We start from the raw sequence: 72,089 nt of genomic DNA, 5'->3' as shown, positions 1-72,089 counted from the left end.
TCGGACGAGGCAGACAGGAGGATTCCAGAGTTTGGACGAGGCAGACAGGAGGATCCCCGTGTTCGGACGAGGCAGACAGGAGGATTCCAGAGTTTGGACGAGGCAGACAGGAGGATCCCCGTGTTCGGACGAGGCAGACAGGAGGATCCCAGAGTTTGGATGAGGCAGACAGGAGGATCCCCATGTTCGGACGAGGCAGACAGGAGGATCCCCGTGTTCGGACGAGGCAGACAGGAGGATCCCAGAGTTTGGACAAGGCAGACAGGAGGATCCCAGAGTTCGGACCAGGCAGTCAGGAGGATCCCAGAGTTTGGACGAGGCAGACAGGAGGATCCCAGAGTTCAGACGAGGCAGACAGGAGGATTCCTCATGGCGGGCCACATGGATTCTGGGCAGGTGCGGGGCACAACCCATGGGAATCGAGGGGAGGAAAGGGTAGGAGTACCTAGGGCGGGCCGCATGGATCCCGAGCAGGGCCACCTCCCAGGCGGAAAACACGGAGACCTTGTCCAGTCGCAGACACCTGGTCGGGTGTAGGGCACAACCCTAAGGGAGCAATAGGTGGAAAGGGCAGAAACCCCCGCTGGCCAGCGGCAATCCGGCCGGAGCTGCCCGATGGAGGTAACGGATAGGAAGGGGCAGAACCCCCGCCGGGCAACGGCAATCCGGCAAGGGTAGATGGGGACATGCCAAGTGCCTTAAGCCTCCTAAGGAAGTAGAGGTATTGGTGAGCCTTCTTGGCATCAGTGTGGTTGGACCAAGGGAGGCTGTTGGTGATGTTTATGCCTAGAAACTTGAAGCTATTAATCCTTGCAAGCTCAACATCATTGATGTAAAGAGGGCTGCCCCCCCCTTACTGGTCAACAACCAACTCTTGTTTTGTTGACATTGAGGGAAAGGCTGTTGTCAAGCGACCATGCTAGTAAACTCACTATCTCCTCCTTGTACACTGACTCGTCGTTATTTGAAATACGACCCACCATGGTGGTATCATCAACAAACTTGCAGATGGATTTACAACAGAATCTGGTCATGTAGTTGTGTGTACAGGGAGTAGAGCAGGAGCTGAGGATTTGTGCAGCATCAGTGTTTAGAATAAAAGCAAGAGAAAATCTGCAGATGCTGGAAATCCAAGCAACACACAAAAAACGGTGGAAGAACTCAGCAGGGCAGGCAGCATCTATGGAAAAAAGTACATTTGACATTTTGGGCTGAGACACTTTCGCAGGACTGCTACCTAGCCTGCAGAGTTCCTCCAGCATTTCTGTGTCCAGTGTTTAGAATAATCTTGACAGAGGTATTGCAACCTGCTCAGACTGATTGTGGCCTTTTGTTCAGGAATTTAAAGATAAAGTTGCAGAGGGAAACATTGAATCTCGCACACACTGCTGAAGCGAGACTTATGCTGATCATTTGCTTGTGTGTTCACTGAGAACTTTAACCTCTAGCTTCAGCAGTGTGTGGTACCCAACTGCTTCAAGTAGGTGTTAATCATACCGGTGTCCAAGAAGAGCATGGTAAGCTGCCTAAACAACAATTACCTGGTTGCTCTTACATCCATAATGATGAAGTGTTTTGAAAGGTTGGTGATGAAACATATCAACTCTTGCCTGAGAAGTGACTTAGATCCTACCTGAGCAACAAATTTTCAGGTGATGGCATCTCATTGACACTTCACTCAACCCTGGAACATCTGGACAGCAAACATATCTACACCAGGATTCTCTTTATCAAATGCAGTTCTGCCTTCAATACCATCATTCCCTGAAAACCAATCAATAATCTCCAAGACCTTGGCCTCAATACCTCCGTGTGGAATTGGCTCCTAGATTTCCTCACTTGCAGAACCCAGTGAGTTCAGATTGGTATCATCTGCTCTGTGATCTCCATCAGCACAGGTGCACCACAAGGCTATGCACTTAGCCTCCCTGGTCGACTCGCTATACACATATGACTGTGAGGCTAAGCACAGCTCCAATGCCATCTTGAAATTTGCTGATGACACCATTGTCATACATTGAATCAATGATGGTGTTCAATCAGCATATAGGCGGGAGAATGAAAATCTGATTGAGTGGTGCCATAACAACCTCTTACTCAATGTCAGCAAGACCAAGCAGCCGATTATATTTCGGAAGAAGGAAACCAGATGCCCTTGAGCCAGTCTTCACCAGAGGTGGAAAGTATTAGCAAATCTAGATTCTTAGGTGTTATTACTTTGGAGGGGCCCTGCACCTTAGGAGAGTTTGCAGACATTTGGCATTTCATCTAAAATTTTGACAAATTTCTAAAGATGTGTAGAGGAGAGTATATTATCTGACTGCATCACAATCTGGCATGGAAATGCCAAGGCCCTTGAATAGAAAATCCTACAAAAAGTAGTGGTTACTGGACAGTCTTTCCAACCATTTTCAGCATGCATTTTCAGAGACTCCCACCACCCAGGACATGCGGTGATCTTACTTCTACCATCAGGAAGAAGGTACAAGAGCCTCAGGACTGGCACAACCTGGTTCAGAACAAATACTACCTCTCATCTGGCTCCTGAACCAAAGTGGATAACTTCATTCATCTTCACTGGCCCTATCATTGAATCTTCTTACAACTACTGGATTCAACTTTCAAGGATTCTTCATCTCATGTGCTCAGTATTTATTATTTATTTACCATAATTGTTTCGTCTTTTTGTATTTGCATAGATCTATGTTGGCAACAGGAACACTGCAGTGGGTGAAGGGTGTTTAGAAGGCTGATGTGCGCCATGACAAGACTTTCAAAGCACTTCTAGAAGGTGGATTCCAGAGACACCATGTGGTCATCATTGAGGTGCAGTTTTTCTTGGGCACTGGCATGATAGTCACCATCTTAAATTATGAGAACACTGCAGCTTGAAGTAGAGGAGATAGAAAAAACCCAGAAAATATCCCCGCCAGACACATGAACTCAGGACAAGGCCATGTACACCATACAGGCCTCATTGATTTCCATGGGTTCACTCTCCAGAGAACTGATCTTACGATGGTAGATTCAGATTCACTGGAGGCTGGCTGTTGCCGTATCTGTTCCCTTCTGTTGAAAATGTGTCTAGAATATGTTAAGCTCATTGGGAAGGGATGTGCTGATTTTGGTGATGCTGACTGACTTAGTTTGTTACCCATTATAGTATATAAACCATGACACAGTTGACCACTATACTTAGACTGTCTCTTACAATCACTGATAGCTTTACATAAGTTGTATCTTGATTTCCTGTAAAGGTCAAGGTCATCTGATTTGAATGTTTCATTCCTGAACTTCAGAAGAGAGTGGATCACGGTTGCCAGTTTGGAAACATCCAAATTGTCCTCTTTAGTACACAGTCCTCAACACAGTTGATGGTAAATTTTCTGATGCTAATGACAGGCCCATCTTGTCTGAGAACTGAATCTTTGACCATGGAGCATCCTATTGACTCAAAGCCATCGTGTAAAGGTTGTTTGTTTCTTCAGAGCAGCACTGTACGACTTTCCGTACTGATCAACCCACTTCAGTTGCTGTTTGTATACAGGGAGTAGAAGCACAAACTGGTGGTCTGATTTACCAAAGTGTGGCTGAGAGATGTCTTGCTAGGCATTCTTGATGGTTTTATAGGAATAGTTGAGGGTGTTTGGGTCCCTGGTGAGTTGCTGCTGGTATTGTAGTATCACACTCTCAAAGTTCCCTTGTTGAAATCAGCAGCAATGATGAAAAGGGCTTCTTGGTATCCCGTTTGAAAGCTGTTGCCTCAGAGTACAGATTGCTGATGACTGGCATCGTATCCATCTGAGGTGGGGTGTAAGCTACCGTCAGGATAACTGATGTACACTCCCATGGCAGGTAGTGTGGGCAACACTTCATCGCTAGATATTCCAAGAAGGGTGAGCAGGAGCTTGCCACAACCGCCATGTCTAAATACCACAAGGAATTCATTAGGAAACAGACCCTCTGCACATAACTACACCCAAGGATGCCGATGGTCCATCCAAAGAATTGAGAAGCCCTCAGGATGAATAGTGCAGTCAGGTTAAGATCTAAGCCAAGGTTCTGGAAGACAGAGCACACAACAGTACCTCAGTCTTGTACTGAGTTGATCAACTTTGTTCTCGGTTGCCCGGCCATTGGCAGAGTATGTTAGGAGGGGGGTCTTAGACCCACGATATTTCAGCCTCACCTGCAGCCCAACCCTCTTGCAACTGGGTGCAATGTTTCCAACAGTGGGATAGCTGGAACTAGGGACAGAACTACAGATTCTGGGCCAGTAGGTTAAGACTGATGTTGTGGAATTTCTTCTGACAGAGGTAATGAAAGTCTGGGTGTGCAGACCACATCACTGGAGGTGGGAGATTGGGGGGTGGTGCTACAGGGAAGGGGATGAGCATCCTGCTCCATCAGCACCAATCCAACAGGAGATGAGCCTAGAAAAGGGTTGAGGCCAGCACAGATCAACTCTGATCCCAATAACTGGCAGATTTGAATGCCAAGTCACATGCCTCTGACTGTCTTTTGTGTTTGGCCCAATATCAACTGCTGACAGCGGCAGTACACACAAGTGCTCGTGAAACTCAGCAGGCAAGGCAGCATCTATGGATAAGAGTAGACAATTGATATTTCCATTGATGCTGCATTGCCTGCACATTTTCAAACAAGGGAACCCACTTACTGAACCCCACTAAGGAACACCAGGCCATAGTCTCCCACACCATCACCAACCTTATGAATCTGGGTATCTCCCATCCACTGCAATTTTCTAGGTATCAGTGACTGTATAAAGAAAATCTCTTTCTTTGTTCCCTTTTAAACCCCCTTTGCCTTACACACCATTGTTGTTGCGATCCCTCATGGTAAACAGAAACAAAACTGAATTTTTATCTGACCTATCTCTCTTGTAATCTTGTACAAGACCATAAGACAAAGGAGCAGAATTAGGCCATTCAGCCCATCAAGTCACCCCTCAGACTCCTTCACCCCAGGGAAAACAAACCCAGTTATAAGCTCTGCCTTAACTGAAGTGCTCCACTGCGGGCAACGTCCTAATGAATCTCCTCTGCACTCTCTCCAGTGGAACTGGTCTTTGCTACAGGATGGAGACCAGAACTGCACAAAGCCCTCCAAGAGTAGCATAGCCAGGAGTTTATAATGTTACAACATAATGTCCCAATATTGCTCTTCTATATACAGACCAATTGCTCCCAAAGTGATGTCCCACTGATATTTCCACCAGCTGCCTAGTTTCACTCCCAAACATAAGGTTGAATGTCGTTCCATCTTAAATAGACAATCTGCACGTCATCTCAAAAATTCTCTTGGACACACTAATTCCATTCCACCCTGCCTGTGCCCTTTGCACTAAGGCAACCTCAGGAAATGGTGGGAGAGTTGAAACCTTATTCCCACTGCATCTCTGTTTGTTTGTTGACATATTGTATCTGTTACTCTACTATTTCAAGGCCTATTGTACAATGCCAACAAAGTGATATTCCATCTCATATTTCTAGTTTCCACATATTTGTTTCATTGGATGATCCCTCCATGGTATTCTAAGTATCTCTGTGATGCTCTCCCCCCCCCCCCCCATCGAATGCAAATCCCCTCTTACATTCCCTTCTGCCTTCGTCTTTGCTTATCCTCCGTATTTGGAACAAGAATGTCTTCTTTGCTGTTTTTTCAATCCTCATGTATCTTCCTGGAATATTGCCAGTTTAAAAAAAAGCAGAGTCCACTATCTCTGAAGTCTCTTCCTTAAAGCACTTGGCCCAAGGCATTGTGTCCTGACTACTTGTCTCCCATTAGCTCTGTGATTTTTACAGGTCCTTCCATGTTCTTTCAATTTAGTGTGTGTTTTCAGTGGGAAACTGTGTCCTACAGATTGAAGACTGATCAAAATTTTTCATTCAGTATAATACATACAAAATGCTTGAGGAACTCAGCAGGTCACAGTATCTATGGAAATAAATAAATAGCCGAGATTTTAGGCCAAGATCCTTCTTCAGGACTGAGAAGCAAAGGGGAAGTGCCAGAACAAAATGGTGTGGGGGTGGGGGAAGGAGCAAGAGGTTAGCTGGAAGGTGATTTGTGAAGCCAGGAGCATGGGAAAGTTCATGGGCTGCAGAAGAAGCAATCTGATGGAAGAGGAGAGTGGACCATAGGAGAAAGGGAAGGAGGAGGGAACTCAGTGAAATGAGAGGAGGTGAAAAAGAAATAAAATGTCAGAGTGGGAAATCAAGAAAGAGACCAGTCATAAATTGGGGGCCAATTTCATTGAGCACCTCTGCACCATCCACTACAAGTGGGACTTCCCAGTAGCTCAACATTTTAATTGCATTTCCCATTCCCCTTGCAACATGTCAGTGCATGGCGTCCCCTTGTGTCAACCTCAGGGTGGAGGAGCAACATCTCATATGCCATCTGGATGGCCTTCAATTTGATGGCATGAATATTGATTTCTCCTCTGGTAAACAAATTTATTTATCCTCCCCCACTTCCTCTTTTTCCCACTCTGGTCTTTTTCTTCTTCTTCTCCCTTGCCTTCTACTTTCCTCCTACTTCCCATTTCATTTAACGTGGGATAGGGTTCGGGTTATTGGGGTGGGATACATAATGTCCTACAAGACATCTTTAAATGTGAAATACCTTTAGAGAGTAACACCATATATTTTGGGTATATACATCAAGAATGGTTGAAACAAGATAAATATTTAATAAAGATACTGCTGGTAGCTGGTAAAAAGACCCCTACCAGGAAATGGTTATCACAGGAGAGCCCAACTTTAAAAGTATGGATGGAAATTACAATGGGCATTTCCAAAATGGAGAAGATAAAAGCATCTGTTAATCATAAGTTGGAACAATTTGATTCATTCTGGAAAAAAATAGTTTAACTACATAATGCCTCATAGGCCTTATTTTATTCTCACAAGTCAATGAATATGTTGTTAAAAAAAATCACTCCCTACTTTGTGCATAGTTTTCTTCTTTTGATTGTTCTTTCTTTCCGCTCTTTTGTATAAGTGTATAACTCAGATAAATATTATGGGGTGATTTATGACAATTATATGATATATATGTGCAGTATCTGAAATACATTTTATGGAAATGTTTGTTTGATGATAAACTCCAATAAAAATAAATTACAAAAAAAATGTCTGTAAGGCAGACAACGATAGTAGAAGGAGCATGTTCTGGTTTGAGGTCAGTGACAAGTGGTATTTCACAAGGATTTATTCAGAGACGACTTTTTTTTGTGATTCTTATTAAATTACTGGGATGAGGAATTAGAGAATGGGTTAGTAAGTTTTCAGGTATCACCAAGGTAGGTGGTGCTGTGGATAGAGTTAAAGGTTACACAGTGGGCGATGCAAAGGACATTCATCAATCTAATTGCTAGAAGCGAGGAAATAAAACTATTTAGTTTATTATTGTCACATATACTAAGATACAGTAAGCAGCTTGTATTGAAAAAGGATCTAGAGCTTTCCTGGTATCTATGACAAATAAACTCTTCTCGGGCTTCCAGCCGGGTATAGGCATCAATTTTAACCAATATTTTGAAGACAAGCGCTGACATCTTCATCAGAGATGATGCCTGGGCATGAGTAGTCTGTTGGTATTAATAACCCTATCATCCATCCCTCCTGATAGCTTAATCCTCATCCAATCATGTTTCCACTATTGCACCTTGTTTACAATCAAATTCCAGTTCTTACTTTGAGTAAGACCTTTGTCTTTCTTAAAATTCTTTCTCTCTTGTTTTATTGCAAAGGCTTCCTTCATCAAGAGGCCCCAAAAGCCATTAACACAGCACAGTAGTTTTGTATTGATTACTGTTCATACTAATCCATTTCACAGTGCAAAGTAAAACAATAATAGAATGCAGAATAAAGTTTTACAATTACAGAGAAAGTGCAGTTCAGGGAGGCAACGAGGTAGAAGTTAGAACGAGGGAGACAACAAGGTTAAGAGTCCAATTTATTTCGCCAGGGAATCATTCAATAGTGTTAAAACAGCAGCACAGAAGCTGTCGTTGTAGCTTCTTTGAAACTTTTGAATCATCTGTCTGATGGCAGGAGGGAGAAGAGAGAATATCCGGGGTGGGTGGAGTCTTTGATTCTACTGGATATTTTACCGAGGCAGCAAGAAGCATTGACTAAGTTCATGGAGAGGAGTTTGTTTTCCATGATGTGCTGAGCTGTGGCAACAACTCTCTGCAGTTTTGTGTGTCTTAGGCAGAGCAGTTGCCGTACCAAGCCATGGTGAATCTAGATAGGATACCTTCTATGGTGTATCGATAAAAATTCATGAGGATCGAGTTGATACCGTGAGCTACTTCAACCTCCTGAGGAATTAGAGGCATTTGAGAGTTTTCTGATGTAGGTGGATGACGACAGGGTATTGGTGATGTTCAATCCTGGTAACCCAGATTAGTTCACAGAACATCAGCATCTTTAATGTAGACAGGAAGACGTACCCTGCTCCTCTTTCTCGAGTCAGTCACCGGCTCTTTCATTCTGTTGGCATTGAGGGAAAAGACTGTTATCATGACACCATGTCACTGGCTCCTCTATCTCCTTCCTGTACTCCAACTCGTTATTATTTGAGATACAATTCACTATGCAGGTATCATCTACAAACTTGTAGATGACCACACAGTCATGAATGTACATGGAGTGGAGTGTGGGGCTGTGGACACAGTCTTGTGGACCACCAAACCAGAAACCATTGGATGAACCTTGAGATCCATTACACACTAAAGCAGGTGACCCTGACTTTGAAAAGAAACCGAGATACAAGCTCAGTTCTGGTTTTGAGAATAATGTGACAGAGGTGTCCCTACAGATTGTGATCTGTTGGTCAAGAAGTCACTTATCTAACAGAGGTGTTGATAACCAGCTCTGTTTGGAGATACATTTGCCTGGAATTATAGTATTGAAAAAAGAGCTGTAACGACAACCAGTCTCTACAGTTGGTGTTTTTACTGTCCCGATGCTCCAGGGATGAGTACAGGACCAGGGAGATGGTGGTTACCAGAGAACATTGACGCTGATAGGTGAATTGCAGGGCATTGAGGTTGTCTGGGAGGCTGGAGTTAATGTGCATCATTACAAACCTCTTTAATCACCTCATAACGGTGGATGTCAGAGGCATGGGAAGACAGTCCCAAATGTGTACAGAGGGTAGAGTAGGGGGCTGAGCACGCAGCCCTGTGAAGAATCAATTTTCTGAATAATCGTGGTGTCCGTGTTGCTGCCTGTCCTTCCTAAGTGTGGTCTGTTGGTCAGGAAGTCGAAGACCCAGTTGCCATTGACTCTCAGATCTCTGAGTTCGGTGATGAATTTGTTTGGAATTCTGGTACTGAAGACAGAATGGTAGACAACAAACAACAGTCTGGCATGGGTGTCTGTACTGTTAAAATGCCCTGGAATTGAGCGTAGAATGGGGGTAGGAGGGTGGAGGGGGTGGTGGCATACACCATGGACATATGGATATTTTGCAGTTGTAGGCAAATTACAATGGGTTGAGATTGTCTGTAAAACTAGATTAGATGGAACCATGACCAACACCTCAAAGCTCTGACATTACCATCATGAAGTGCTATCAGGCAGTAATCGATAAAGGGCAGATTACCTTCCTTTTTTTCCTTCTGTACCAGTGGTCTTCCTAAAATGGATGAAAACATCAAATTGGAGCAGGAAGTGGTTAAAAATATCTCCAAACAACCCCGCTAGCTGATCGGCGCAGGATCTTGGGATATGGGCAGGAACACCATCCGAGTTCACGAGTTCACCCTCCAGAATACTGATCTTACGTTTACAATGGTGACTGTAGATTCAGGTACTCTGGAGTCTGTTGGTTGGGTGGTGATTTCTGTTTAAAGTGTGTATGGAACACGTAAAACTCATCTGGAATGGATGTGTTCTTCACACGATGCTCCCAGATTCATTTTGAAGTCTGTTCTAACATGTAAGCCCTGACATAACAGCCATCACGTCTGGAACTTGATTTTACACTGGTGTTGTCTCTTTGCATCGCTGATTACTTTCCTGAGGTTGTATCTCAGTTTCTTGTCAATGTCAGGTTCACCCGCTTTGTAGTGTGTAATGGATCTCGAGGTTTATCCAATGGTTTCTGGTTTGGGAACACCAGATTGGCAAAAGGCTGTCCTAGCAAGAAAGACTAAAGAGATTGTGTCTGCATTGCTTAGACTTTAGAAGAATGAGGGGTGACCTTATTCAAAGGTCTAAGACTCTGTTTTGACAGGGGAGATGTTGGATAATTTCATCAGGGTCTGGAACAAGGGACATAACTATAGATAATGGGCTGGTGGATTCAAACTGATGTGTCAGAATTTCTTTAGGCAGAGGGGAGTGAAGGTCTGGGTTAGGAGACTGGATCGTGAGGTGGGGGGAAGAATAAAGTGGAGGAAGGAGTGGACACTTGATGCTGGAGAAATAGAGAAGATGGAGAAAGGTGACAGAAGAGGAATGAAGACCAGCAGAGATCAGTCCTGACCCAGATCTGATGATATAACGGTGGTGGGGCTCATCACCAACAACAATGAGATGGCCTACAGAGAGGAAGTGGAAGAGCTCGAGGCCTGGTGCCAGGCAAATATCCTCTTCATCAATGTCAAAAAGACAAAAGAGATGGTTATTGAGGAGACCTCACAGCCTCTTTATATTGGTTACACTCTGGCAGAAACTTGAGCAGTTTCAGAATCCTGGGAATGCACATCTCACCTGGTCCCAGAACACATCCTCCACAGGAAAGCTCACCAATGCCTCCACTTTCTGAGAGGCTGAAGAGAGCTGGTCTGTGCTCATCTATACCCACATCCGTCTGCAGATGCACAGTAGAGATACACCAATTCTTCAATAGGTTTGTAGGTTTGACATCTGCCCTCCTGTCACACCCCCTCTGCACACCAGCCCAGGTACCAAGGTACTCAATGCTCCCTCAGTGCCTACAACTCCCCTCTGCCCTTCTACCCCCTCCAGATCAACACATGGATGAACAACACAGGTTACCGCTGTCTACACCCCTCCTTCCCCTACACCTCCCACCCACACCTCCACATACCACATGCCTTGTTCATTCGTCCATCCCCACTCATCTCCCCTCCTGTCACTTACCCTTGCAAGCAGAACAACTGCTACAGCTGCCCCGACACCTCACCCCTCACTACCATTCAGGACCCCAAACAGACCTTCCAGGTGAGACTACACTTCACCTATAAGTCTGTTGGGGTCATATACTGTGTCTGGTGCTCCTGGTGTGGCCTCCTGTTTATCGGTGAGACCCGACGTAGATTGGGCGACTGCTTCACTGATCATCTGTGCTCTGTTCACTGCAGGAACACCCATTTTAAATCCACTTCCCATTCCCATTCCGACACGTCCATCCACACCTTACACTCCGCTTGGGTAGCCTCCAAACTGATGGCATGAACATCAATTTCTCAAAATTATGGTGAGGTCCCCTCTCACCATTTTCTCTCTCTCAACTTATCTCCTTGCCCACCCATTGGCTCCCTCTGATACTCCTCCCCCCTTTTTCTTTCTACCCTGGCCTCTGTCTCTCCCACCAATCAACTTTCTAGTTCTTTATTCATCCTCCCCTCTCCAAGTTTCAGTATTATTGACAGTATTCTCGCAGACCGCCCGACCTGAAGGGGGTGGGTGGGTGTGTTAATTATGACTGGACTATTGATGATAAGTCAACTCGAAGTCACTTATAACTGGCTAATACACTCAATTTAATTTCTAAAAGGGATATCGAACAAATTTAATACAGTACATATTTTCCACATATGAACATATAAAATCATTGCAACACACCAATATCACTGAATCAATGGGAGCCCTGGGCTTGTTTCCCTGCAACAAGATGGTCCCATCGAGGGGTGATGGGAGTCAGCGATACTTGAAGGGGGTTCTTATGTCCAGTCTATTCTGCAATTTAGTTTTCGTGGTTCCCAACAGTTGCTTCTGTCCCGCTTGCTCATGTATTTTTTTGCTTAAAAACATTCAACGGGTTTGTATTTAAGTGCAGGGTGCTTGGATTCAAGGTGTCGAAACACTTTTGAGGGTTTAATTTCATCATTAGACCGCCTCTGGGCCCGAACTCCAGCCTCTTGCCCACCTGCCACCAGACGCCTTGGTCAGATGCGTGGGGTAAGAGGTAAGAGGACAATGTCAAGGCCAGAGGTCCCCATGCCGGGGCCACGGCGTTCGCAGTCCGGAGAGAGCGACCGACAGAGCAAGGAGTTTGGCTTGAGAGATGATTTTAAGTAGATCACAGCAAGGTAGCTGCTCTGCTATTTACAAAACCCTGAACCCAAATTAGGTAGTCTGCGAATATTTTAGCACCGGGTTCCCCACGAACATTCGGTGTGTTAAACAGGTTTAGAGGCGGGCCCTGCTGTCCGTGCTCCAGGCCCGTAGCAACAGCACTTCCCGCCGGCCGGTTACCCGAGACCAACCAGTGATCCCTGGCGAGAGGTTATTGCTGCATTTAGGTGACTGATGACCGCACGTGCGTTCAAGTTTTACAGTGGGCATGACAGGGAATGAGGAAAGGTGCAGCAGACTCATATCATTTCATATCGACAAATTATACCGTTTCTTCGCGGCCCGGTAGTTGGGGACCACTGGCCTGGTGTTTTTCTCTCTCCTCTCATGCCACATTTTCAATCTACTCCTCATCATTTTTCTCCAGTCCTGCTGAAGGGTCTCGGCCTGAAACGTCGATTGTACTTTTTCACATCGATGCTGCCTGACCTGCTGAGTTCCTCCAGCATTTTATGTGTGTTCCTCGGGTTTCCAGCGTATGCAGATTTTCTTTTATTTGTGCTGAAACAACTCTCGTCCTGGAGTCAATCACGCGCCCTACAATCGAACGCCACGGGGCGGGGCTGTAGCCCAGATCCGCCCCCTACGCATGACAGGCGGTCAGCTCGACCAATGACAGCCGGTGGAAGTTGAAACTGTCGCTGTCCATTCCAGAGAGCTCATGCGCTGATTGGCAGCTCTTCAGGCGAATAGAATTAGAGTATAGTGCAAGGCCTCGCCCTCGGGCCCAAGCGCGTAAACGCAGGAATAACTGAGCAGAAAGTGGAAGAAATACGTGCAGGATGGAGAATCGGTGCAATGGTGGGTTGAAGGTGATTTGTGGGGGTGAAAGGGCGGGATACAATATAATAATAAATGATGTAGAAGGTGAAGAAGGAGTCGGTGAATGTGGGAGAACAAGGCGGAGGGACAGGAAGAGGGGTCGGATGGGGTGAGGGAGAGGCCTTCGGGGAAGGAGAGGGAGGGCGGTGTGATGGAAGTGGGATGGGGCGAGATAAGGATATTTAAAAGAGGGGGAGGATTGAGACTGAGTACGGACAGAGTTTGTGGAGAGAGCGTTTGGTGAATGACAGCTGGGAGGGGGATGGGGGAGACTTGCCCTCACCACCCACATACCTCCTTTCCCACGCTCCTCACCTCTCCATCCCAATCTCTACCATTCCCTCCTGCCTCCACACTTTCCACTCTTTTAACCCTACTATCCTCCATCTACCCCCACGACACTCTCATCTACCCTTCTGTAAAGTCCTACCCTACATGTGGGAGACTGTGCAAAAGTTTCTTCCCCCAAGCCATCAGACTCCTTAATGCCCAGAGTCTAGACTGACACCTACATAATTTATTATAACCATATAACAATTACAGCAGGGAAAAAGGCCAGCTCGGCCCTTCTAGTCCGTGGTGAACGCTTACTCTCCCCTAGTCCCACCAACCTGTACTCAGCCCATAACCCTCCATTCCTTTCCTGTCCATATACCTATCCAATTTTACTTTAAGTGACAATATCGAACATGCCTCTACCACTTCTACTAGAAGTTCGTTCCACACAGCTACCACTCTCTGAGTAAAGAAATTCCCCCTTGTGTTACCCCTAAACTTTTGCCCCCTAACACTCAACTCATGTCCTCTTGTGTGAATATCCCCTACTCTCAATGGAAAAAGCCTACCCACGTCAACTCTATCTATCCCTCTCATAATTTTAAATACCTCTATCGTCCCCCCTCAACCTTCTACACTCCAAAGAATAAAGACCTAACTTGTTCAACCTTTCTCTGTAACTTAGGCGCTGAAACCCAGGTAACATTCTAGTAAATCTTCTTTGTACTCTCTCTAATTTGTTAACATTTTTCCTATAATTTAGTGAACAGAACTGTCCACAATACTCCAAATTTGGCCTTAGAAATGCCTTATACAATTTTAACATTGCATCCCAACTCCTATACTCAATGCTCTGATTTATAAAGGCCAACATACCAAAAGCTTTCTTTACCACCTTATCCACATGAGATTCCACCTTCAGGGAACTATGCACCATTATTCCTAGATCACTCTGTTCTACTGCATTCTTCAATGCCCTACCATTTACCATGTATGCCCTATTTTGATTATTCCTACCAAAATGTAGCACCTCACACCTATCAGCATTAAACTCCATCTGCCATCTTTCAGCCCACTCTTCTAACTGGCCTTAATCTCTCTGCAAGCTTGGAAAACCTACTTCATGATCCACAATGCCACCTACCTTAGTACCATCTACATACTTACTAATCCAATTTACCACCCCATCATCCAGATCATTAATGTATGTGACAAACAACATTGGACTCAGTACAGATCCCTGAGGCATGCCACTAGTCACTGGCCTCCAACCTGACAAATCGTTATCCACCAATACTCTCTAACATCTCCCATCCAGCCACTGTTGAATCCATTTTACTACTTCAATAGTAATACCTAATGATTGAACCTTCCTAACTAACCTTCTGTGTGGGAACTTGTCAAAGGCCTTACTGAAGTCCATATAGACAACATCCACTGCTTTGCCTTCATCAACTTTCCTTGTAACCTCTTCAAAGAATTCAATAAGATTTGTCAAGCATGACCTTCCACGCACAAATCCATGTTGACTGTTCCTAATCAGACCCTGTCTATCCAGGTAACTATATATACTATTAATTTACCACTGACATCAAACTTACAGGCCTATAATTAAAAGGTTTACTCTTAGAACCCTTTTTAAACAATGGAACAACATGAGCAATATGCCAATCCTCCGGCACCATCCCCGTTTCTAATGACATTTGAAATATTTCTGTCCGAGCCCCTGCTATTTCTACACTGATCTCCCTCTTGGTCCTAAGGTAAATCTTGTCAGGACCTGGAGACTTACCCACTTCTACATTCCCTAAATGCGCCATTACTTCCTCTTCTTTAATCGTCATAGTTTCCATAACTTCCCTACTTCTTTCCCTTACACAATTCAATATCCTTCTCCTTATCTATAAATCTGAAGCCTTCCCTCCTGCACCATCTCTTCAGCCACCTGTTGATTTGCACTATCTTACTGTTTCTAAACCCGCCTGCATGTGGCACTGTTAGCAATCGTGAGATTGCTATCCTGGAGGTCCTGTCCTTTAAATTGGTGCCTAACTCCCTAAGCTCACTTTTCATGACCTCCTCACTCTTCCTACCCACGTGATTGGTCCCTACATGGACAACGACATCTGGCTGCTCACCCTCCCGCTTGAGAATACTGAGAACTCGATCCGAGATATTGTGGACCCTGGCACCAGGGAGGCAACAGACCATCCGGGATTCAATCTCTTCCACAGAACCTCCTATCTGTACCCCTAACTATCGAATCCCCTATCACTACTGCTCTCCTCTTTTCCCTCCTTCCCTTCTAAGCTGAGGGTCCAGTCTCGGTGCCAGAGATGCAACCACTGCAGCTTGTCCCTGGTAGGTCGTCCCCACCAACAGTATCCAAAATTATATACTTATTATTGGTGGGAACGGCCACAGGGGTGCTCTGCTCATTCTGTCTACTTCCCTCCCTCTCCTGACAGTCACCCAGCTACCAGTCTCCTGACTCTTAGGGGTGACTATCTCCCGGTAACTCCTGTTTATTTCTTCCTCTGCCTCACGAATGATCCAAAGTTCATCCAGCTCCAGTCCCCTAACTCGGTTTGTCAGGAGCTGCAGCTGGATGCACCTTTTGCAGGTGTAGTCATCAGGGACAGCTGTGCTCGCCTTGACTTCCCACAAACGGCAAACGGAGCAATCAACTGCCCTAACTGCTGCCTCCATTACCTACTCCAAAGCGAATTAGATCAATTAAAGGAGCTTACCCAGCCTAACCTGAATGGGAGCAAGCTTGTCCTCAGCCTCTGCTCGCCGAAGCCTCTCGAGCCAAAGCGTTCCTACTCTGTCTCCTACGACACCCGCTCTATTAATCTGTTCACTTTTTAACTCTCCCACTGCCTCATGGACAGACTTTCACGTGCTTGTGCAGTCATGCCCTGTTAGACTGCCGAAGAAATGACCAACTCTTCTCAATCTGCTTGCTTTTTAACTCCCCCGCTGCCTCACGGGCCGACTTCCACGCACTTGCTATTATTATATTGTACTTGTCCTCCACTGTGCCTATTGTCTTGTTTGTTATTTATTGTACTGCCCTGCACTGTTTTGTGTGCTTCATGTAGTCCTCTGTAGGTCTGCAGTCTAGTGTAGCCTTGTGTTGTCTCACTTAGTCTAGTGTCGTTTTGTGTTGTTTCATATAGCACCGTGGTCCTGGAGGAATGTTGATTTGTTTTCACCGTGTACTGTATGGTTGAAATGACAATAAAACACGACTTGACTTTACTTGAGACTGGGGGCATCTGTGGGTGACACTCTGAGACTGGGAGATGAACTTGCACTCTGTGTTTCACAGTGCAGTGTTACGGTCGGGGAGAGATCCATGAGAAAATTGTGAAGGAGCTGGACATCTCCTGTTGTGAAGAGCCAGGGGTTCCCTGTGTTCTCTTTGTTTACAGAGTGTCTCATGGAATTCAGGATATTCAAAATGCCCTTCAATGGGTCACAGGTAATTAGGCCATTTGGCCCATCAAGTCTGCTCCATCTTTTCACCATGCTGATGCATTCTTTCTCTCAGCCCCAATCTCCTGCCATCTCCCTGTATCTCCTCATGCTCTGACTAATCAAGAACCTTAAATATACCCGATGACTTGGCCTCCACAACCACCAGTGACAATGAATTCCACAGATTCACCACTCTCTGGCTAAAGAAATTTCTCCACATCTCCATTCCACAAGGACACATCTCAATTTTGAGGCTGTGTCCTCTGGTCTTAGACTCCCTCACCATTGGACACATACTCTCCAAATCGACTCAATCATGGCCTTTCTGTAGGTTTCAATGAGGTCACCTCTCATTCTTTTGAATTCCAATAAGTTCAGGCCCAGAGCCATCTACGCTCTTCATATGAGAAGCCTCAATCCTGGAATTGTTTCCATGAACGTCCTCTGCAATGTCAGCACATCCCTTCTGATAAAAGGGGCCCAAACCCACTCACAATTTTTCAAGTCTGGCCTCATGAGTGCTCTATAAAGCCTCAACATTACATCCATGTTTTTATATTCTAGTCCTCTTGTAATGAATGCTAATATTGCACCTGCCTTCCTCACCAATGACTCAACCTGCAAATTATCTTGCACAAGGACTACCAAGTCCTCAGAGTTTTGAATTTTCTCACTATTTAGAAAATAATCTACCTGTTTATTTCTTCCAGCACAGGAGAAGTCATTGAGTGATAGCATTTTCCTGAAAACCCTTCCCTTTGGGGGCTTCTGATCTCTGCTGGCCCTTCCCTACCTGAGGAGCACACTGACAATGTGTGTGTTCCTCAGGATTGATTCCTTTATGAATCAGGGACCAGCACTGATGCAATGACTTTCTGAAGATGTTAATGTTCCACCCAGCTGTATCTGTCAAGGGACAGAGGTTATTATTGTGATAGGGGATGTGTATTGGTGCACAACAAGCTCCCACAAACAGCAGTGGGGCAATCTACCAGGTATTCTGATACAACATTGTCCGGGACACACTTGGGCTCTCTCACTCTGTGTGAAATGGTGTATGTGGATCTTTCTGTACACCTGACTGGGGTCTGTTCTTTTCTTTCTTTTTCAATCTTTTTATTAATTTTTATAAAAAAACATAACAATATTATATTAAATAGGTTATGAATACATTAGATTTAGAATTAAATTAGTAAGAAGATAACAATATCTTATTAAGCTATCAGCAAAAAAAAGATCGTACAATAATCAATCTAATCTATATTGATTATACATGAAAAAGATTAAAAATAATCATCAAAAGAAAAAAAATATATAAAATACAAGAAAAAATGTATATTTAAAGAAATAAAAAAAAACCTAAACTAACATGGGCAGTAATAATAGTTTATATGTATATGATAGTGTCAAAAACTCCGGAACTCCATACCAGAACAAGAATAGAAAGAGTAAAGGTCTGGAAGAAGCCAAATTAATTCATATGAAATGGGGTCTGTTGTTTGGGCTGAAAATCCCTGTGCTGTACCTCCTGTGCAACATGAGAGCCTGTAGTGGGGGTGGGAGGACTGCTTTGTGTACAGACAGCTTCACCACAACACCACCCGGGCACACGGGGGGGGGGGGGCACGAGGGTGGGCACAGCCCCAGGTGGAAAGTGCTGATGTAATCGGAGGGCTCCAGTAGTGGGTGGGACACACAGCCCTCCCACAGTGTCACCCAGATCACTCTGTCACTCTATGTTTCAGGAGAAAGGAGAGTGCGGAAGGAAGACATTTGTGCAGTGATTCTATTGCAGAAATCTCGAGCTGTCGGAGAGGAGAAGATAACAACAGATCCAGGGTTATTCCATAAGGGAACTAAAGTTTTTTGCGTATCCTGGATGGATTCCAGTAGTTGGTGGAATAGATCGAAGACGTACCAGTGCCCCACAGTGATTCAGACTGTCAAACAGAGTCTTATCGACAGGACCCGATCCAGGGGAGGTATCTGCTCCGGTGGGTAGAACCTGCTTCTTTATTGTCACACCTCATTTTGCACTGTAAACTTCACATTAGGAACATAAGGGATGTGTCGGATGTGTGTCTGGGGTGGTGGGGGGAGAGTCAGTCAGAAGACTCTGCTGGAGGGAGGGTGGGTGGGTCAGAGAGGGAATCCCCCATGGGTCCTGAGGTCAATTCAGTACCAATCTCCAGGTAACAATATACTGTTTGTGTTGTGCAATAGGGTGGAGCGAGGATCCACAGGACAGTGAGACCCTATCAGTGCCAAATGGACAGTCGGATTCTCGGATTTCTTCAAGTTGGAGCCCAGAGACGAAAGACAGTAGCTTGGAAAAGCTTATCTGTAACGGTGAGAGGGCAGGCTTGGGGCAGGACTGGGAGATATTGAGAGTTAAGGGGCAATACGTTCCTATGAGGTGAACGGTAAACCTGGCAATTGTGGGGAATTCTGGGTGACGAGAGATAGTCAAGTTCTGATCAGGAAAAAGAATAAAACACACAGTGTTTTGGTCTGGGACTTGTGAATCCCTTGGATTAGAACGGCTCAGAATACTCTCAAGAGGAAGATCAGCAGAGAAAAGAGAGAGTAAAAGATGAATCTGGCGGGTGAGGTTAAGAAAATCCCAAGATGTTGAATCAAGAGTAAACGAGAGGCTGGTGAGAGAGTAGGTCCCCTTAGATATCAGCAAGGCTGCCTCTGTCTTCTGCAGCTGGAGACGGGTGTGGTTTTAAAATGTTTACTGAGCATGCTCAAGAAATAAGGGAAACGTGGAAATGTTTTGGTGGACAGTCTTGTGACCAGGGTGGTGGTATTGGCAGCCTTTACAGTGCTATAAGATAGATAAATCCCCAGGGCCTGTCCGACTGTCTCCTGGGACTTTATGGAAGGCCAGAGGAATATTAGTGGAGATTTTGCCAGAGGTTGCAATGTCCTTCACATTGGTGAAGTTGTGTAAGACTTGAGTGGGCTGAACTTGTTTGGTTGTTTAAGGTGAACAACAAGGACGAGCCAGGAGCTACAGACCCGTCAGGCTGATATCCTCAGTAGAGAAGTGACTGGGGGGAATTCTGAGGAACTGGATCTACTAGGAATTGGAATTGTGTACACAGAGTCTGATCACGATCAGTCAGCATGGATTTGTGCGTAGAAAGTGGTGCTTGAATATTTCTAGCAGTTTCTTGAATGTGTGAGCTAAAAGGACGATGTGCGTAGGGCAAACACGAAGCATAGGTGTGATCTTTGGCCTGACCTCATAATTCCTCAGCATCTCTCTCCTTAAACCTGACTCTGACCCCTAACTCCCCAAAGCCATCCCTACGAACTTAAAAACCATCTGTGTCTGAGCACAGCATGGACAGAGACAACAGTTCAGAGACAACTTGACATAGGGACAAAGATGCATAGTTTATCGAAAGAGCAATCATGGATGTTAACAAAGGTGTTGAACACACTGGCCTTGATCGGTGAAGGGACTGAGTAGAGGAATTGGGACGTTACGATACAGTTGTATAAATCATTGGTGAGTTCACACTTGGAGTACTGAGCACAGTTTGGGAAAACCCGTTTCAGGAAAGAACAGAGAAAATTTACCAGGATGTTGGATATCTCGAAGTCCTGAGGAATAGGAATTGGCTCAGTAGTCTAGGTTTTTATTCTGTGGAACATGGGAGAATAAGGGGTGACCAAATCAAAGTATATAAACTCATGAGGGGGCAACTCTCCCGGAGTAGGGGGAGGCAATACTAGAGGTCATAGTAAACACAAAGTACAGTACAGATGCTGTGGTCAAATCAACATGTACAAACAAGCTGGAAGAATTCAGCAGGTCAGGCAGCATCCATTGAAACGTTGACTGCTCGTTTCAATGAATGCTGCCCGACCTGCTGAGTACTTCCAGCTTGTTTTTACTAGAGGTCATAGGTTCAGGGTGAGGGGTGAATCTATACGGGGCTTGAGGGGCAACTATTATACCCAGAGGGTAGTGAGTCCATGCAACCAGCTGTCATGGGAAGTGGTTGAGACAGCTACAATTATATCATTGAGGAAACCTTGAGCAGGTACATAGCTGGTTTGAGGCTTGGAGAGGTGCAGACTGAATACAGGAAATTTAGAATGCCTGGGTGGGGGCTGTGGTCAGCATGGGCACATTGTGATAAAGAGTTTGGACTGTGCTGTACTGTTCTGTGTTCTGTTGTGCTGTACTGCTCTGTGATTACACATTAATGAAGGTAGAGCCATAGATGTAGTGTAAATGGATTTTAGCAAGGCATTTGATAAGATATCCCATGCAAGGCTTATTGAGAAGGTAAGGAGGCATGGGATCCAAGGGGACATTGCTTTGTGAATCCAGAACTGGCTTGCCCACAGAAGGCAAAGAGTGGTTGAAGATGGGTCATATTCTGCATGGAGGTCAGTGACCAGGGGAGTACCTCAGGGATCTGTTCTGGGACTCCTACTCTTTGTGATTTTTGCAAATGACATGGATGAGGAAATGGAGGAATGGGTTAGTAAATTTTCCGATGACACAAAGGTTGGGGTGTTGTGGATAATGTGGAGGGCAGTCAGATGTTACAGCGGGACATTGATAAGATGCAAAACTGTACTGAGAAATGGCAGATGGAGTTCAACCCAGATAAGTGTGAGGTGGTTCATTTTGGTAGGTCGAATATGATGGCAGAATATAGTATTAATGATGAGACTCTTGGCAGTGTGGAGGATCAGAGGGATCTTGGGGTCCTAGTTCATAGGACACTCAAAGCTGCTGCACAGGTTGACGCTGTTGTTAAGGTGCAATTCTGTGCATTGGCCTTCATCAGTCGTAGGATTCAGTTTAAGAGCCGAGACTCAAATGTCGCAGCTATATAGGACCCTGGTCAGACCCCACTTGGAGTACTGTACTCAGTCTGGTCTTCTCATTACAGGAAGGATGTGGAGATGTGCAGAGGAGATTTATAAGGATGTTGCCTGGATTGGGGAACACGCCTTATGTGAATAGGTTGAGTGAACTCGGCCTTTTCTCCTCAGAGAGAAGGAGGATGAGAGGTGTCTTGATAGAGGTGTGCAAGACAATGAGAGGCATTGATCGTGTGGATAGTCAGAGGCTTTTTCCCAGAGCTGAAATGGCTAGTATGAGAGGGCATAGTTTTAAGATGCTTGGAAGGAGATGTCAAGGGTAATATTTTTATGCAGAGAGCGGAGACTGCATGGAATGGGCTGCTGGTGGCGGCGGTGGAGGCAGCAGCGATAGGATCTTTTTAATAGTCTCCTGGATAGGTACATTTTTTTATACTTAGGCATCCGTTAGTCTCATGAGACCATGAATTTGCACCTTGGAAGATTTTTCCAGCGCGCAGGCCTGGGCAGGGTTTTATGGGAGACTGGCAGTTGCCCAAGCTGCAAGCCTTCCCCTCTCCACGCCACCAATGCTGTCCAAGGGAAGAGCACTAGGACCTATGCAGCTTGGCACAGGTGTCATCACAGAGTGATCTGTTGTTAAGTGCCGTGCTCAAGGACACAAACACACTGCCTCAGCTGAGGCTTGAACCAGTGACCTTCAGGTTGCTAGTCCGATGCCTTGTCCACTAGTCCAAGCGCCAACACTGGATAGGTACAAAGAGCTTAGAAAAACAGAGGGCTATGGGTAAGCCTAGGTAGTTCTAAAGTAAGGACATGTTTGGCACAGCTTTGAAGGGGCCTGTATTGTGCTGTAGGTTTTCTGTTTCTATGTTAAAGCCCCTCCTCAGTGTACATCTCACAGTCACCTGGTGACTGGCACCCGACTCACAGCAGAGACCCCTCTGTTTCGAGTGAGGGGATTCTGGGGCATGTGAGAATCGTGGGACTCACTGTCTCCCCCAGATCCATACCTCCCCCTCTAGGTACAGTATGTCTGTGTTACCCTCCAGCCCCTACACCTTTTCCACTCACTGTAACCACCCTTAGTCCATGCACACCTCCCATACTCTGTGACCCTCTGGTGTCCACACCCCTGCTCATCCTTGTGCCCATCTCTGGCACCGACATCCCTTCCCTTCTCTGTAACCTCCTCCACCTGTTGTCCCCTCGCCGTGTCTCTGTCCCTTCACGATTTTACACACTTCCTTGTCTCTGAGACCCACTCTGGCACCTACTCTCCTCTCCGTCTCTGTAAACCACCAGCAATTGTCCGTTACTTGCACGTTACCGTTGCCCTGACTGATCCGAATTGTACAAACACGGTGGGTGTCCATCTCTGAGATCAGAGAAACATTAAATTACCCTTTCCTTTCCATTACTGAGAATCACCCCGAGTGAAATGTGCTGGTGTGAGGCAGGATGAGTGAGCACAGGTTTTGTGTTTTACAGTGCAGTGTTACGGTCGAGGAGAGGTCCATGAGAAGATTGTGGAGGAGCTGGACATCGCCCGACATGAAGGGCCAGGAGTTCCCTGTGTTCTGTTTGTCTACAGAGTGTCTAATGAAATTCAGGATCTTCAGAACGCTCTTCACTGGGTCACAGGTAGATACTCTCATCATTTTTCACAGGGGAAATGATCCAGTGGCATTTTCTCCCAAAAGTTCCCTTCCCTTGTGGGGACTTCTGCTGACTGTTGACTGTTCACTCTCTCAGGGAGGAGGCAGGAGAGTGGGGTTGAGAGGGATAGTAAATCAGCCAAGGTGGAATGGGAGAGCAGACTCGATGGTCAAATCACCTAATCCTATGTCTTATGGTCAGTGTGATACAGGTGATTAGTTAATTGTAGGAGAAGGGGACAAGCTTTCCTGTAATGCCTTCCTGGTCCATAACATGTTCTGCCATTAAGCACACAGTTGTTATTATGATGGGAGATGTGTATTGCTGCATAGCAAGCTCCCACAGACAGCAGGGAGGAGATGGATTGGAGATCCCGTTGTCTGGGGCACGGGGCTTCCCTTGCTCTGTCTCAAATGGTGTGTGTGGACTTTTCTGTGCTGCTGAGTGAGGGAGGGGTTTGAGGCTTAGCTGAAAATCCCAGTGCCTCTGGCAGTCATGTCCTATGGGGTTGTGAGAGCCAGTAGTGGGATGGGAAGGCTACCTTGTACATAGTCAGCATCAGTTGGACACAGATGGGGGCAGGAAGGTGGGACAACCCCAGGTGGAAGGTGCTGAGCTCAAAACTGATGTACCCAGTGGGTGGGACGCACACCTATCCCACAGCAGCACCCAGACACCCTGTTACTCTGTGTTGCAGGAGACGGAAGAGTGTGGAAGGAAGACATTTGTGCCGTGATTCTGTTGCAGAATTCCCGAGATGTGGGAGAGGGGCAGATAAGGACCTCTCCAGGGTTATTCCACGAAGGGACAGCAGTTCATCGAGTACTTTGGAGAGAATCCAGCAATATTCTCAAAAGGAGATCAGCTGACTGCCAGTGTCCAAATACAATTCAGGCCATCAGACGGATTCTCAGTGACAGAACCAGATCCAGAGAACATCCCTCCCCCGGTGGGTAAAACCTGTCTCTCCCTGTCACGCCTCACGCTTCACTGTAACCTTCCCACATGGAATGTGAGGGATGTGCCTGATGTGTGTCTCAGGTGGGAAAATGATGGAACAATAGCCAGTCAGTCAGCGACTGCTGCGGGAGGGAGGTTCGGAGCACAAACGTCCTTTGGTACTGAGGTCAGTTTAACACCAACTCCCCGTGTACACGTTTCTGACTGATGTGTGTGCTTTCCAGTAGGGCAGAGCAAGGATCCACCGGGCAATGAGACTCTGGTGCTGAGTGAACAATCGGCTTCCTTGATTTCTTCAGGATGCAGCCAAAGGAAGAGCAGCTGGAACTCGGAGAGACTTCAGTGTAACGGTGAGAATGCAGGATTAGGGTTTGACCCGAGAGACTGGGGCAGGAGCTGAGAAATATCAAGTCTGCAGAGGCAGTATTGAAGTGGAGGATAAACCTGGCAAGATGAGAGATATTCAAACTTTGGTCAAGAAACATATGGAAGGACAAGGTGAAATTAGGTCATTTGCCAGTGAGTCCCTTAACGTCACATGACTAAGAATACTACCACGAGGGAAAGCAGGAGGGAAAAGTGAGAGGGTGTGATTGGGATCTGGAGGACAAAGATAAGGAAAACAGCAAGAAGTTCTGTAGAGTTTAGCTTAAAATTTACCGTGCCAGCCATGTGTGTTCAATTCCCACTGCTGTCTTTAAGGAGTTTGTACTTTCTCCCTGTAACTGCAGTGAGTTTCCACTGGGTATTCCAGTTCCCTGCCACAACCTTAGTGCTAGTAAGTTGTGGCCATGTTATGTTGGCACTGGTAGCAGATATAAATGATTTAAATAGGACTTGAGGGACAATTCTTTCACCCATATGGTGGTGAGTATAGAGACAGGGCTGCCAGAGAAAGTGACAGCAGCAGTGGGTCCAACAACGGTATCAGTGAAGGGGCACCTGGATGGGTGCATGGAAAGGCAAGGGTAGAATGGATAAAGTTGACTGCAGGAAATTGGGATTTTCCAGCTGGGCATGGTGGTCATCACAGGCTCATTGGGCAAATAGTCTCTGTAAACTACCCCTCTTAACCTGGTGTTCTGGAACCTACAGTCCTTATCATCTCTGCGGTCTCCACAGTCTCCAACACTCCTCCCCCCCCCCTCTGTAAACCTGCCCACTTCACCTGCTGCTTTCACATCCCTTGAGAACTCACATTTGCTGACAGATTTACAGTGAAACGGAGCCAGTTCCCATGCTGGTGGGTGTCTGTCTCTGAGCTCGGAGGAACATTAAATCAACCCCCTTCCCTTCTGTTATGAAGAATCACCCTGAGTGAAATGTGCCGGTGTGAGGCAGACTGAGTGAGCACAGGTTCTGTGTTTTACAGTGCAGTGTTACGGTCGAGGAGACGTCCATGCGGAGATTGTGAAGGAGCTGAATATCAACCAGTGTGAAGAGCCAAGGATTCCCTGTGTCCTGTTTGTCTACAATGTGTCTCGTGAAATTGAGGATTTTCGAAATGCCCTGCAGTGGGTCACAGGTAGATACTCTCGTCCCCTCCACAGGTGAAGTCATGAAGTTGATTTGCTTCCCTGGTATCCCCTTCCCTTCGGAGACTTCTACTAACTACTGGCTCTTCCCATCCTCTGAGGTACAGTAATTATGACTGTGTGTCATCCTGGATGTGGTTCACAGTAGGAGAGTGGCACTGCATTGACGTGGCACCTTCCTTATCCTTGTCATGTCCTGTGCTGCCCTGTCACCAAAGCTCACTGTAGTTATCATTGTGATGGGATGTGTAACGGTGCACAGCAAGCTCCCACAAACAGCTGTGAGGTAATGGACTGTGGATCCCGATGTAACATTGTCCAGGACATGGGTCAGTTCCCGTCCTCTGTGTGTAATGGTGTGTGGAACTTTCTGTGCCCCTGAGTGGGGAGAGCATTCCTGGGATGAAAGTCCCAGTGGGACAATGATGCTACTGTCAGTGCTGTACCTCCTGTGGGGAGGGGAGTGCTAGTAGTGGGATGGGAGGCTGTCTTGTACATAGTGTCAACTGGACACCGACGGGGGCAGGAAGGTTGGACAGCCCTAGGTGGAAGGTGCTGAGCTCAAAACTGATGTACCCAGTGGTTGGGACGCACACCCATCCCACAGCAGCACCCAGACACTCTGTTACTCTGTGTTACAGGAGACGGAAGAGTGTGGAAGGAAGACATTTGTGCCGTGATTCTGTTGCAGAATTCCCGAGATGTGGGAGAGGAGCAGATAAGCACCTATCCCGGGTTATTCCATGGGGAAACAGCAGTTCATCGAGTACTTTGGAGTGAAACCAGCAATTTTCACAAAAGGAGGAAAGCTGACTGCCAGTGTCCAAATACGATTCGGGCCATCAGACGGAGTCTCAGATCCAGAGAACATCGCTCCCCCGGTGGGTAAAACCTGTCTCTCCCTGTCATGCCTCACACTTCACTGTAAACTTCCCACATGGAATGCCAGGGATGTGATCGATGTGTGTCCTGGGTGGGAAAATGATTAAATGAACTATAGACGGTCAGGCAGAGGGAGGGAGGTTTGCAGTCCAAAACGTCTTTGGTTCCGGAGGTCAATTCAGCAACAGTTCCGAGCTTACAGGCTTCAGACTGACATGTAGGCTTTTCAGTAGAGTGAGGCAACAATTCGCCGGGCAATGAGACTCTGGTGCTGAGTGAAAAACTGGCTTCCTCGATTTCTTCAGGATGCAGCCAAAGGAAGAGCAGCTGGAACTCGGAGAGGCTTCAGTGTAACGGTGAAAATGCAGGCTTGGGGCTCGACCCGAGAGACTGGGGCATGAGCTGAGAAATATCAAGTCTGGAGAGGCAGTATGTTCCTGTCGGAAGTGGAGGGTAAAACTGGCAAGACGAGATATTCAGGCTTTGGTCAAGAAAAATGTGGGAGGACAAGGTGCAATTAGGTCATTTCCCAGTGAATCCTTTAACATCAAATGACTAGGAATACTATCAAGAGGGAAATCAGGAGGGCAAAGAGAGAGGGTGTGAGATGGGTCTAGAATCAGGGGTCAGCAACCTTTACCACTGAAAGAGCCACTTGGACCCGTTTCCCACAGAAAAGAAAACACTGGGAGCCGCAAAACCCGCTTGACATTTAAAATGAAATAACACTGCATACAACGTTTTTTTTGCCTTTATGCTATGTATAAACAAACTATAATGTGTTGCATTTATGAAATTGATGAACACCTGCAGAGAAAACGAAATTACATTTCTGCATGCAACAAAAACATTTTGAACTCCAAAAAAAAGACGTTGGGTTGAAGGTTACTTTTAAGTAAAATACTCAATGTCTATTTGAGTCCTTCTTGTATTTATGAAAAACGCTGAACTTAAATTTTCCGCCAGCAGCAAACCAAAAATAACGTCAGCCAGCTGTCAACCTGAAAAATAAAAGGACTATTTCAATGAACAATGAAAAAATATGAATATACGTAAAACAATAGGCAATTAAAATATTTATCATACTTGGTTAATGGGATTTCTGCTCCTGGACCTCAGCGCACAGCGTCTGCACATCAGGGCTGTATGACGTCACCTTCATCTTTACACAGGATCGCAGGCTGTCATCTGTGAGGCGTGCGCGATGTTTGTTTTTAATAAAGTTCATGTTGGAGAACACCTGCTCACATACATATGTGGATCCAAAGATCGACAGGACTCCAAGCGCATACGTTTTAATGTTTACATAAATGTCGGGGATAGCATTCTATGTTTCGAACAGAAGTTTGTCCGGTTTTGGAAGGTTTTCAATATCACTCCATTTGTGATTCTGAGCAAGAACGGCCTTCTGACGGGCAACATCTTCAAGGTCTGCTGTCAAGCGTCTAAACTTGGACACCCATATGTCTTCGTCGGCTATGTCAGCCAGTTCCATCTCAAGATCAGGTTTACTCACACCTGCCAATGCAGTCGTATTCAGTAGAGATGAATCGATGCTTAGGGGAGTGACCGGGAAGGATAATGTGTTTTTTTTTTCCCTCTCTGAACTCACAGAAGCGTTTCCCAAACGATGTTTGCATTGCGATGATTGCAGAATGTAAATACTCCGAATTTATCATGTCGTGACCTTGTTTGAACTCTCTCAAATTGGGGAAGTGAGACAAAGTGCCTTTCTGTCCATCTCTGGAAAGCACTGTCAACTTGCGCTCAAATGCCAAAACATCCTCCATCATGTGTAGGGCTGTATGTCCTTTCCCCTGAAGAGCTGTGTTCAGCGTGTTCAGGTGCGCTGTCATGTCTACCATGAAGTGTAGCTTTTCCAGCCCTTTGCTGCCCAGGAAAGTTTTCACTTCTTCCAGACACGCGACAAAGCGTTTCAGCACCTCCCCTCTGGACAGCCACCGGACTTTGTTGTGCAGCAGGAGATCAGAATATGCGCTTTCCAGCTCGTCCAGTAACTAACGGAATTGACGGTGATTTAAACTTTTTGCCATTATTTTATTGACAATCTGAATGACAACATCCATTACTTCTGTGCATTCCGGAGGAAATGTTTGAGCGCACAGTGCCTCTTGGTGCAAGATGCAGTGAAAAATCAGCAGCTTTCTGTCCAGCGACTTCTGCAGTAAAGCCACAATTCCCTTGTGCGTTCCCGTCATATTCGGTGCCCCATCAGTAGCTACTGACACCAGGTGGGTAGTCTTTATTCCTTTGGCTCTTAAACAATTCAAGACAGCCTCACAGATGTCCTCCCCCCGTGTTTGGTCTTTTAGAGGTATCAACTCAATCAGTTCTTCCTGTGGCCCAGCAGAGTTTACATACCGGCAGAACAGCGCTATTTGTTCAATATCACCTTTGTCTTTAGACTCGTCACAGGCAATCGAGTAGGCCACAGCTGAATTGATGTCTTTAATTTGCTGTCGTGATGTCTTCAGCCATTTTTATGGTTCTGTCTTTGACAGTCTTTGCAGAGAGGGGCATATCCCTGATTTTCTGCACAATTTCACTCTTGTTTTTAAAGTCCGTGAATAGATGTTCTGAAATCTGAATGAAAGATTCTTTTATATATTTACCATCTGTAAACTGCTTCCCGTGCCTGACTATTTCCTGAGCGGTAATATAACTAGCATATGTCGTTGGTTTTCCGGACTTCATCCATTGCTTGAAATGATTTTTGCTCAGATCAACCTTCCGCATCAGTTCCGAAACGGCTTTTTTTCTCTCATCTCCATCCGGATATTTTTGAGCAAAGGCTGCGTGTTTATTCTGGAAATGTCTTGCAACATTTGACTTTTTGTTGTTTGCTAGTTTCTCATTGCATATTAAGCATACCGGTAAACCAGTCTCGTCAACAGTGAAAGCAAATGAATCCGTCCACGTATCATTAAACGTTCTGTTTTCTTCAGTCACTTTTCTTTTTTTAGAATTCTCCATAGTTGGCTTACCTTGGATCGAAAAATTAAAGAAATCGCGCACTGACGGGTGTCAGGTATTGGCAGTGGTGACGTATATTAATAGCGATAAAAACACGTTGTAGCGGTGTGCTCACGCAGTCAGTAAACTGCAGTCGAATAACATTATTCGAACTAAACAGCCTTGCTTTTAAGCCTCCCTCAACCTGGCCCCCATGGGCGCGGATGCTGCAAAAGACAGGTACTCACAAACCCCCATAGGCTATATGGTTAGAATGGATAATCGGTTTTTCATTTGGAGAAGGAAGGAGGAGAATCAAAAAGGGAGAGCAGCGGGAGCCATTTTTGAATTTTTCGTATTCTCATCAGAGTTAAGAGAGGTGGGACTGCGCAGGCATATGAATTTGGGCAGTGAAGCAGGGGAGATTTAAAAAGGACACAGACTTATACAACATGCAGCGTCGTTTGTGGGCAGTGGAGTGAGCCAGGAACAGAGTGAAGGCTTAAGGGCTTGGGCTCAATGGGCTTAGGCAGAAACGGGTGAGGTAAGGTAGGTTCAGGTTTCAGTTTTTCCTGTCATTTGAGGAAAGAGGGATGTATGAGCGTGAGGGCAGCTTGTTGTTCTCGGTGTTGGATGTGGGAGGTCCTGGAGTCTCCTAGCCTCCGGAAGTCCACATCTCCGCCAGGTGCGCTGAGCTGCAGCTCCTAAGGGACCATGTTAGGGAACTGGAGCTGCAGCTCAATGACCATTGTCTGGTCAGGAAGAGTGAGGAGGTGATAGAGAGGAGTTACAGGCAGGTGATCACACCAAGACCACAGGAGGCATACAGGTGAGTCATGGTTAGGAGGAGGAAGGGGAAGAGTCAGGCACTAGAGAGTACCCCAGTGGCTGTACCCCTTGACAATAAGTACTCCTGTTTGAGTACTGCTGGGGGGGACAGCCTACCTGGGGGAAGCGACAGTGGCCGTGCCTCCAGCACAGAGTCTGGCCCTGTAGCTCAGAAGGGTAGGGAAAGGAAGAGGAAGGCAGTAGTAATAGGGGACTTGATAATTAAGGGGTCAGATAGGCGATTCTGTGGATGCGATCAGGAGACCCAGATGGTAGTTTGCCTCCCTGGTGCCAGGGTTTGGGATGTTACTGTTCGTGTCCAAGATATCCTGAAGTGGGAGGGTGAGGAGCCAGGGGTCGTAGTACATATTGGTACCAATGACATGGGTAGGAAAAGGGAAGAGGTCCTGAAAGAAGAATACAGGGAGTTAGGAAGGCAGTTGAGAAGAAGGACCGCAAAGGTAATAATCTCAGGATTACTGCCTGTGCCTCGTGACAGTGAGAGTAGGAATGGAATGAGGTGGAGGATAAATGCGTGGCTGAGAGATTGGAGCAGGGGCCAGGGATTCAAGTTTCTGGATCAATGGGACCTCTTTTGGGGCAGGTGTGACCTGAACAAAAAGGACAGGTTACACTTGAATCCTAGGGGTCCAATATCCTGGCGGGAAGATTTGCTAAGGCTACTGGGGAGACTTTAAACTAGAATGGTTGCGGGATGGGAATCAAATTGAAGAGACAAGAGGAGAGGAGGTTAGTTCACAAATAGAGAAAGCTAGTAGACAGTGTGTGAGGGGGGATAGGCAGGTGATAGAGAAGGGAAGTGCTCAGACCGAAGATGTAAGGGAGAAGGAAAAAAAAGATAATAAAGTTGTTTGCACCATTAGGGATAAACAGAGAGTAAGAGGTGGAGAATTTCTTAAGTGCATCTATTTTAAAGCTCGGAGCATTGTAAGAAAGGTGGATAAGCTTAGAGCATGGATTGATATTTGGAAATATGATGTTGTAGCTATAAGTGAAACATGGTAGCAGAAGGGGTGTGATTGGCAACTAAATATTACTGGATTTCGTTGCTTCAGGCAAAGGGAGGAGGTGTTGCATTGCTTGTCCTAGAAAATATTACAGTGGTGCTTTGGCAGGATAGATTCAAGGGCTCATTTAGGAAAGCTATTTGGGTGTAATTGAGGAATGGGAAAGGTGTAGTAACAGTTATAGGAGTGTATTATAGACCACCTAATGGGGAGCGAGAATTGGAGGAGCAAATTTGTAAGGAGATAGCAGATATTTGTAGTAAGCACAAGGTTGTGATTGTGGGAGATTTTAATTTTCCACACATAGACTGGGAAGACCATTCTGTAAAAGGGCTGGATGGTTTGGAGTTTGTAAAATGTGTGCAGGATAGTTTTTTGCAGCAATACATAGAGGTACTGACTAGAGAAGGGGCAGTGTTGGATCTCCTGTTAGGGAATGAGGTAGGTCAGGTGACGGACATATGTGTTGGGGAGCACTTCGGGTCCAGTGATCAGAATAACATTAGTTTCATTATAATTATGGAGAAGGATAGGACTGAACCCAGGTTTGAGATTTTTGTTTGGAGAAAGGCTAACTTTGAGGAGATGTGAAAGGACTTAGAAGGAGTGGATTGGGACAATTTGTTTTATGGGTAGGATGTAATAGAGAAATGGACGTCATTTAAAGGTGAAATTTTGAGGGTACAGAATCTTTATGTTCCTGTTAGGTTGAAAGGAAAAATTAAAAGTTTGAGAGCGCCATGGTTTTCAAGGGTTATTGGAAACTTGGTTCACAAAAAGAGGGAGATCTACAATAAATATAGGCAGCATGGAGTAAATGAGGTGCTCAAGGAATATAAAGAATGTACAAAGAATCTTAAGAAAGAAATTAGAAAAGCTAAAAGAAGATACGAAGTTGCTTTGGCAAGTAAGGTGAAAATAAATCGGAAGGGTTTCTACAGTTATATTAATAGGAAAAGGATAGTGAGGGATAAAATTGGTCCCTTAGAGAATCAGAGTGGAGAGCTATGTGTGGAGCCGAAAGAGATGGGGGAGATTTTGAACAATTTCTTTTCTTTGGTATTCACTAAAGGGAAGGATATTGAATTGTGTAAGGTAAGAGAAACAAGTAGGAAAGTTATGGAATCTATGTCAATTGCAGAGGAGGAAGTACTGGCTCTTTTAAGGAAAATAAAAGTGGATAAATTTCCAGGTCCTGACAGGATATTCCCTAGGACCTTGAGGGAGGTTGGTGTAGAAATAGCAGGGGCTTTGACAGAAATATTTCAAATGTCATTAGAAACGGGGATGGTGCCGGAGGATTGGTGTATTGCTCATGTGGTTCCATTGTTTAAAAGGGTTTCTAAGAGTAAACCTAGCAATTATAGGCCTGTCAGTTTGACATCAGTGGTGGGTAAATTAATGGAAAGTATTCTTAGAGATGGTATATATAATTATCTGGATAGACAGGGTCTGATTAGGAATAGCTAACATGGATTCGTGCATGGAAGGTCATGTTTGACAAAACTTATTGAATTTTTTGAGGAGGTTACGAGGAAAGTTGACGAGGGCAAAGCAGTGGATGTTGACTATATGGACTTCAGTAAGGCCTTTGACAAGGTTCCGCACGGAAGGTTAGTTAGGAAGGTTCAGTCGTTAGGTATTAATATTGAAGTAGCAAAATGGATTCAACAGTGGCTAGATGGGAGATGCCAGAGAGTAGTGGTGGATAACTGTTAGGTTGGAGGTCGGTGACTAGTGGTGTGCCTCAGGGATCTGTACTGGGTCCAATGTTGTTTGTCATATACTTTAATGATCTGGATGATGGGGTCGTAAATTGGATTAGTAAGTATGCAGATAATATTAAGGTAGGTGGCCTTATAGATAATGAAGTAGGTTTTCAAAGCTTGCAGAGAGATTTAGGCCAGTTAGAAGAGTGGGCTGAATGATGGCAGATGGAGTTTAATGCTGATAAATTTGAGGTGCTACATTTTGGAAGGAATAATCCAAAAAGGACATACATCGTAAATGGTAGGGTATTGAAGAAAGCAGAAGAACAGAGAGATCTAGGAATAATGGTACATAGTTCCCTAAAGGTGGAACCTCATGTGGATAGGGTGGTGAAGAAATCTTTTGGTATGTTGGCCTTTATAAATCAGAGCATTGTGTACAGGAGTTGAGATGTAATGTTAAATTTGTACAAGGCATTGGTAAGACCGAATTGGTGTATTGTGTACAGTTCTGGTCACCGAATTATAGGAAAGTTGTCAGCAAAGTAGAGAGAGTACAGAGAAGATTTACTAGAATGTTACCTGGGTTTCAGCACCTAAGTTAGAGAGAAAGGTTGAACAAGTTAGGTCTTTATTGTTTGGAGCGCAGAAGGTTGAGGGGGGACTTGATATAGGTATTTAAAATAATGAGGGGGATAGATGAAGTTGATGTGGATAGGCTTTTTCCATAGAAAGCAGGGGAGATTCAAACAAGAGGACATAATTTGAGAGTTAAGGGGCAAAAGTTTAAGGGTAGCACGAGGGAGAATTTCTTTACTCAGTGAGCGATAGCTGTGTGGAATGAGCTTCCAGTAGAAGTGTCAAAGGCAGGTTCGGTATTGTCACTTAAAGTAAAATTGCATAGGTATTTGGACAGGAAAGGAATGGACGGTTATGGGCTGAGTGCGGGCCACTGGGACTAGGTGAGTGTAAGCATCGGCATGGACTAGAAGGTCCGAGATGGGCTGTCTCCGTGCTGTAATTGTTATCTGGTTATATGGTTGTAAAGTTGACAGGGGGAAATTTTGATTATCCAGCTGGGATATTGATCATATCAGACTCATAGGGCAAATAACCTCGTTCCTGTTGTATTAAATGATTAGCTAAATAGCCTCATTCTGTACATTCCTCGGTCTCCAATTGCATGCCCTAGGGCAGGTGTGTCGGGTGGGCGTGATGGGAAACTGTCAGAGCTGTATCTCTGTACTTCTGGGTTGAGCATGGAGTGAGTATGAGTGTGGCTCTCGAGTTTTATTGAAAATCTTCCTGTTTATCTTTGTTGCATGCTGGAGATAACTGAATATTTAACATTGTGAACAACTCGGGATGTTGCTGGACACTAAAATGGCAAATAAAATGTACCTCTGAAGTAAAACTGGGGAAAAAGACAGCAAAGTCTCGAGCAAGAAAGCTGATGTTACAGTAATGGCGCCATTGCACGGTGCTAGACCTGGTCCTGCGTTACTCAATGACCTAGAGAAGCTTCATTTAGTACTTCTTACTGACATGACGCAAGTGGTGCATTCTGTCCTAAAAAGAGAACTTGAAGATGCTTTGTCACCAGTGAATGCTGCCATGGAACAAATTATGTCTTGTTACGAGTCGCATGACGAACGCATTCGTGAGGTTGAAGATGGCCTGAATGATTATAGTGACTGACTGGCGAGTGCTGAAGCTTGCAGAATGAAAACACATTTCTGAAGGGAAAGCTAAATGACCTCAAAAATTGGTCCAGGAGATCTAATTTGAGAGTGGTCAGCATTCCTGAAAATTTGGAAGGTTTGAACACTGTTAAGTTTATGATTGAGTTTTTTGACAAAGTGCTGGGGAGAAATTTCTTCCCAAAGCCTCTCGTGCTTTCGTGTGCTCACAAAGTCAGGCCTAAACTCTCCGGCATCTCTGAGGCGAGCAAACGAGACCAAGAATGTTCCTGGTTCTCTTTCACTACTTTCAAGATAACCAATGCATCATCAGTAGACAGAAGCAGCGTTAAAGGAGGTGAAATCCCTGCTCTACAGGAAAGGGGTCAGGTTCGGCCTCTTGTATCCTGCCCTGCTCCAGCTCATCTATGAAGGCAAAAAGCATTACTTCGATATACCAGAGGCGGTCAGAGAGTTTTACCATTCGCACAGGGGAGAAGAAGAATGAAAAGAGCAATGACTTTTTTTTAGGTTATTCATGCAGCATTGAAGGGGCCTCCTGCCGATTAATTTTCGCGATTCACTTCCTTGTTCATTTTTTCAAGTTTAATTTATGGAATGCGATCAGGTCAAAATGCTATGCTGCGGAATCTGATTAACAAAAACTTTCAACTAGTAAAATGTAAATATTTGGGATTTGTATCTCTGGCATTCAGTTTCCTAGTTTTTTTAATGTTAAATGTTTAATGTTCTTTAGCCTATGTATATTACAGGTAGAATAAGTGATGGTATAAATTATAAGGAGGGAAGCCACCATGGATTAGATTGAAGGTTTGGTTGTATGGGGAACACTTTGGAAGTTTTTTGTTTGGTAATGCCTGCAATCATCCTCAGTTGGGGAGGTAGATCTAGGTTCAGGGGGTTAATTGAGTTTTTTTTATGTTTGTGTCAAGGGGTGGGGGGAGTGTTTTGGGGATTCCCATGGCAGCTTATTCTTTTGTGTGTTATGGATTGGCCAGACTTTCTTTTCATTGTGCGTTATTGTGTGCAGCTTGTGCCCTCGCACTGATTTGGATTGTGGGCCCTGTCTGTCTTTTGATATGGTTAACATGGATGCTGCTGATGGAGGCCACCCTGTGGGATTTATTTCTTGGAATGTAAAGGGGCTCAGTGGTCCTGTTAAAAGAGCTAAAGTTTCCTCTCATCTGAAACAATTAAAAGCAGATATCCTATTACTACAAGAGACACATTTAAGAGTGGAAGACCATGATAGACTTCGCAGAGCATGGATTAGTCAGGTTTTTCATTCCAGATTTAATAGTAGGTCCAGGGGGGATGGCAATATTAATCACCAAAAGAATGCAGTTCACACCATCTGATGTAATCAGTAACCCTAATGGTCGCTTTATTATAATTTCTGGATCTCTCTTTCAGATACCTGTCATTTTGGTAAATGTTTATGCACCTAATTGGGATGACGTCCACTTTGCAAATAAGGTTTTCTCATTAGTACCTCACCTGAATACACACCAGCCAATCTTTTCAGGAGATCTGAACTGTGCTATTGACCCACTGCTTGATAGGTCTAGCTCTAGGGGAACTTCTTCTAGTATGGCAAAAGTATGTTTATGCAACAAAATGGTTATATCAATCCTTGAAGATTTTTGAATCCATCGCTTAGGCAAGTCTCTTTCTTTTCTCATGTTCACCACTCCTATTCTAGGCTAGACTACTTCTTTATAGGTAGCTCCTTGATCCCAATGAATAGATAAATTGAGTACACCGCTATAGTTATATCTGATCACTCACCCGTGAAACTGGACCTACGTTTACCTTTAAACATTAGAGAACAGCCTCTGTGGAGACTTAACCCCCTTTTGCTTTCCAATGAGAAATTTTGTACTTGTATATCGTCTAATATTGACACATTCTTCAAGACTAACAAAACCGAGTCGGTATCGTACTTTTTACTTTGGGAAATTTTAAAAGGTAACTTGAGGGGGTCAAATAATATCTTATACTTTACATGCCAATAAAGAGCGTAGGAAGGAAATGCAAGCATTACTGCAAACTACTTTGGACCTGGATAGGAAATATTCTGAGGCATCCCCTGCGGAATTATAAGAAAGCCGGACTGATTTACAAGTGAAGTTTAATCTTCTATCCACAAACCTATCTGAACAATTAATTCTTAAGACACGTGGCCTCTATTACGAATATAGTGAGAAGGCGAGCTGCCTTATGGCTCATCAGTTGTAGCGTCAAGCTGCATCACGACTTATTCCCCAGATAAGAGACACGCACCAAAACTTAACCAGCAATCCAAAAGAAATTAATAACATTTTTGCAACTTTTTATTCCTCTCTGTGTACCTCAGAGTTTCCCTCAGATATAACAAATACGGAGCGTTTTTTAGATAATTTGGAATTACCAATCCTTGAACCAGAGGAGGTGGAGAATTTAGATTGGGCTCTTGGGCAGGAAGAGATTAATAATGCCATTATGGCTATGCAGAGTGGTAAGTCTCCAGGTCCTGATGACTCTCCGATAGAATTTTATAAGAAATTTAAGGATAAGCTCAAACTAGTCTTCTAGAATCTTTGGAGAACATTTCCTTACCCCCTACTCTTTCACGGGCATCTATTTCACTTCTTAAAAAAGACAAGGACCCGACTCAATGTGGATCATATCACCATATCTCACTTCTGGATGTGGATGTGAAAATTTTGGCTAAAGTGCTTGAGTGCAGTTTAGAATGCCCCCTTCCCAAGATAATCTCAGATGATCAACTAGCTTTTATTAAAAATCACCATTCTTTTTTTAATATTCGTCGACTGGCTGACATGGTTTATTCACCCAGTGATTCTCCAAGTCCGGAGGTTGTTATCTCCTTGGACGTGGAGAAGGCTTGATAGAGTGGAGTGGGTATACTTGTTTAGAGTTTTGGAGAAATTTGGATTTGGCAGAATATTTGTAGCCTGGGTTAAGCTATTATATCACTCGCCTTTAGCGTGTATACAGACAAATTATTTTCGATCTATTTCCCATTAACACGTGGCACTCGCCAAGGCTGCCCATTGTCCCCTCTAGTTTTTGCAATTGCAATTGAGCCTCTTTCTATTGCACTTAAGTCAACAACATTATTTTAAGGCGTTAGGAGAGGGGACATGGAACACAGTGTTTCTCTATATGCTGATGACCTCTTACTTTATGTTAGCGACCCAGTAGGTAGCAGTCCTGCTATTGTGTCATTATTAGGTCAATTTGGAGCCTTCTCTGTCTATAAACTGAAACTTCAAAAAAGCAAATGCTTTCCCATGAATAACTTGGCCCTACAGATCTGACAGGAATCCTTGCCTTTTCCTTTAACTCAAGATGGTTTTGTATACCTAGGACTACACATTACTTGCTCTTTTACATCTCTGTTTGAAGCTAACTACAGGTGTCAGGTTAGTCAAATGAAGACTGATTTTGAGCGATGGCACAGTTTACCTCTTACAATAGCTGGGAGAATTCAATCAGTGAAAATGACTATACTTCCCAGATTTCTTTATTTGTTCCAGTGCTTGCCAGTTTTCTTATCTAAGTTATTTTTTCAAATCAGTCAACTAAGCTATAATCTCCTTTATTTGGGAAAATAAGGTCCCAAGGGTTAATAAGCGCATTCTCCAAGGAAGTTGTGACGTAGGTGGAATCGGCCTTCCTAGCTTTATTCTTTATTAGTGAGCATCGAACATTCAAAAGGTATTACTTTGGCTTCACCAGCCAGATATAAACTCGTGTCTGCTTGAGATATGGTCTTGCCACTCCTTGTCTCTCCCAGAATCGTGCTGGTCTGGACATCTGCCACTGCCCTATCTGCTGCTGCTTGGTTAGAGGACGTAATACTTTTTCTGAAATTAGAAAAGATTAAATTCACTTTGAGGGGGTCTGTGAAAAGTTTCTATTCGAAATGGGGACCTTTCTGGTCATATTTTGGGAGTCTTAAGGAATTACCTACTAGTTCAGGGCATTTGGGAAGTTGCCTCTTTTTTAACACGCATATGGTTTACCTCACAGGGTGGCTGATGAATTGTAATATGAGTATATTTTGGATCATCTGACGTGTTGTAGATGTATGTGGGCCTTCGTCTTGAAGGAGTGTGGGGGTATGGCTGTGAACTGTCTGTTCTTGTATTTGTGAAGTGTTGTATTGTAAATACATTAGCTGCCATGGTACGTTCAGGGAGGGTGGGTGAGGGGAGGTTTGTTTAGGGGTAAGATATAAAAGTAAAGTGGAGGAAAATGTAATACATTAAATATTCTGTATTGTGTCATTCCTTCAATAAAAATATATTTAAAAAAAAACCGAACTGTATCCTAGTCAGTCAGTGACACACTGGGATGGAGGGTGTGGCAGGGAGGGAGGGTCAGTATAGAAAATCCCCATCAGTTCTAAGGTAACCTTAACACTAACTCCCAGGTTACAGGTTTCTGACTGGTGTGTGTTGTGCCCTAGGGTCAAGCGAGGATCCACAGGGCAGTGAGACTCCCTCATTGTGCAGTGCGCCCACCTCGATTCTCAGTGAGCAACCAGATCATTTGACATCTTCAATCTGCACACAAGAGAAGAATGAAAATTGCTCAGAGAAGCTTCAGTGTAACGGTGAGAAGCAAGGATTGGGGCACGAGTCATGGCACATCAAGGGTGTAGATGCATTCTGTTCCTCTTGTGTACAGAGCCTGGAGGGTTTTGGAAACCTGGCTGATGAGAGAAATTGAAGTCCTGGTCAAGAGGAGAGGCAAGCAGACATTGTGTTCACAAACAAGAGTCTTCAAGAAGGGTTTCAGTGCAAAGCATCGGCTCTCCTCTTTTCCATTGATGCTGTCCGGCTTGCTGAGTTCCTTCATCATTTTGTACATCATTGTGTTTAAGTTGGGAACAAGTTAACCTCATGATGACTATAAATTTATCAAGAATGCACTTGAGGTAAATCTGGAGGGCGAAGCGAGGGTATGAGATGGATCTGACAGATAAGTTTGAGAAAAATTCTAGGAGCCTCTATAGCTCAGTAAAGATTAAAAGGAATCAGAGAGTCAGAGAAGAGTTCCTGTTTGAGATCAGCATGCTGTCTATTACTTGAGGGCGCAGATAGGTTGAAATTATAACAAATGATTGCTGAACCGATTTACTTGTTACATTTTGTAACGTACCTGCAGCAATAGATATGAAATTGAGTCAGGTTTTTATAAATAAACAATGTAATTTATTAACCACTACTCAAAAACATAGAAAATAAACAAACGACTAACTTAAACAGAAGTTAGCAGTGTTATACGTCTATAGCGATCAAACAGTCGAACTTCGAAACAATTCTTAACAGATCATACTCAAACACAGTCTTAAGGTTTAAGAAGTCCAAGTGGTACATGAAATATTTCATAGGAGACTTCCCGAACCAACGATGACAAAAGGATAAAACTGCTGACGCAGATCCTAGCTGAGAAATGCTTCGTCTGATTAGATCACGAAGAATGAGATTTCTCACAGTGACTGACCTTTTGCCAGAGGCGGTCACACAGAACACCCGACCATGTAAGGTTCAATCAAAAATGTATGCCCGTATGGACCATACCAAGTGTCAATCACAGAATGCCGATGATTTCTTGGGTTTGCATAAAGCTGGCAATTCTTCACTCTCTCCTTCCTTCCATGAACCCCGTAACCACTGACTGTGTCTCTCCAAAAAAACAACTATGCAACAAACTGCGGCCTCCCCTTGTATACCAGTTGGAACATGCCATCACGTGACATCACGTCACCCCACTATCACGACCATTACATCATGCTCATGAGATACTCAATTACATCATGATCACTGGACAGGTAACATACTGAATATCACAGTTGTTCAAGAGATGAGGGAAACAGGTGGAGACGGATTGGGGGACATTCATATTCCCAGGGAGAAGGTATTTGCAGCCTTACAGTGATTTCTAATGGATAAATCCCCAGGGCCTTACTAAGTGTTTCTTGGGACTCCGTGGGAGGCTAGAGAGGAGGCTGTTATGGAGATATTTGCTTCATCGTTTGTCACTGGGAAATGATGCCACTGAAGAATGGAGATGAGGATAATGTTGTTCCGTAGTTTAAGAACGATAGAAGGGATAAGCCAAGGAATGACTGACCAGTGAATCTGACGTCAATTGTAGGGAAGTTAGTGGTGGGCAATCGGAGGGATAGGATGTCCCAGTATTTTGGTGGACCGAAACGTACTAGGAGGAATTTGCATGGTGCTGTGAGTGTAAAGTTGTGCAGTTGAACCTCTTTAGAGCTGTTTGTAGAATGACCAAAACTGTAGATGAGGTTCAGGCTGAGAATGTTGTCCATTTAGCAGAACCTATGATAAGACCTCGCATGGTCGGCTGGTCCAGTAGGAAACGTTGCATGAAATCCTGGAGAGACAGTTCGGTGGATGCAAAAATATGAGAGATATATAAGCTGTGGTCAAGAAAAATATGGAAGGACATAGTTCAGTTAGGTCATTGGCCAGTGAAACCTTTAATGCCAAATTACTGAGAAAACAATCAAGGTTGAAATCATGAGGGCAAAGAGAGAGGATGTGAGATGGATCTGGCAGAGAAGGTAAAGGGAAATCCCAAGGGATTTTTCAGCCATATCATGAGTAAAGGGTGGTTATTAAGTGAGTAGATCCCTTTAGACATTAGCAGGGCTACCTATGTCTTGACCTGCAGGACATGGGTGAGGTTCTGAACAATTATTTCCCCTTTTTCTCTGAAGACATAATCATGATTACTCAAGGGAATTAAGTAGAGATGTTTTGGAGACTGGTCATATTTCCAGAAAGGATGATATTTTCAACCTTCCAGTGTATTGGTGGATAAATCCCCAGGGCCAGAGCGAGTGCTTCCTTGAAATTTGTTGGTGATGAGAGGAGAAATTGTGGAGTCTCTTGCTGAGATTATTGTTTCATCGTAGGCCACCAGAGAAGTTGCAGAAGACTGTAAGGAAGCTCATGTTTGGTTGTCAGAGAAAAGCAGGAAGGTCATGCCAGGGAACTACACACCAGTCAGTGTGAAATCAGTAATGGGGAGGTTACCTACGGGAGTTCTGAGGGACAGGGTGTACAGTATTTGAGTGGGTGGAGTCAGATTAAATAGAGTCAGCAAGGCTTTGTGCATGAAAAGCTCTGCTTACTGAACAGTATTCAAGCTATTTGAAGAGATAACTGAAGAGGCAGATGAGGGCAGGGGAGTGGACGTTGTCTATTTGTAGTTCTGCGAGGCCTTCGACAAGGTCTTGCAAGGTAGGGTAATCTGGATGGTTAGGAATCTAGTCAAGATTGATGGATTCAAAATTGGTTTCAGCCCCAGGGTGCTCAAAGCCTGTGCCCCCCAGCTATGTGGGGTACTTCACCATGTCTTCAACCTGAGCCTGAGTCTCCAGAGGGTTCCTGTGCTGAGGAAGATATCCTGCCTCATTCCTGTGCCAAAGATGCCTCACCACAGTGGCTCCAATGACTACAGACCGGTGGCATTGACATCCCACATCATGAAGACTCTGGAGAGACTTGTTCTAGAGCAGTTCCGGCCTATGGTTAGGACAAAACTTAGACCCCCTCCACTTCGCCTACCAGCCCCGACTAGGAGTTGAGGATGCCATCGTCTACCTGCTAAACCGTGTCTATGCCCACCTGGACAAGCCGGCGAGCACTGTGAGGGTCATGTTTTTTGACTTCTCCAGTGCATTCAACACCATCCGCCCTGCTCTGCTGGGTGAGAAGCTGACAGTGATGCAGGTGGATGCTTCCCTGGTGTCATGGATTATTGATTACCTGACTGGCAGACCACAGTACGTGCACTTGCAACACTGTGTGTCAGACAGAGTGGTCAGCAGCAGTGGGGGTCCACAGGGGACTGTCCTGTCTCCCTTTCTCTTCACCATCTACACCTGAGACTTCAAATACTGCACAGAGTCTTGCCATCTTCAGAAGTTTTCTGATGACTCTGCCATAGTTGGATGCATCAGCAAGGGAGATGAGGCTGAGTACAGGGCTACGGTGGGAAACTTTGTCACATGGTGTGAGCAGAATCATCTGCAGCTTAATGTGAAAAAGACTAAGGAGCTGGTGGTGGACCTGAGGAGGGCTAAGGCACCGGTGACCCCTGTTTCCATCCAAGGGGTCAGTGTGGACATGGTGGAGGATTACAAATACCTGGGGATACGAATTGACAATAAACTGGACTGATCAAAGAACACTGAGGCTGTCTATAAGAAGGGTCAGAGCTGTCTCTATTTCCTGAGGAGACTGAGGTCCTTTAACATCTGCCGGACGATGCTGAGGATATTCTATGAGTCTGTGGTGGCCAGTGCTATCACATTTGCTGTTGTGTGCTGTGGCAGCAGGCTGAGGGTAGCAGACACCAACAGAGTCAACAAACTCATTCGCAAGGCCATGATGTTGTGGGGGTGGAACTGGACTCTTTGACGGTGCTGTCTGAAAAGAAGATGCTGTCCAAGTTGCATGCCATCTTGGACAATGACTCCCATCCACTCCATAATGTACTGGTTAGGCACAGGAGTACATTCAGCCAGAGACTCATTCCACCGAGATGCAACACTGAGCATCATAGGAAGTCATTCCTGCCTGTGGCCATCAAACTTTACAACTCCTCCCTCAGAGTGTCAGACACCCTGAGCCAATAGGCTGGTCCTGGACTTATTTTCACTTGGCATAATTTACTTATTATCATTTAATTATTTCTGGTTTTATTTTGCTATATTTCTACTCTATTCTTGGTTGGTGTAAATGTAACAAAATCCAATTTTCCTCCGGATCAATAAAATTTGTCTGTCTGTTTGGACGACAAAAACAGAGGGTGGTGGTTGAAGGTTGTTTTTTGGAATGGAGGCTGTTGATGAATGGTGTTCTGCAGGGATCGGTGTTGGGTGTCTTTCAATTCCTATTTTGAGAAATGATTCAAATGCCAGTGCACAAGGCTTGATCAGTAAATCTGTGGATGACACAAAATTAAAGGATGCTATTGATAGTGAAGAAGGATGTTGTGGAATACAGAATGGAGGAGTAAATAAAATCATAGGGGCAAGATAAGGTGCATGGTAACAGTCTTTTCCCCAGGTCAGAGCCCACAATTAGAATCCCTGGGCTAAGGGTGAGGGTGAGAGAGTTAGAAGATGCCTGAGGGAGAACGTTCTCACCCAGACCATGGAGAGTATGTGAGAATATTATGGTTAATATGCAAATATGGATTTATTGAGTATGCTAGCAAGGAAATGAATCTCAGGGTTGTGTATGGTGATATATATGTACTTTGATAATAACTGTACTTTGGTCTTTGGTCTGTTGCACAGGGGAAGTGGTCGAGGCAGGTACAGGAGTATCCTTTCAGAAGCACTTGGATAGGGACATGGAGGGGGTGGGACTTGGAGAGATGCAGTTGTAATGCAGACAATTTGGACAATCTGGATGGGAACAATGGCCAGTGAGGAGAGGTTTGGGTCAAAGGGCCTGTATCCTGCTGTATTGTCCAATGTCTCGATGGGCTGAAGGGCCTCCACAGGGCACATCCTGCAGTCTCCCGGTGACGGGTCCCTGTAGATGGACGTGGCTCTGTATCTGTGGACCCAATGCTTCCAGGGATGGTATTCTGTGTGTTGTGAGGGTCAGGGTGCTTGCTGTCTCCCCCAGGTCAATACCTCACCCTGTCGGTGTGTCTGTTTTCCGTTCCCCTCCGTTCCCTACACACATCCCACTCTCTGAGCCCAACTGGACCCTACAGCACTTCCAATCTCTGTGATCCTCAGCAATGCCTACAACACTCCAGTATCTGTGACCCCTCCCCGTCTCTCTGACCCACTCTGGAACCTACACTCCTTGTCATCTCTGCGGTCTCCACTGTCTCCAACACTCCTCCCCGCCTCTGTAAACCTGCTGTTTTCACACCCCTTGAGAGCTCACATTTGCTGACAGATTTACAGTGAAACAGAGCCCGTTCCCATGCTGGTGGGTGCCCATCTCTGAGCTCGGAGGAACATTAAATCAACACCCTTCCCTTCTGTTACTAGGAATCACCCTGAGTGAAATTTGCTGGTGTGAGGCAGACTGAGTGAGCACAGGTTCTGTGTTTTACAGTGCAGTGTTACGGTCGAGGAGACGTCCATGACGAGATTGTAAAGGAGCTGAATATCAACCAGTGTGAAGAGCCAAGGATTCCCTGTGTCCTGTTTGTCTACAAAGTGTCTCATGAAACTGAGGATTTTCGAAATGCCCTGCAGTGGGTCACAGGTAGATACTCCCGTCCCCTCCACAGGGGAAGTCATGAAGTCGATTCACTTCCCTGGTATCCCCTTCTCCTCGGAGACTTCTGCTGAACACTGGCTCTTGCCGTCCTCTGAGGTACAGTAATTATGACTGTGTGTCATCCTGGATGTGGTTCACAGTAGGAGAGTGGCACTGCATTGACGTGGCACCTTCCTTATCCTTGTCATGTCCTGTGCTGCCCTGTCACCAAAGCTCACTGTAGTTATCATTGTGATGGGATGTGTAACGGTGCACAGCAAGCTCCCACAAACAGCTGTGAGGTAATGGACTGTGGATCCCGATGTGACATTGTCCAGGACACGGGTCAGTTCCCGTCCTCTGTGTGTAATGGTGTGTGGAACTTTCTGTGTCCCTGAGCGGGGAGAGCATTCCTGGGATGAAAGTTCCAGTGGGACAATGATGCTACTGTCAGTGCTGTACCTCCTGTGGGGAGGGGAGTGCCAGTAGTGGGATGGGAGGCTGTCTTGTACATAGTCAGCGTCAACTGGACACCGACGGGGGCAGGAAGGTGGGACAGCCCCAGGTGGAAGGTTCTGAGCTCAAAACTGATGTACCCAGTGGGTGGGACGCACACCCATCCCACAGCAGCACCCAGACACTGTTACTGTGTGTTGCAGGAGACGGAAGAGTGCGGAAGGAAGACATTTGTGCCGTGATTCTGTTGCAAAAATCCCGAGATGTGGGAGAGGGGCAGATAAGGACCTTTCCAGGGTTATTCCACGAAGGGACAGCAGTTCATCGAGTACTTTGGAGAGAAACCAGCAATATTCTCAAAAGGTGGAAAACTGACTGCCAGTGTCCAAATACGATTCGGGCCATCAGACGGAGTCTCAGTGACAGAACCAGATCCAGAGAACATCCCTCCCCCGGTGGGTAAAACCTGTCTCTCCCTGTCACACCTCATGCTTCACTGTAACCTTCCCGTATGGAATGTGAGGGATGTAATCGATGTGTGTCTGGGTTTGGAAAATGATGAAACGGACAATAGTCGGTCAAGCAGAGGGAGGGAGGTTTGCAGTCTAAAACATCTTTGGGTCCGGAGGTCAATTCAGCAACAATTCTGAGGTTACAGGCTTCTGACAGATGTGTGTGCTTTCTAGTAGGGCGGGGTGACAGTCCACCGGGCAACAAGACTCCAGTGATGAATGAAGAATTGGATCGTTCAATTTCTTCAGGATGCAGCCAAAGGAAGAGAAGCAGGAATTCGGAGAAGTGTAATGGTGAGAATGCAGGCTTGGGACTTGAGCTGTGCGATTGGGCATGAGTTGAGAAATTTTAAGTCTGCAGAGGCACTATATTCCTATCAAAGTGGAGGGTAACTGAGAGATATTCAGGCTTTGATCACAAAAAAAGGACAAAGTGAAATTAGGTTATTTCCCAGTGAATCCGTTAACATCAAATGACTAAGATGTTCAATGATTCAATGTTGATGTAACACAAAAACAAATCTTTAATCTGATCTCACACTATTTTAAGCTTAAAATGATAACTAAGGAGAAATAGCTTACTTTAGAAGCTCAGAAGGTCTGCTTATGTCCTGAGCTGCAGAAACATATTGGGAGAAAATAACACAACACTTTGACATTCATTAGTTGGACATTGAATTTGGAACTGGGTCATTATGTTGCTGTTAAATGTGTTACTGGTGAGGCTGCAATTTGAATATGGTGTAGAGTTTTAGTGACCCTTTTGTAGGAAAGATGTGGTTAAACTGGAAAATGGGCAGAGAATTTCAAGACTGTTGCCAGTGTTGAGTAATAGGGAGGGGTTTTCCATTCTAGATCATTATACTTTGTAATGCAGTCAGTGGTGATGATATTTATGTCTTCGTTATCCATGGGAATGGTACCGGAGGATTGGAGGGAGGCGAAGTTGTTCCCCTTTTCAAAAAAGGTAGTAGGGATTGTCCAGGTTATTATAGATCAGTAAGCCTTGTGTCTCTGGTGGGAAAGCTGTTGGAAAAGATTCTTAGAGATAGGATAAATGGACATTTAGAGAATCATGGTCTGATCAGGGACAGTCAGCATGGCTTTGTGATGGGCAGGTCGTGTCTAACAAGACTGATTGAGTTCTTTGAGGAGGTGACCAGGCATATAGATGAGGTAGTGTAGTGGATGTGATCTACATGGATTTTAGTAAGGCATTTGACAAGGTTCCACACAGTAGGCTTATTCAGAAAGTCAGAAGGCATGGGATCCAGGGAAGTTTGGCCAGGTGGATTCAGAATTGGCTTGCCTGCAGAAGGCAGAGGGTCATGGTGGAGGGAGTACATTCAGATTGGAGGGTTGTGACTAGTGGTGTCCCACAAGGATCTGTTCTGGGACCACTACTTTTTGTGATTTTTATTAACGACTTAGATGTGGGGGTAGAAGGGTGTGTTGGCAAGTTTGCAGACGTCACAAAGGTTGGTGGTGTAGATAGTGTAGAGGACTGTCAAAGATTGCAGAGAGACATTAATAGGATGCAGAAGTGGGCTAAGAAGTGGCAAATGGAGTTCAACCTGGAGAAGTGGGAAGTGGTACACTTTGGGAGAACAAACTCCAACGCAGAGTACAAAGTTAATGGCAGGACACTTGGTAGTGTGGAGGAGCAGAGGGATCTGGGGGTACGTGTCCACAGATCCCTGAAAGTTGCCTCACAGGTAGTTAGGGTAGTTAAGAAGGCTTATGGAGTGTTAGCTTTCTTAAGTTGAGGGATAGAGTTCAAGAGTTGCGATGTAATGATGCAGCTCTATAAAACTCTAGTTAGGCCACACTTGGAGTACTGTGTCCAGTTCTGGTTGCCTCACTATAGGAAGGATATGGAAGCATTGGAAAGGGTACAGAGGAGATTTACCAGGATGCTGCCTGGTTTAGAGAGTATGGATTATGATCAATGATTAAGGGAGCTAAGGCTTTACTCTTTGGAGAAGAGGAGGATGAGAGGAGACATGATAGAGGTATACAAGATATTAAGAGGAATATATAGAGTGGACAGCCAGTGCCTCTTCCCCAGGGCTCCACTGCTCAATACAAGAGGACATGGCTTTAAGATAAAGGGTGAGAAGTTCAAGGGGGATATTAGGGGAAGGTTTTTTTTTACTCAGAGTGGTCGGTGCGTGGAATGCACTGCCTGAGTCAGTGGTGGAGGCAGACACACAAGTGAAATTTAAGAGACTTCTAGACAGGTATGTGGAGGAATTTATGGTGGGGGTTATATGGGAGACAGGGTTTGAGGGTTGGCACAACATTGTGGGCCAAAGGGTCTGTACTGTGCTGTACTATTCTATGTTCTATATGGAAATATATAAAATCATGGTGTGGCTAGGATAAGGAGGATGCCATCAGTCTTTCCCACATGTCTGTTGCGCCGAGCGAATGAGGAGAACCCAAGTGCAGGACACGAGCACAGAAATTGAGTTGGGGATCCTGGCGCTGACATGAACTTTGAACAGCAAACCAGGGGTATCTAGACTCGGAGACAGGGTTTTCATGGAATATCTTGAAACTGGAGCTGAACTTGGTACAAATGGTTCTCAGCGGTCAAGAAACGAAATTATCACAAGGGAATAGACCAACAAACTGGCAACGCGATAGTGATGCCACCGTACTTATTTCAGTCTCTGATAAAAACCAGGTGCACTGTAATTGAATAAACTAGCAGCAATTGGAGATCTAATGACTGAAATTAGGGCATAATTAGGGAGAAAGGAGTGTTAAAGGGGAACAGGCAACCGGACCATGACAGTACTCCTCCCTCAACAGTAGCCTCCAGGCGACACCCCAGGCTTGTCTGGGTAGTCCTGATGGAAAACCCGGATGAGAGAAGGGTCCAGGATGAAGGAGCGGGGAATCCAGGAATGTTCTTCTGGGCCGTGCCCCTCCCAGTTGATCAGGTACTGGAGACCCCTGCCCCGACGGCGGGCATCCAATAACCACCAGATGGTCTGTGCTGGATGGTCGTTGAAGATCTGGGGGGCAGGTGTGGAGGGGGTTCAGTCAGAGGGCACAAGGGGCTGACAGAACCCCCTCCACACAGCCCCCCCCAGGAGATATGAAATGTAGCATTGATCTGCATAGACGTAGGTAGTTTAAGCCAGACTGTCATGGGATTGATAATACTCTCAACCTCGAAGGGTCCAGGGGGTGGGGGGGAGCTTCTTGGGCTCGTTCTTGAGAGGGATGTCTCTGGTCGAGAGCCACACCATCTGGTCGATACTCAGGAGCAGGGGTACGATGGTGGTTGGCAATTTTTTGGTTACGGTTGACTGAGCCAAACATGGCCGTGCGTATGTCTTCCCAGATCTTCCGGCACCTGTGTATCTGGCCCTGGACTGATGGCTCCGCAATCTCCTCTCCCCGGGCGGGAAACAGTGGGGGTTGATACCCAAGGGAGCATTCAAAAGGAGATTTTCCTGTAGCGGTGCTGACCAGAGAGTTGTGAGCATATTCTACCCAGGCGAGATGGTTGATCCAGGTAGACGGGTTGTTGGCTGTTATACAACGTAAAGCGGCCTCCAATTCCTGGTTTACCCGCTCCGTTTACCCGTTCGTCTGTGGGTGAAACCCAGCCGACAGGCTAACTGAAGCACCAAGGGCTCGACAAAAGGATCTCCAAACTTGCGAAATGAGGCAATATCCGAAGGGATTCTGTGAAGTCGGAAAATGTGGATGACAAGAAGGTTTGCGCGGAAGGTAGTTTAGGGAGTGCTACAAAATGTACCGACTTGGATAAACAATCCACCACAGTGAGTATGGCAGTGCTTCCATGTGAAGGGGGTAGACCGGTGACGAAATCTAGAGCAATGTGGGACTAGGGACGACAAGGGACAGGTAGGGGACGAAGTAATCCTGCAGGTAACCGATGGGAGGCTTTTCCATGGGTGGAGACTGAACATGCAGAGACATAGAAATAGGTGTCAGCATCCATGGAGGGCCACCAGAAATGCCCCTTCAGGAGGGTCAGAGTCCGATCGATTCTGGGATGGCATGCAAAACTAGAAGTGTGCCCCAACTGGAGAACCTGTGATCGAACAGAATCGGGCACAAAGAGGATGTTCCGCCCCCTCCAACCAGTGCCTCCATTCTTCCAACACCAGTTTGACTGCAGGAGTTCCCAGTTACCCACATCACAGTTTCGTTCAGCGGGAGATAGTCGGCGAGAGAAGGCGGCACAGGAATGTAGTTTCTGATCCGGGCCCAAACGTTGGGACAGTACCGCTCCCACCCCGGAGTCGGAGGCGTCAACCTCCACAATGAATTGACAGGAGGGGTCCGGTTGAATCAGAATGGATCTTCTCGGGATCAGCTCTCACCTGCCCCCTCTCGGTGACATAACCTAGGAAGCTGACCGAGGGGACGTGGAATTCGCATTTCTCCGCCTTTACGAATAATTTATTCTCCCCCAGCCTCTGCAGGACTTGACGGACATGGTGCACGTGTTGCTGGGGACTGCTGGAAAAGATCAGGATGTCATCCAGGTAGACAAACACAAAGCGGTTAATGAAGTTTCTTAGCACATTGTTAATCAAGGCTTGACAAACTGCAGGGGCATTGGTGAGGCATAAAAGGCATGACCAAGTACTCAAAGTGGCCTAAAGAGGTATTGAATGCTGTCTTCCACTCATACCCCTCTCTTACCCAGACCAAATGGTAGGCGCTTCGAAGGTCCAACTTCGAGAAGATGGTGGATTCGTGAAGTGGTTCAAAGGCAGTGGGTACTTGTTCTTAATGGTTATATGATTTAGGCCTCAGTAGTCGATGCAGGGTCGGAGGGAACCATCCTTCTTCCCCACAAAGAAGAACCCTGCACCCACCGGGGAGAATGAGGGTTGGATAATGCCCGCCGCGAGAGACTCACTGATGTAACTCTCCATTGCTTCCCTCTCCGGCCGGGACTAGTTATACAGCCGACTGGTGGGTAGAGGATCACCGGGAGAAGGTCGATGGCACAATCGTATGATCGGTGTGGAGGCAGGGAAAGGGCGCGTTGTTTACTAAACACTTGTCCCAGATCATGGTACTCCGCTGGAACCCTGGACAAGTCATGGGGGTTCAATGGCAGATGAGGTTGTGGTGGTTCTTACAGGGGAAAGGGCCGACTCTAGACGTGCAGTGACAAAACAGACTCCAGCTGGCTATCTTCCCAGTGGACCAATCAATGTAAGGATTATGGTGACTTAACCACGGGTACCCAAGAACTATAGGAGCTTGAGGAGAGGAAATTAATTTAAATTGTACCTGCTCCCGATGGTTCCCTGAGAGAATCAAAGACAGTGGTGGTGTACAGTGAGCGACTCTGGCCAGAAATCTTCCATCCAGTGCCCTGGCTTCCAGTGGGGTACTCAACGGCTCCCAAGGAATTCTGACCTGTGAAGCTTACAATTTCATCCAACAGATTCTCCCCAGCACCTGAGTCTATCAAGGCAGACAAGGACAAAGACTGTTGGTTGTAGCTTATAGTGGCTTGGATCTGCATCCAGGTTTGGGGAACAGAAGGGAATGTTGTCTGACTCACCCTTTCTACTAGTGAGCCCTCCCTTTGTGGCCAAAGGGAACAGGTAGCACGGAAATGGCCAGACTGACCACAATAGAGACAATCCCCTGCTCTGAATCTCTGGAGTCGCTCTGTGGGAGAAAGACGGCTCCACCCCAGCTGCATTGGTTCCTCTCCCGGGGTGGTGGAAACAGTTGGACTGGATGCTATTCCAGGAATGGGAGGATGAGAGAGGTTAGCACTGGGAGAAGATGGTAAAGCGTGCTGTGGGGTGGCCAAAGTAGAATGACAGGTCTTCTCTTTCTCTGACGTTCTCAGGATCGATTGTCCAGCCTGGTGACCAGGGAGATCACTGAATCCAGGCTGTTAGTGTCATCCCTAGCCGCCAACTCGTCCTTTACATTTCTGGAATGCCTCATCATTCCAGCCTGAGTCGGACGCTAGTGTCCGGAACTCCACGGAGTATTTGGCAACACTCCATGAGCTTTGACAGAGAGTGAGCAGACTCTCAGTGGCATCTTTACCACGGACAGGCTGGTCAAACATCTTCTTTATCTCTGAGATGAAGGTGGGGAAGGAAGAGCAGGTCTCTGGCTGATTATCCCAAATCATGGTGGCCCAAGCTGAGGCATTTCCTGGTAACAACCCCATAATGTAAACTATTTTTGACTTGTCAGTGGTGTACGTGGATGGCTGCTGCTTGAACACCAAGGAGCATTGCAGTAGAAAAGCCCGGCACTTCCCCAGGTCTCCAGCGTAGGGTTCTGGTCAGGTACGTGCAGCTGTCTTAGCGGTCGTGCTGTCGACACATAGGGCGTTACCACTACGGGCTGGAGAGACAGAGTTCCTGGAATTGACGGGGTAAGATGGGCGGATACTCGGTTGACCTGTTCACTGACAGGGAATGGAGGTTCTCTGTGACATCCCGGAGCAGCTGGTTGTGCAAGCCCAGTGGGGAGCCCTGGCTGGTGAGGGTTGTTGCAGGGGATTCGTGTCCACTGGGTTCATTATGGCCAGTTTGTTCTGTTGCACAGAGCGACTGAGGAGAACCCAGGTGGAGGACACTGGCACAGCGTTTGAGTTGGGGATGCTGGCATAGACGCGAACATTAAACAGCAGACTGGAGGAATCTTGACACGGAGCTCTGGTATGGAGTCTTGACACAGAGACAGGGTTTTCATGGAATATCTTGAAACTGGAGCTGAACTTGGAACAAACAGTCTAAGCAGTCAAGAACTGAAGTTATCACATGGGAATAGACCAACAAACTGGCAACCTGTGATAGTGACACCATCGTATTTATTTCAGTCTCTGTTGAAAACCAGGTGTACTGCAATTAAATAAAGTAGCAGCAATTGGAGATCCAATGACTGAAATTAGGGCATAATCAAGGAGAAAGGAATGTTAAAGGGGAACAGCCAACTGGAACCATGACAGTCAAGAGAGTCCAAAGCTTGGGGCATATGCTTAGGGTGAAGGAAATGTCTAAATAGGATCTAGGGGCAATTCTTTCACCCATAGGGTGGTGAGTATACAGACCGAGCTGCCAAAGAAAGTGGGTGCAGCAGGTACAATGGTATCATTGAAGGGACACCTGGATAAATGCATGGAAAGGCAGGGTTAGAACAGATAAAGTTGACTGCAGGAAATTGGGATTATCCAGCTGGGATATTGGTCCTCACAGACTCACTGGGCAAATAACTTTGTTCTTACTGTATTAAATGATTAGGTGAATAGTCTCATCCTGTACATCTCTCGGTCTCCAATTTCCTCCCCTGGGGCAGGTGTGCCTGGGGTGGGCTTGATGGGAGACTGTCAGTCAGAATTGTATCCCAGTGACACACCGGGATGGAGGGTATGGGAGGGAGGAAGGGTCAGAACAGAAAATCCCCATCGGTTCTAAGGTAACCTCAACACCAACTCCCAGGATACAGTTTTCTGACTGGTGTGTGTTGTGCCCTAGGGTCAAGCGAGGATCCACAGGGCAGTGAGACTCCCTCATCGTACAGTGCGCCCACCTCGATGTGCAGTGACCAACCAGATCATTTGGCATCTTCCACCTTCTTGCAAAAGAAGAGCGAAAAGAGCTCAGAGAAGCTTTTGTGTAATGGTGAGAAGCAAGAGTTGGGGCACGACTCGTGGCATATCAAGGGTGTAGATGTATTATCTTCCTCTTGTGTACAGAGCCTGGAGGGTTTAGGAACCCTGGCTGATGAGAGAGATTGAAGTCCTGGTCAAGAGGAGAGGCAAGCAGACATTGTGTTCACAAACAGGGGTCCTGAAGAAGGATCTCAGTCCGAAGCATCGGCTCTCCTCTTTTCCATTGATGCTGTCCAGCCTGCTGAGTTCCCCCATCATTTTGTACATAATACATTGTGTTTAATTTGGGAAGGAGTTAACCTCATGATGACTATAAAAATATCAAGAATGCACTTGAAGTAAATCTGGAGGGCAAAGTGATGTAGAAATGGATCTGACAGATAAAATTATGAAAAATTCTAGGAGGTTCTATAGCTCAGTAAAGATAACACAATGGTTAGACAGAGAGGAATCCCTGTGGGTGATCAGCAGATTAAGATGGGGCAGATAGATTGAAATTATAACAAATATTTCTCCTCAATCTTTACTGAACTGATTTACTGAAAATCGCAATTTCTCAAGAGATGAGGGAAACAGGTGAAGACAGATTGGGGGACATTCATATTCCCAGGGAGAAGGTATTTGCAGCCTTACAGTGATTTCTAGTGGATAAAACTCCAGGGCTTCCTGAGACTGCATGCTAGGCTAGAGAGGAAACAGTGGAGGCCCTTACGGAGATATTTGCTTCATCGTTTGTCACTGGGAAACGATGTCACTGAAGAATGGAATAAGGGCAATGTTATTCTGTTGTTTAAGAATAATAGAAGGGTGAAGCCAAGGATCGACCAGCAAATCTGGAGTCAATTGTGGGGAAGTTAGTGGTGGGCTATCGGAGAGATAGGATGTCCCAGTATTTGGGTAGACAGAGTCTGATTAGAAGGAGTTTCATGGTGTTGTGAGTGGAAAGTTGTGCAGTTGAACCTCTTTAGAGCTGTTTGTAGAATGACCAGAATTGTAGATGAGGTTCAGGCTGAGAATGTTGTCCATTTAGCAGAACCTACAATAAGACCTCGCATGGTCGGCTGGTCCAGTAGGAAATGTTGCATGAACTCTTGGTGAGACTGTTCAGTGGATACAAAAATATGAGAGATACAAGCTGTGGTCAAGAAGGGCGTAGTTCAGTTTGGTCATGTGCCAGTGACTGAGAAACTTTAATGCTAAATGACTAAGAAAACAATCAAGAGTGAAATCATAAGGGCAAAGAGAGAGGGTGTGAGATGGATCTGGCAGAAAAGGTAAAGGGAAATCCCAAGATACTTTACAGCCATATCATGAGTAAAAGGGTGGTTACTAAGTAAGCAGATCCCTTCATTCGTTAGCAGGGCTACCTTGACCGGCAGGACATGGGTGAATATTTCCCTTTTTCACCAAGGAGATAATCATGATTACTCAAGGGAATTAAGTAAAATGTTTTGGAGACTGGCCGTATTTCCAGAAAGGATAATATTTGCAATCTTCCAGTGTATTGGTGGATAAATCCCTATTCTTGGACCTGACTAAGAATACTATCAGGAGGTCAATCAGGAGGGCAAAGAGAGAGGGTGTGAGATGGACGGCAGATAGGGTTAAGGTAAAACCCAAGAAGTTCTGTAGTGGTTAGCATAAACTTTACAGTGGTAGTCATGTGTATGCAATTCCCTCTACTGTCATTAATGAATTGGTACTTTCTCCCCATAACAGCAGTAGATTTCCACTACCTGCCACAGTGCAAAAACCTTAGAGATAGTAATTACTTGGCATGCTACGTTGGCACTGAAGGCAGGGTGACCCTTACGGCTGCCCCCAGCTCATCCTTGCTCTGTGTTGTTCATCGAGGCAAACAATGCATTTCACTGAATGTTTCAATGATTCTGTGTAGATGTGGCACAAAAACAAATCTCTAATCTGATCTTTCACTATTTTAAGATTAAAATGGTACCTGGGTAAATTAGCTCAATTTAGAAGCTAAGAAGGTCTGCTTATGTCTTGAGCCGCAGAAACACATTGGGAGAACAGAAGCTTTAGCATGATGACATTCATCATTTGAGCAAGAATTGTAAGACGGTTGCCAGTACTGAATAATAAGGAGGGGTCATTATTTCTTGTAATGTAGGGGGTGGCGATAATGTAGAAATATATAAAATCATAGTGTGGCAAGGATAACGAGGATGTCTTTCCCACAGTTCAGGAGAGCCCAAAGCTTGGGGCATATGTTTAAGGTGAAGAGGAAGGATCTAAATATGACCTGAGATGCAATTCTTTCACCCATGGGGTGGTGAGTCTCTAGACCGAGCTTCCAGAGAAAGTGGGAGCAGCGGGTGCAACGGTATCATTGAAGGGGCACTATATGGAAAGGCAGGGTTAGAACGGATAAATTTAACTGCAGAAATTGGGATTATCCAGCTGGGCATAGAGATCATTAAAAAACTCGTTTAAATGAATGTCCTAAATCTTGCTGTATTAAGTGATGGGCTGAATGGCCTGTATTATGTACATTCCTCTGCCTCTGAATGACATACACTAGTTCCCTGGGTGTGGCCTTGTAATTAGAGTCCCCACCACTTCCAGGGAGGGGATTCTGTAGAAAGTAAGTTGAAGTTCTAACTCTCTTCCCTGAGGTCCATCCCTCATCTGTAGCTTTGTCAGTTTCACCTCTGACCCCTACGGCCTTTATACAGTCAGGAACCTCCCTCCCCTGCAACCCCAACACTCCTCCCCGTCTCTTTGACTCCTAACCACTCCTATACCACTCCCTGCCACTGTGAACCACAACTAACTCCTGCTTTCACTTCCCTCTGGATCTCCTGCAATCCTCACTCGTTCATAGCCTGCTCTCGGGACACAGGATATCCATACCGGAGGGTGTCCATCTCTGAGCTCAGAGGAACATTAAATCACCTCCCTTCCTTTCCGTTACTGAGAATCACTCTGTGAACTGTATCTGGTATGCGGCAAGATGAGTGAGCACAGGTTCTATGTTTGACAATGCAATGTTGCAATCGAAGGGACGTCTTTGAGAAGATTCTGAAGGAATCTGTGATATTCTCAAATGGACCTCAACTGACTACCAGTCCCCAAATGCCATTCTGGCTGTCAGACAGTCTCAGTGACAGAACCAGATCCAGAAGACGTTTGTTTCCTGAAGGGGAAAACCTGCCTCTCCCTGTCACGCCTCATGTTTCACTGTAACCTTCCCACATGGAATGTGAGGGTCATGTCCGATGTGTGTCTTGGCTGGGAAAATGATGGAACTATAGCCGGTCAGTCAGTGACTACTGCAGGAGAGAGTGAGGGACAGAGTTTTACAGTACCAAATTGGTTGAGGCCAATTTGGCAACAATTCCCAGTTTCCGTGCTTCGGAATGATGTGTGTGCATCCCAGAACAGCAGAGCGAGACTTTGGTGTTGAGCGAACAATTGGATTCTTCGATTTCTTCAGGATGCAGCCGAGGGAAGAGAAGCTGGAACTCGGAGATGCTTCTGTTTGTAACGGTGAGAATGCAGGCTTGGGGCTTGCCCCGAGAGATTGGGGCAGGAGCTGAGAAATATCAAGTCTGCAGAGGCAGTGTGTTCCTGTCGAAGTGGAAGGTAAACCTGGCAAGATGAGAGATGGTCAAGCATTGCTCTAGGAAACTATGGATGGACAAGGTGTAATTCGTCATTTCCCTGTGAATCCCTCAACATCAAATGACTAAGAATGCTATCAGGAGGCAAATTTGGAGGGCAGAGAGATAGGGTGTGGGATGGATCTGGAAGATAAGGTTAAGGGAAATCACAAGATGTTCTACAATGGTTAGCATAAACCTTACAGTGACGGCCATGTGTTCAATTCATTCTGCTGTCTTTAAGGAGTCTGTGCTCTCCCTCTGACTGCAGTGGGCTTCCACTGGGTATTCTAGATTCCTGCCACAGTGCAAAAACCTTAGTGTTAGTAAGTTGTGGGCATGCTACGTTGGCACTGGAAGCAGGGTGACCCTTACGGCTCCCCCCAGCTCATCCTTGTACTGTGTTGTTCATTGAGGCAAATGAGCATTTCACTGAATGTTTCAATGATTCAATGTAGATGTAAGACAAAAACCAAATCTTTATTCTGCTCTTTCACGATTTTAAAATTAAAATGGTAGCTTGGAGAAATATTTCACTTCAGAAGTAAGAAAGTCTGCTTATGTCCTGAGCTGCAGGAACATGTTGGGAGAAAATAACATTTAGCACGCTGACATTCATCAGTTGAGTACAGAACTAGGGCATTATGTTGCTGCTGAATAAGTTATTGATGAGGCTGCAGCTGGAACACGGTGTAGAGTTTTGGTCACATCTTTATAGGAAATGAGTGGTTAAAGTGGAAATGGGGCAGAGAATTGCAAGACTTTTGCCAGAACTGAGTAATACGGTGGGGTTTCCACTCTAGGTCATTATTTCTTGTTACGCAGGAGGTGATAATTACTTAGAAATATCTCAAATTGTCATGTGGCCAAAATAAGGTGGATGTCAACAGTCTTTCCCACAGTTCAGGAGAGTCCAAAGCTTGGGGCATATGCTTAGGGTGAAGAGGCAAAAGATCTAAATAGGACATGAGAAGCAATTGTTTCACCCATAGGGTGGTGAGTAGCTCCCAGAGAAAGGTGGAGTAGCAGGTACAATGGTATCATTGAAGGTACACCTGGATGGGTGTATCAACGGGTGGGGTTGAAGCAGATAAAGCTGACTGCAGGATCTGGGTGGGCAGACTGCTGTTCCCAGACTCGTTAGACTGAAGGGCCTCTATCTTGCTGTATTAAGCGATTAGCTGAATGTCATGGTCAAGCAGACGTCCATGCGAAGAATGTGATGGATCTGAAAATCTGCCAGTGTGAAGAGCCAGGGGTTCCATGTGTTCTGTTTGTGTATAAAGTGTTTTAATGAAATTCATGAAAATCAGGATCTTTGAGCTGCCCTGCAGTGGGTCACAGATAAATACTCGTCTTCTGTTAGTCTGTGACCCCACCTAATGAAACTTTACCTCAGAGTCCCCTTGTCTTTTGGTGACTTATGGACCACTGCCTCTTGCCTCTCTCTGAGACACAATAATTATTATGCATGACCCTGTGTATCTTTCTAACTGTCTTCCCCAAGGTCCATACCTCACTTGTAGCTGTGTCAGTTTCACCCCTGACCCATACAGCCTTTAAACTCTCTGAGACCCTCTGCCAAATGTTCCCTGACCCTTTCACTCCCAACCACTCCTACTCCACTCCCCGTCACTACAAACCACAACTAACTCTTTACTTTCACTTCCCACCAAATCTCCTGTACCCCCGACTGGTTGAAAGCCTGTTCTTGGGACATGGGACACCACCGTAGTGGGTGTCCATCTCTGAACTCACAGGGACGTTAGATCATCTCCCTTCCTTTCTGTTACTGAGAATCACCCTGAGTGAAATATGCCTGGTTTGAGGCAGGCTGAGTGAGCACAGGTTCTGTCTTTTACAGTGCTGTGTTACGGTCGAGGAGACGTCCATGAGAAGATTGTGAAGGAGCTGAATATCTGCCAGTGTGAAGGGCCAGGGGTTCCCTGTGTTTTGTTTTTGTACAAAGTGTCTCATGAAAATCAGGATCTTCGAGCAGCCCTGCGGTGGGTCACAGGTAAATACACTCGTCTTCTGTCAATCTGTGACTCCACCTAATGAAACCTTACCCTAGGGTCCTCTTGTCTTTTGGTGACTTATGGACCATTGCCTCTTGCCCCTCCCTGAGGCACAATACTTATTGTGTGTTTCCATTGTATTTTAAGGCACGTGCATTGCTTTATTCGAATTTACCTCTGCAGTTCACAAAAATTTTCTTTGTGATGGGAGATTGGTGCACAGCAAGCTCCCACAAACAGCAGAGAGACAATGAACTGGGAATCCTGTTGCAAAGTTCTCTGGGTCATGGTCTGAGACAATTCCCTTGACTCTGTCCAAAATGATGTCTGTGGATCTTCTGTCCACCTGAGTGGAGAGCTGATCGAATGTCCCAGTGGAGAAGTGTTGTCTCTTTCGGTGCTGTACCTGAGTACCAGGAGAGGGGGTGGAAGACTGAGTTGTACACACACACACACACACACACACACACACACACACACACACACACACACACACACACACACACACACACACACACACACACACACACACACACAGACACAGACACAGACACAGACACAGACACACCACACACCACACACCACACACCACACACCACACACCACACACCACACACCACACACCACACACCACACACCACACACCACACACCACACACCACACACCACACACCACACACCACACACCACACACCACACACCACACACACACCAGATGGAAGGTTCTGAGCCCAGGGGTGATGAACCCTGTGGGTTCCTGCAGTGGGGGGGGGACACACCCCTTGACACACACCCCTTCCACAGCAATACCTAAATCACTCTTTTACTCTGTGTTTCAGGAGATGGGACAGTGCGGAAGGAAGACATTTGCTCTGTGATTCTGTTGCAGAAATCTGGAGATTTCAGAGTAAACAAGATGACGACTGATCCAGGGTTATTCCATGAGGGAACCAATGTTTTTCAGATATTTTGGACAGAAGCGAGTGACACGTGGACAAGTACTGATGAAGGCCACGCAGTGATTCAGACCATCAGACAGAGTCTCGTCAACAAGACAAAATCCAGAGGAGGGTCCTGTCCCGGTGGGTAAAACCTGCCTCTCCCCGGCTACACGTCACGTTTCACTGTAAACTTCCCATATGGAACGTGTGTGTCTGTGGTGGGAGTGATGGAGACTGTCAGAACTGTACCCCAGTCAGTCAGTGAGACACTGGGATGGCAGATATGGGAGGGATGGAGGGTCAGAACAGAAAATCCCCATGGGTTCTAAGGTAACCTCAACACCAACTCCCAGGTTACAGGTTTCTGATTAATATGTGTGTGTGAGACCCCTCAGTGTGCAGTGAGACTCCCTCGGTGTGCAGTGAGACTCCCTCGGTGAGCAGTGAGACTCCCTCGGTGAGTAGTGAGACCCCTCAGTGTGCAGTGAGACTCCCTCGGTGTGCAGTGAGACCCCCTCGGTGGGCAGTGAGACTCCCTCGGTGGGCAGTGAGACCCCCTCGGTGGGCTGTGAGACACTCTCGGTGAGCAGTGAGACCCCTCGGTGGGCAGTGAGACACTCTCGGTGTGCAGTGAGACCCCTCGGTGGGCAGTGAGACCCCCTCGGTGGGCAGTGAGACCCCCTCGGTGGGCAGTGAGACCCCTCGGTGGGCAGTGAGACTCCCTCGGTGGGCAGTGAGACCCCTCGGTGAACAGTGAGACCCCCTCGGTGAGCAGTGAGACCCCTTGGTGGTCACTGAGTCCACTTTGATGTGCAGTAAACAGCCTGATCCTTTGATAACTTCAACCTGCACACAAGAGAAGAGTGAAGAAGAGCTCAGAGAAGCTTCAGTGTAACGGTGAGAAGCAAGGACTGGGGCATGAATCGTGGCATATCAAGGGTGTAGATGCCTATCTGGACAGTTTAGAGAGCCCTGACTGATGAGAGATTTTGAAGATCTTGTTGAGAGGAGAAGCAAACATACATTGTGTTGACTAACAGGAGCCCTGATGAAAGGTCTTAGCCCAAAACTTTTTACTCGGCCTGCTGAGTTCCTCCAGCATTTTGTGTGTAATACATTGTTGGGGACAAGTCAACCTCATGCTGACTATAAAAATATCAAGAATGCACTTGAGGAAAATCTGGAAGGCAAAGTGAGGGTATGAGGTGGATCTTACAAATAAGATTAAGGAAAATCCCAGGGGATTCTACAGCTAAGTAAAGATTGAAAAGGTTATTTGCCAGAGAGGAGTTCCTGTTAGGGATCAGCTGGACTGTCTGTAGTTTGAGACGGAGCAGATAGGTTGAAATTATAACAAATAATTCTCCTCATTGTTTACTGATTGCTGATCTGATTTACTAAAAATCATGAATGCTCAAGAGATGAGGGAAGCAGGTAAAGACGGATTGAGGGACCTTCAAATTCCCAGGGAGAAGGTATTTGCAGCCTTACCATGATTTCTAGTGGATAAAACTCCAGAGCCTTAGTAAGTGCTTCCTGGGACTCTGTGGGAGGCTAAAGATATTCATTTCATCGTTTGTCACTGGGAATGAAGAATGGAATGAGGTCAATGTTGTTCCGTAGTTTAAGAACGATAGAAGGGATAAGCCAAGGAATGACAAACTGGTGAATCTGACGTCAACTGTGGGATGTTACTGGTGGGCAATCGGAGGGATAGGATGTCCCAGCGTTTGGATAGACACATTAGAATGAGTTCGAATGGCTTTGTGCGTTGAAAGTTGGGCTTGTTGCACCTCTTCAGAGCTGTTTGTTCAATGACTGAAATTGTGGATGAGGTTTGGGCTGAGAATGTTGTCCATTCAGCAGGGCCTACAATAACATCTCACATAGTCAGCTGGTCTGGTAGGAAAGGTCTCATGAAATCCTGGAGAGACAGTTATGTGGATTCAACATTGACTCGGCGGTAGGAAGCAGGGAGATGGTTGAAGGTAGTTTCTCAGAAGGTCTCCGGTGACCTGTGGTGTGCTGCAGGGATCAGTGTTGGGGCTGTTGTTGACAACGATTTATTGTATATAAATAATTCAAATGAGAATGCACAAGTGTGATCGAGGACCAGTCGCAGCAGGAGGAGGAGTGAGGGGCTCGTGAGAGCGCTGAGTGCTGGGATGCAGCTCAGGTGAGTGTGCTTTAAAAAGGAGTGCGGAGTGGGGACTCGGGACAGTGAGATCGAGGACCGGTCACAGCAGGAGGAGGAGCGAGGGGCTCGTGAGAGCGCTGAGTGTTGGGATGCAGCTCAGGTGAGTGTGCTTTAAAAAGGAGCATGGAGGGCAAGTGAAGGGTTAAAGAGAGTGTTGATTAGTTGATTTGAGCGAGTGAGTACTTGAGATAATTGGCAAGGACAAATAAAAGGAGGGGTAACTGAAGAGGAGCGGCCAGTGAGGAGCGGCTCAGGGTAGGAGTGGAGCTTCAAGGCTTTGGCTCAAGAGGATTCGGTGAGCAGAGGCTGAGGACGAGCTTGCTCCCAGTAAGGTAATGCAGGGTAAGTTCCTTTAATTAATTTAATTATCTTAGGAGTAGGTAATGGTGGCAACAGTTAGGGCAGTCGAGTGCTCCGTATGCAGTATGTGGGAAGTCTGGGATAGTACAATTGTCCCTGATGACTACACCTGTAAAAGGTGCATCCAGCTGCAGCTCCTGACAAACCGAGTTAGGGAACTGGAGCTGGAGCTGGATGAACTTCGGATCATTCGTGAGGCAGAGGCAGAAACAGACAGGACTTTCAGGGAGATAGTCACCCCAGAAGTCAGGAGGCAGGAAGTTGGGTGACTCAGGAGAGGGAAGGGAGTAGACAGAATGAGCAGAGCACCCCTGTGTCTGTTCCCACCAATAATAAATATACCGTTTTGGATACTGTTGGCGGGGATGGCCTACCAGGGACAAATTGCAGTGGTTGTGTCTCTGGCACCGAGACTGGACCCTCAGCTCAAAAGGGAAGGAGGGAAAAGAGGAGAGCAGTAGTGATAGGGGATTTGATTGTTAGAGGGACCGATAAGAGGTTCTGTGGGAGAGATCGAGAATCCTGGATGGTCTGTTGCCTCCCTGGTGCCAGGTCCGCGATATTTCGAATCGAGTTCTCGGTATTCTCAGGAGGGAGAGTGACCAGCCAGATGTTGTGGTCCATATAGGGACCAATGACGTGGATAGGAAGGAGGAGGAGGTCCTGCAAAGAGAGTTTAGGGAGTTAGGTGCAAAGCTGAAGTACAGGACCTCCAGGTTTGCTACCCGTGCCATGTGCTAGTAAGGCTAGAAATAGGAAGATAATGCAGCTAAATATGTGATGGTGCAGGAGGGAGGGCTTCATGGTTCTAGACAATTGGGCTTTGTTCCAGGGAAGGTGAGACCTGTTTTGATGGGACGGTTTGCACCTGAACTGGAGGGGGACTAACATCCTTGCGGGTAGGTTTGCTAGTTCTGCTGAGGGGGGTTTAAACTAGATTTTCAGGGGAAGGGGAACCAGAGTGTTAGAGCAGATAGTGAGGTGGAGGAGGATAAAGGTCAAGTGAGGACTGCATGTATGGACAGTAATCAAAGGTTTGTATGTGGTGGAAATATTCTCAAGTGCTTCTATATCAATGCAAGGAGTATTGTAGGTAAGGCAGATGAGCCTAGGGCGTGGATTGACACATTAGATTACGACATTATTGCTATTAGTGAGACTTGGTTGCAGGAGGGGCAGGACTGGCAGCTTAATGTTCCAGGGTTCCATTGTTTCAGACATGATAGAGGGGGAGGGATGAAAGGGGTAGGAGTGACATTACTAGTTAGGGAAAATATCACAGTTGGGCGTAGACAGGACATACCAGAGGGCTTGTCCACAGAGGCCATATGGGAGGAGCTGAGGAATGGGATAGGTGTGACCACAATAATAGGGTTGTATTATAGACCGCCCAATAGTCAGAGAGAATTGGAGGAACAAATCTGTAGAGAGATAGCAGACCGATGTAAGAAACAAAGTTGTAATAGTAAGGAATTTTAATTTTCCACATATTGACTTGGACTCCCACACTGTGAAAGGGCTGGATGGCTTGGAGTTTGTCAAATATGTTCAGGAAAGTTTTCTAAATCAATATATAGAGTTACTAATGAGAGATGATGCAATACTTGATCTCCTGTTAGGGAACCTCCTGACAGGTCAGGTGATAGGGTATGTGTCAGTGAACTTTTTGGGTCCAGTGACCATTAGTTTCAAGTTAATTATGGATAAAGATAGGTCTGGTCCTCAAGTTGAGGTTCTAAATTGGAGAAGAGTCAATTTTGAGGAAATGAGAAAGGATCTAGGAAGAGTGGATTGAGATAAGTTGTTTTCTGGCAAGGATGCGTTCAGTAAGTGGAAGGCATTCAAAGGCGAAACTTTGAGAGTGCAGAGTTTGCATGTTCCTGCCAGGATCAAAGGCAAAGTTAACAGGTATAGGAAACCTTGGTCTTCAAGGGATATTGGCGATCTGGTTAAGAAAAAGAGGTGTATAGCAGGTAAAGGCAACAAGGAACAAATGGGGTACTTAAAGAGTATAGAAAATGTAAGAAAGTACTAAAGAAGGAAATCAGGAAGGCAAAAAGAAGACATGAGGTTGCTTTGACAGATAATGTGAAGGTAAACCTGAAGGGTTTCTACAAGTCTATTAAGAGTAAAAGGATAGTAAGGGACAAAATTGGTCCGCTAGAAGACCAAAGTGGTCGTCTATGTGTGGAGCCTCATGAGATGGGGGAGATTTTAAACATTTTTTTTGCATTAGTATTTACTCAGGAAACTGGAGAGTGTATATGGAAGGAAGGGAAACAAGCAGCAGTGTCATGGAACATATAGAGATTAAAGAGGAGGAGGTGCTTGCTACCTTATAGCGAATAAATGTAGATAAATCCCCCAGGCCTGACATGATATATCCTCGGACCTTGAGAGAGTCTAGTGTAGAAATTGCTGGGGCCCTGGCTGAACTATTTAGAATATCCTTAGCCACGGGTATGGGCCAGAGGATTGGAGGGTAGCTCATGTTGTTCCGTTGTTTAAGAAAGGCTCCAAAAGTAAACCAGGTAATTACAGGCCAGTGAGCCTGACATCAGTAGTAGGTAAATTATTGGAAGGTGTTCTGAGAGATTGGATATACAAATATTTGGACAGCCAAGGGCTGATTAAGGATAGGCAGTGTGGCTTTGTGCGTGGTAGATCATGTTTAACGAATCTTGTAGATCTTTTCAAGGAGGTTACCACAAAAGCAGATGAAGGAAAGGCTGTATATGTTGTCTACATGCACTTTAGTAAGGCCTTTGACAAGGTCCCACATGGGAGGTTAGTTCAGAGGGTTCAGAGAGGTTGGAAGCTGGATTCGAAATTGTCTGTGTGGGAGAAGACAGAATGTGGTAGTGGATTGCTTCTCCAGAAGTTTCCCCTGAGTTCTTTCTGATCTCTCAGTGATTACCCTGTATTAATGACCCTGTGTCCAGTTCCAGACACAACTAGAGGTATCTTCTCCCCATCAAACACGCCTGTAACCGTCTGTCCCACAGGACCTCCCTGAGACTTCCCTTTCCCAGCCGCTGCTGTGATTCTGATCTGTGACTATTCAGTGTGAACCTTTAATTCACCATGGTGACCAGAACCGTGTGTAGACTCCCAAGGATTGTCTGAACAATGATCTTTACAAAGTCGACATATTCCCTCCACTTTCCATCCTGTCCCACTGGACAGGATCCTGGGGTTCTGCTGAATTCTGTGTGGCCTTATTAATCTCCGTCGGTGCCGGTGTCACTGAGCACAGTGGGTAGGCTTGGAGTGGGGAAGTGTGTACCATCTCCGTGTTCTCACACTGAGCAGTGTTCCTGCACTGTGCTCCCACTCCTGCAGGGAGGAATGTCAGTTTGTGTACAACTGATAGAGACCGTCTGTATTTCCTGTTCCAGGAAGCCCTGCCGGAGGAGGCCGGTGATCACCTGACACACCCACCGTCTGGGGAATCTGCTGCCCAGACCCAGTCTGAAATGCTGCTGCTCCCCACGTCTGCCCTGACCTGCTCTGAACACGTCACTGAATACAACTCATCCGGTTCTGAGAAGCTCTGACTCCAGAAACAAACTGCAGACCCTCATCCTGAACAAGGGTGTTTGATCACAGTTATTGCACTGAAAATGTCTTGTGTTGCCTGCTCAGACCCTCTGTCTGCCCCACTGATGGTCGATAAAAGAGTGATAGTGATGTGACCCCTGTGATGTGTACTACCCTCTGTCAGTGATGAAAATTACCCTCAACAGCCCATAACCCTGGCCATACCCCCACAAAGTGGCCTACTTAACACTCACACCACTCTTCTCCCCCTCCCCTTGGAGAGTCCTGCATACCCATTCCATGGCCCTACCCCTAAACCTACCAACTTCATCCTTCCTACACCCCTCCCCCCCCCCCCCCCCCCCCCCCCCCCGTAAACCTGCTCTCTCTCCACCAGGGGCCATTCACCACACTTCACTATCAATTTTGGGTCCTCTTTCAAACCTTTCCCCCCTCCACTGCAAGGTCCTGCAGCCCCACCTCCCAGCCCTCCCTCTAAACCTAACCTCTCCAAACCCTTCTACACTTGCCCATAAACCCGAGACCTCTCCACAACAGGGAGCTGTTCACCCCAGATCAGCAGTTTAACACTACCTGCGCTACCCCACAAACATCCCGAACCCTACCCTTCACCCTAATCCTAACTTCCAATGGACTGCCACCCACACTAAACTGGACAGCACCCCAAATAACCCAAGTCACACCCCTACAAAGAGGCTTATGTAACACTAGGCCCACCAACCCCTCTGGCATCCCTAGTCCTTAGCCTACCCCTAAACCTAACATCTTCAACCCTTCTACACACCCACATAAACCCAAGCCCTCTCCACAGCAGGGGGCCAAATTCACCCAACATCACCAGCAGTTCAGTTCCTCTTTCAAACTTCCCTGCTACTGCAAAGCCCCATACCATTCCTGCCAACCCGCACTGCCAATTCCCACCTCGACTTTCTTCTCCATGAAACCTCCACCCCCATTACCTAACTCTACCCTGGGTCCTGGCCCTCGCTCCACATCCCCCAAAGAGTTACTGCACAACACCCAAATCACAGCACCGATTCCCTATATAAAACACCCCCAAGCTCTAACCATAGGCAGTAACCCCATCATCATAACCTAAACTCCAGAATGGAGGTTAACGAGGGGCAAGATCAAAATACAGGCAAGTGGGGGACCTGGATGATGACAATGTGGGTCAAAAACAAAGTAGCAGGGTGAAGTGATCTCCAGTTCGAGATCTACAAACACCAGAGGAATATTTTGCCCACTGCCCACATAATCACATACTCAAAATGGTGGCGAAACTCATCAGCAGCATCCAGGGATTGAAGTAATCAAGTCAAGTCACTTTTATTGTCATTTCAACCATAACTGCTGGTACAGTGGATAGTAAAAATGAGGTGATGTTTTTCAGGACCATGGTGTTACATGACACATTACAAAAAACTAGACTGAACTACATAATAAAAAAACAACACAGAAAGCTACACCAGACTACAGATCTACACAGGACTGCATAAAGTGCACAAAAACAGTGCAGGCATTTACAATAAATAATAAAGAGGACAGTAGAGCAAGGTGTCAGTCCAGGCTTCGGGTATTGAGGAGTCTGATAGCTTGGGGGAAGAAACTGTTACATTGTCTGGTCGTGAGAGCCCGAAAGCTTTGGAGCCTTTTCCCAGAAGGCAGGAGGGAGAAGAGATTGTATGAGGGGTGCATGGGGTCCTTCATAATGCTGTTTCCTTTGCAGATGCAGCTTGTAGTGTAAATGTCCATGATGGCAGGAAGAGAGACCCTGATGATCTTCTCAGCTGACCTCACTATCCGCTGCAGGGTCTTGCAATCCGAGATGGTGCAATTTCCGAACCAGGCAGTGATGCAGCTGCTGAGGATGCTCTCAATTCAACCCCTGTAGAATGTGATGAAGATGGGTGGTGGGAGGAGGATTTTCCTCAGGCTTTGCAGAAAGTAGAGATGCTGCTGGGCTTTCTTTGCTATGGAGCTGGTGTTGAGGGACCAGGTGAGATTCTCCGTCAGGTGAACACCAAGAAATTTGGTAATCAGTTGGCATTTTGGGGAAAGACCCATCATCAGGGATGGGGAGGAAGAGGGCAGATCCAGAATAGGTAAGTGGGCAAGGGGAGGAGTAAATCAGAGGTGTTTCCATGGGCACTACTTTGACTATTCATTGACTGTGTAGCAGAGTCCACGTTCCAAGCTCATGCCAGTAACACTCCCAGAATCTTTCTCCGCTACATTGCCGACTGCATTGATGCAGCTTCCTTCACCCATGCTGATCTCATCAATTTCATTAACATTGCCTCCAGCTTCCATACTGCCCTCAAAATAACTTGGTCCATCTTTGACACCTCGTCCCTTTCTTTCAGATACTGGGAGTTTGATGGTCTTATGTGAGGTTTCTCTTCAAATGGATTCTAGGGTGCTTCTTTGTTTTGTCGCTGCCTGCAGGCTGATGAATCTCAAAGTTGTAAAGAATACATGTAATGCCCTGGTTAAGATTTCACTGCTATGCTGTGAGGTATTTTAGTTTAGTAGTTTTCTACAAAAGTAATGTGTCCTGCTAGTAAGCATATTCTGGCTTTGGCTAAAAATGAAGAGCCATGTTGTTCAACTTAGGAATGTTATGTCAGCCAGTCAGGATTTTCTTGGTACAAAGGATTCCAAGAAGGGAAGTTCTACTTTTATTTGGTGATGGGAATTCAGCGCCATAAGTAAAGCGATACACACAGTTACTACGGAAACAAGCTCCAATGCTTATGTGCACATTTAGACTGGTTTAACTGTAATAGACCTTTTGTTTTTCTTTTTCCAACTAACTGTTAAGGTTGGAAATTTAAAAATTTTATACTGGTGTATAATCTGTCATTTTTTGGCGACCGATAATTTTGTGTGGTTAGTATTTACACTGCAATCAATGTTCCTGAATTGGACCATCCCAACGTTCCGGTTTGGATGAAGCTCCAATCATTCCGACTCTAGACGTATTTTGTTTATGGAAGCTACCCTTCTCACCGCTGAGTCTCGTGGCTGCTCACAGAGTTAGCAAATGAGCCAAGTTGTTATACAAGCCCCAGTGAGAGAGTTGCATATACATAGTCTGATAATAAATGTACAAATGTTTGTACTTTTAACTTTATCTTGACTATCCCTCTCCCATCATTTCCTCTGCCTCCATCTCTTCTGTCCTCATGTTGATGTTTTCCATTGAAGGATATCCAAGATGCTGTTGGACTCTGATGTTCTAATCCAAGGTTCTTTTAGAAGCCAGGAAAGAGGCATAAAATGTATTGCTTTATAATCATATTATTAAGAAATGATAGAACAGAAGAAAACTGAGCAGACAATGACAAAAAAAGCTAAGGTTAAGATGGCACTGCTTAGTGTTCAGCTATTTTATACCCATGGAGATTAGGAAAGTGATTCCTTAAGGATGCTACAGCTGGGGGAAGAAGTGGAGATAAGATCCCACTACCTATTAAATGGTCCCAATGGTATGTGTCTCAAAAAGCCTCTGGCAGCCAAGTCTTGTTCCTCATCTTCACGTATGGCTTGGCCACATAGCCCGAAGGAATTGTTTCTACTCTGTTAGAGCAGCTATAATTGGAGTGGGCAGTGTTAGAGTGGGGATTTAAAGCTTTATCTCTTTGAGGCTTTGGCAAGCAGAGGCTCGAGTGACAGAAGTCAAAAAGCTGTAGTATTTTTCAGTTTATATATTTTTCCTTCTTTATAATTGTAGTTAGAGCAGTATGGGTGCCAGGCAGGATAATTGAATGTCCATCTTACCAAATGTGGGAAGTCCATCCAGCTGCAGTTTCTAACTCCATGGAAAGGTGATGGAGCTGGGGCTGGATCAATTCTGAATCATTCTGGAGACTGAGGGGAGTGATAGACAGGACATATAGAGAGGTAGTTACATTGAAGGTGAGGAGACAGGATACTGGATGACAGCCATGTGGTTGAAAGTGGTTAAACAGTCAGTGCAGAGTACCCCTGTGGCCATGCCCCTCAACAACAGGTATACCATTTTGTTTATTGTTGGGGGGGGGGGGATGACCTAGCAGAGGAAAGTCACAATGGTCAGGTCTCTGCCATTGAATTTGGCTCTGTGACTCAGAAGTGGATAAGGAGAAGAGGTGAGCTGTGGTGATAGGGGACTTGTTAGGGGAACAGAAAGGAGCTTTGTGGACAAGAAAAGGACTCCTGGATGGTGTCTTGCCTCACAAGTGTCAGGGTCCAGGACATCTTATATCGGGTCCTCAGCATTCTTAAATGGGGTGGGAGGGTAAACAGCCAGAGTTCCTGGTCCATGTATGTACTGACCATTTAGGTAGGAAGTGTGACGAGGTTCTGCAAGTGATCTCAGTGAGTTAGGTACTAGGTTAAAGGGCAGGACCTCCAGGGTTACCATGTCACATGTGAGTGAGGCCAGAAATAGGAAGATCATATATTTTAACATGTGGCTAAGGAGTTGGTGTAGGCGGGAGGGCTTCAGATTTTTGGATCTTTGTTCTCTCTTTTAGGAAAGATTGGATCTGTATAAAAGATGTGGCTTGGACTTAAACTGGAGGGGTCTACTATCCCAGCAGGAAGGTTTTCTTGAACTGCACTGTAGAGAGGGGCGGGGTGGGAGTTTAAACTTGCCCATTGCGGGGTATGGGAGCCAGAGTGCCAGAACAGATAGTTGGGAGGTTGTGGAGACAGATGTTATTAAGACGTCCGACAAAATCAGGAATCAAAAAGTTGAACATGGTGTGAACACTGGTCTGGTTGTGTATATTTCAATGCAAGAAGTATTGTAGGAAAGGCAGAGAAGCTCAGGGTGTAGATCAACACATGGCATTATGATATTGTAGTCATTAGTGAAACTTTGTTGCAGGAGCGGCAAGACTGGTAGCTCAATGATCTGGGGTTCCATTGCTTTAGACAGGAAGGATTAAATGGGGAGAACTGGCATTACTAGTCAGGGAAAATGTCATAGCAGGTCTCAGACTGACTGGACAAGTCATCTGGTGAGGCTTTATGGGTGAAAATGAGAAAAAGGAAAGGTATGACCATGTTAATGAGATGATATTATAGATCACACAGCAGTCCCCAGGATTTAGAGGAACAAATTTGTGGAAGGATCACAGACTGAGTTTTGCTGTTGCTTGCACAGTTGGGGGTGGATGGAGGTGTTGGTACTTTTGCTGGCATGAGTAGGGGGTGGGGGGGGGTTTGATGCTTTTGTTGCTTCTGCGAGGGGTGGGGAAGGGGCTTCAATGTTCTATCATACATTTTATGGGTTCTCTTGTTTCGTGGATGGCTGTGAAGAGTACAAATTTCAGATTGTATACTGTATACATCCTGTGATACTAAATAACTCAATGTATTCTAAAAAAAAATCTAAAACATGAAGTTGTGGTGGTAGTCTTTTAACTTTCCA

The 72,089-nt window shown here is 45.8% G+C and overlaps 1 protein-coding gene across 14 annotated transcripts; it reads left to right on the top strand.

Annotated features, from left to right (window-relative positions):
• The first annotated feature begins 13,067 nt into the window (after positions 1 to 13,067).
• Positions 13,068 to 67,001, top strand: LOC132393965 (uncharacterized). 14 transcript variants are annotated; one of them, XM_059969477.1, is made up of 18 exons: positions 13,068 to 13,163; positions 16,795 to 16,947; positions 18,689 to 18,937; positions 19,167 to 19,292; positions 23,289 to 23,441; positions 24,154 to 24,405; positions 24,644 to 24,766; positions 25,789 to 25,941; positions 26,593 to 26,832; positions 39,549 to 39,695; positions 45,205 to 45,357; positions 46,011 to 46,262; positions 46,494 to 46,613; positions 50,780 to 50,851; positions 53,831 to 53,977; positions 59,455 to 59,607; positions 60,448 to 60,690; positions 66,505 to 67,001. In XM_059969477.1, exons 1-18 carry the CDS (start codon positions 13,145 to 13,147, stop codon positions 66,528 to 66,530), a joined length of 2,781 nt encoding a protein of 926 aa, XP_059825460.1. In that variant the 5' UTR covers positions 13,068 to 13,144; the 3' UTR covers positions 66,531 to 67,001. The 14 variants fall into 14 exon arrangements, with proteins under 14 accessions (XP_059825460.1, XP_059825472.1, XP_059825453.1 ...); XM_059969489.1 differs by having other exon boundaries at positions 24,641 to 24,766; positions 46,497 to 46,613; XM_059969470.1 differs by having other exon boundaries at positions 24,641 to 24,766.
• The last annotated feature ends 5,088 nt before the right edge of the window (positions 67,002 to 72,089 follow it).

Source organism: Hypanus sabinus, chromosome 1 (assembly GCF_030144855.1).
Source record: "Hypanus sabinus isolate sHypSab1 chromosome 1, sHypSab1.hap1, whole genome shotgun sequence".
In the NCBI taxonomy this organism is placed as follows: domain Eukaryota; kingdom Metazoa; phylum Chordata; class Chondrichthyes; order Myliobatiformes; family Dasyatidae; genus Hypanus; species Hypanus sabinus.
This window is presented reverse-complemented; position numbering and strand designations above follow the sequence as displayed.

Bases quoted from the DNA above. Each gene is read 5' to 3' on its own strand.
- LOC132393965 (XM_059969470.1), top strand. The intron at 26,833-39,548 runs GTGGGTAAAACC...GTTGTGCCCTAG, and splicing joins CAGAGAACATCGCTCCCCCG to GGTCAAGCGAGGATCCACAG. The intron at 39,696-45,204 runs GTGAGAAGCAAG...TGTGTTTTACAG, and splicing joins AGAGAAGCTTCAGTGTAACG to TGCAGTGTTACGGTCGAGGA.